At 45.9% G+C, this 71,817-nt stretch overlaps 5 non-coding genes and 2 pseudogenes across 5 annotated transcripts; 5 read left to right on the top strand and 2 right to left on the bottom strand.

Annotated features, from left to right (window-relative positions):
- Positions 1-37,139: 37,139 nt before the first annotated feature.
- TRNAE-UUC (transfer RNA glutamic acid (anticodon UUC)) lies at positions 37,140-37,211 on the top strand. The gene has a single exon. It is a non-coding gene; the product is annotated as a tRNA-Glu (tRNA).
- A 1,109-nt stretch (positions 37,212-38,320) lies between these two features.
- Positions 38,321-38,483, top strand: LOC111760552 (U1 spliceosomal RNA). The gene has a single exon (XR_002794202.2). It is a non-coding gene; the product is annotated as a U1 spliceosomal RNA (small nuclear RNA).
- A 7,854-nt stretch (positions 38,484-46,337) lies between these two features.
- LOC111762320 (U1 spliceosomal RNA) lies at positions 46,338-46,498 on the top strand. The gene has a single exon (XR_002796066.1). It is a non-coding gene; the product is annotated as a U1 spliceosomal RNA (small nuclear RNA).
- Positions 46,499-53,502: 7,004 nt separating this feature from the next.
- TRNAN-GUU (transfer RNA asparagine (anticodon GUU)) lies at positions 53,503-53,576 on the top strand. Its single transcript has one exon. It is a non-coding gene; the product is annotated as a tRNA-Asn (tRNA).
- A 5,187-nt stretch (positions 53,577-58,763) lies between these two features.
- Positions 58,764-58,867, bottom strand: LOC131273175 (U6 spliceosomal RNA). Its single transcript, XR_009180334.1, has one exon. It is a non-coding gene; the product is annotated as a U6 spliceosomal RNA (small nuclear RNA).
- A 3,786-nt stretch (positions 58,868-62,653) lies between these two features.
- On the bottom strand, positions 62,654-65,321 carry LOC101441284 (coiled-coil domain-containing protein 85A pseudogene; annotated as a pseudogene).
- Positions 65,322-66,184: 863 nt separating this feature from the next.
- LOC131273154 (coiled-coil domain-containing protein 85A pseudogene) lies at positions 66,185-70,783 on the top strand (annotated as a pseudogene).
- Positions 70,784-71,817: the final 1,034 nt, after the last annotated feature.

Genomic DNA, 71,817 nt, shown 5'->3' with positions numbered 1-71,817 from the left:
CTTCATAAGACTTTCATGCTAATGTGCTGGAGGTGCAGTTAATGTTGGGGTTTAAGATATATTTAGGGGATTTGAATCTCTGGACTGACAATGTGATAGCCAGGTCCTGAGCCTCAACAGACTCCAGCACCTACAATCTGATTTATTGGACTTACCACACTCAGCTAAGATGGAGTTGAAGAAGGACAATCACCACACCATTGAGCCTAGAGTGATTACAACTGAAAATGGGAGGATTGCATCCAGCATCCAGGTGGAATCTGAGCCTCCTCTTGACATAGAGGTGCAATGGACACAACCAATCCAATGTCCACATAGAAGAGGTGGCATTGGATTGGGAAAAGTGGACATGGTGGACGATGGGTATGGGGAAAGGCAGGAAGAGATGAGAGGTGGAGGCGTCTTTGGGACATGGAGCTGCCCTGGATGGTGCCTAAGAGGTAATCACCGGACATTGTAAATCCTCACAGGGCCCACTGGATGGAATGGAGGAGAGTATGGGCCATGATGTGGACCATTGTCTATGAGGTGCAGAGGTGCCCAAAGATGTACTTACCAAATCCAATGGATGTGTCATGATGATGGGAACGAGTGTTGTTGGGGGGGGAGAGGGGGGGTGGGGGGGTGGGGTTGAATGGGACCTCACATATATATATATTTTTAATGTAATATTATTACAAAGTCAATAATAAATAAATAAATAAATAAATAAAAAAAAGACAGAGAAGCATCCTTAAATTTAATTACCCACTTTATTCCCTAGAATCAGTTGGTTCTTTAAACAGAAACGTTTCCCACATAGAGAAGAGGCAGAAACAGTTCCCATGTGTGAAAGATCTTCGTGTATCCCTTTTATGAAGGGTTTCTCTGGATGTGAAGGAAAAAAAAAAAAAAGAAAACACCAATAGTATCCTTGGACTACCCTGGAATCCTGAAAATAGATGCTCAATTCCTCTGCGACATTTGCATCTGCACCACACGTCAGGATGTCTGGCTGCTTTTATACAGCCTGGAGCCAGGACTAAGGCCAGGTCAAGACAAGCCTAAGGACAATTGTCACAGTGCGGTCACTACCTGACAGCACCTATCCGGAGAATTCTAGAAAGCTCTTAGGGAATTTTCCCTCACCTGGATCAATTTTCCAACTGCGTCCTTTGTTCTCCCACCACTGGAGAGCTTCACTGACTTCCTCTTGGGTAAGGATACTTGGCAAACAGAGCCAGGCAGGAGCAGGGAGGGCAGCTGCACTTCCCAGAAGAATCTCTCCCTGCGTGGGTAGTTCTGCAGCTCAGGTGGGCAAGGTACGTGCCTGCCCACCAAGCAGCCAGGAATCAGTGCTGGGGGAACAACAAACTAATCCTGTCCATAGCATATCAGGGCTGACCTGGCCAGTGGGCTTTGAGGGGAATCTGAATAAAGCTCTGCCTGAAGGTTCTCTACAGACTGAAGAAAATGGGTGTTAATCTGCCACTCATCTGGCCTTATGGCAATAAGGTACAGCCTGGTATGCAATATGACTCAGAGTCATCAAATCACGTTTGGCTCTTAGTGCTAAGTAGAATGCAAGTAGCAATTGATCTCCTCCCCTACTCCTTGTAAAAAACATCCCACACAACCCCAGTGCATGTTATACCACATTTTCTTTATCCATCATCTGTTAATGGACACCTGAATTGTGAATAATGCTGCAGTAGTACTGGCATATCTTCCTGAATCTCTGCTTTCTGCTCTTTTGGGTATATACCTAAGAGTGGAATAGTTGAGTCACATGATAATCCTATGACTCATTTCTTCAAGAACCACAAACCTCTTTCCCCCAGCGGTGGCACCATCTTACATTTCCACAAACAATGCTTGAAGTTTCTGATGTCTCCCGTCCTCACCAATACTTGTTACTTTCTGTTTTTCTGGTAATAGCCGTCTTTGTGGGTGTGACATGGTTTCTCACTGTTGAGCATCTTTTCATGTGTTTGCTAGTTATTTGGCTTCTATGGAAGAGAAAAGTAGCAGCTCTGAATCATTAAGAGACAAAGGTCCTGAACTGAAGAAAAGCTTTGATGCTGTGGTGTTTGATGTTCTTAAGGTTACAACGGAGAATATGCGGGTCAGATGACACTAATGGATGTTCCAGCACTTAAAGTCATCCAACCAGATTCCCAAGAAATCATCAAGACTCCTTCAAGTCTGGCAGCATCAACAAGACTTTGTCATCTGACAGAAAAGTGTTTTCTAATTTATTATGAACTATATAAGATATACAAAAAGGCATAGGGAGCCACTGACTTGTACACTTAAAAGTGGTTATAATGGCAAGTTTTATGTTACATACATGTTGCCTAAAAAGAAGAAAGACAAAGAATACTAAGGTAAAATGCCTGTGCTTAACCAGTGCTGCCGAAGCGCCCACATTTGCCTCTCTTCACTCCTCCCGCCAAGGTATCCACTGTCTAATATCAATTTATGTCATTACTATGCATTTGCTTAAGTTTTTCTCCACAAACAATATGTGCTGTTGCAGGTTTTACATTTTTATATAAATGATATTCTATTGTTTTTGTCTTAAGCTTGCTTTTTATTTTCAACTTTGATGAGCAACATATATGCATATATATTATGATGTATGTACTCTCGTGCATTAATTTCTCTAGCTATTTGATATTTTAGTTTATGATTTATGTACTTGCTCTCTTGCTGCTGGACATTACAGTGAATGAGTAGTTTAAACAAAACTGCTATTAAATTAAAAATTTTTTTTATTGTGATAGCATATATACAACATATGATTTCACATTTTTGCCACTTTCAAATATATGAAAATTCTTATTTATGTTTCCTTCACTATAAGAAATTTTATAAGCATAGAATTACTGGGCTGTAGAGAACAAACATTTTAAAATTTATTAAATATGTCATGTTTTCCAAAATAGTTTTACAGATATTGTTTATTTATTATACCCAAATTCTTGCAATGGATAAATTTAGTAAAAGATTATTTAAGCCATGAAAAAAAATGAAACAAATCAATTTATAATGATAATAATAATATCGATGGCTTCCTCAGAGCATTACTCTGTGATCAGCCTAGTTATTAGCTGCTTTACCATGTAAAAACACACTCAGTCCACATAACAGCCCTGTCAGTCAGTGTTGCTCATTACACCACTTGCTGCAGGTAAGACCATTGAAGGACTGACAGCCTGAGCTCACCCTCCCAAAGGCCCCGCCTCTACAATGGTGAGAGCAGGGCTCAGGCCCAGGCGCTTTTCCTCCTGAGCCCCTGCCTCAGCCATCACGCTCAGGGGTAACTGAGAAGAGCCCACACAGATTCTCATTCTTCCTTCTGGTTTTACCGCAGAGATTGCTAAGAGAAAACGGAGATTAAAAATAAGATCTTCCGTAGGAAAGTGGATCTGGCTGAAGCGGTTGAGTGCCCTCCTCCACATGGGAGGTCCCGGGTTGGGTTCCCAGTGCCTCTGAGAAAACAAACAATAAGCCAGAGCCAGCACTCAACCACTGAGCCACATCAGCTTTCCACACATGAGAGCCCAGTTTCAATCTCCTGTATCTAAAAAAATGCCTACCAAATGCTCAGAAGCAATAATGAAATAAAGAAGAGGGGAAGGAGGAAACAAATAGTCAGTATTCCCCAGACACACTCCAGGGTTCACTTCTCTGAAAGAGAAGTGTTTGTGGACCTTGATTCTTCTTACTGGACTGAGCAAGGGAGCTCCCTGGAGGGGCTCACAGGGAAGGTCGACAGGACCTTTAGTGGTCATGACATAGAGCGGACTGCTGCGCAGGAGGTTACGTGAGAGACTCTTCTTATAAAATCACATACTATTGATAGGTATCTCTTGCTGATTCTGTTTCTGACTAATACAGGGTCTTTGCCAGGAGGCAGAGGCGGGAAGCAATAACAGAGCTCATGAGCTTCCTCAGCATTCCTCGAGGCCTGTGCAGTGCCAGCCTTTACAGCGACAATGCTGAGGCAGGAGTGATCCATGTAAGAAACGATGGTTATGCACAGTTTACCACTACTCCACAATCGCCAGGGAAATAGAAGTTTATTGGCAAGAGAAAATATTTAGTTCCTTCTCTCAGCCACAGGTCAAGAACCCCCTGGACATCAGTACAGGCCTAGGGGTTGCTAGTGCTGGAGATGAAGTAAATGATCGTGGGTGAGTCTGATTTGCAAGACTTTGTGACCTTGAAATAAAAAATATTATGTGCCACTGACTGCACTAATGAGTGAGCTAGATCTGCATTTTCCAACACAGTGGCCACTAGACATGTGGCTACTGAGCACTTGAAGTGTGACTAATATGATGGAGAAATGAATTTTTAAATGCATTGAATTTTTATTGTTTTTAATTTAAGTAATCACATGTAGTTTGAAGATACAGTATAGAAGAACACCAATTAGAGAATAACCCTTATACAAAAATTTGTCTGCTTTATTTTCATATAGCAATAAACAGATTGAATAAGACCCCACATTTAATAACAATTCTGAGTGACTTTCTCCACCTGAATGCCAGTTCCGCCCCAGGTAGCCATCTCCCCTGCAGTTTCTCCTTCCTCATCATATCTTCTCATCTTCACCAAGGGCTTGGGGGTCTCAACCAGTCATGTTGTCTTAGATGCAGCCTCAGCTGTGCTGGCTTCTCTCTCTTCCTCCCAAGTTTGACTGATCTCATTGTAATGCTCTTCTTGTCCAAATGGGAAGTGCTGTACATTGCAGGAGTTTCCCTCTTTTTGAAGGCGCCTGGGATAAGTGAGTGGAAGTCCAGGCTCTGGTGATGGTATAGCTCACAATGGACTATACAATATTTGTGTGAATTAGATATGTTTAAGACAATTGTGTCAGAATTTTGCTTGATCCCCAAGCCAAGAAGTGCTGTTTACTGAGTTGTGCAAAGTTGATTTCTCTGTTGCATAGGCAAGACTGCAGAATAACAATGGAAGCCAGAAAAAACAATGGCCTTGAGGACTGGGGAGGAACAATTTTGAGGTAGATTTTGAACGGTGGTGGAGGGCTCTCGTCCTTCATCAGGAGCTAAATGGCAGCACCCAGAGAATCTCTGGGGCCTCAGGGGCTTCAACGATGTGTGCCACTTCCCTTCCTGAAAGGGAAAGGGCACCCTGGTACAAGTAGAACACAACTGGTCCCCATGCCCCTCGGGGTAAGATCCAAGGGCCAAAATACAGAACCAAAGAATTTAGACACTTCCCGTGCTGCTGACGACAGCAGAAGCAGACAAAGAAACAAGATGCAGAAAAAAGACACAGAAAACAGACAACCAGGGAGGGAAGGGGAATTAAATAAATAAAAATAAATCTTTTTAAAAAAAAAGGATTTCAGCTTGATCTGAGTGTTTTATGTACAAATATATTAATGTATTATTTAATTATATCAACACGATATAGAGAGGGCACTGGTTTTTTTTTACAGATTTATTTACTTATTTCTCTCCCCTTCCCCCGCCCCCACCCCGCCCCCACCCTGTTCTCTGTGTCTATTTGCTGCATGTTCTTCTTTGTCTGCATCCGTTGTTGTCAGCAATACAGGAATCTGTGTTTCTTTTTGTTGTGTCATCTTGTTGTGTAAGCTCTCCGTGTGTGCGGCACCATTCTTGGGCAGGCTGCACTTTCTTTTGCACTGGGTGGCTCTCCCTATGGGGTGCACTCCTTGTGCAGGGAGCTCCCCTATGTGGGGGACAACCCTGCCTGGCAGGGCACTCCTTGCGCGCATCAGCACTGCGCATGGGCCAGCTCCACACGGGTCAAGGAGGCCTGGGGTTTGAACTGCGGACCTCCCATGTGGTAGACGGACGCCCTATCCAGTGGGCCAAGTCCACCGCCAAAAAGGCACTCTTCATTTAATGACTCATAGACTTCCCTTTACCACACCATCTAACCAATTTATAATTACTGAAGACCAAAAGAAACCTACCAGTGGTAGTAATAATCATTTCATCTTTTTGAGGAAAAGGAAATGGGGATAAAACAGTTGTGCCACCATTCTACTTATCCCGAGTTTGGCAAGCTGGCATTTCAAAACAAGGCAGTAGTCATAAGGTGGCAGGTATTTGAAATCATGAGAAGATTTAAAAATTCAAAGTTAACCTTTGGATTTATTTGAAAATGTCCTTGGTTCTTGGGTGCTGTGAGCCCAATATATTGTAAGTGCTGGCATTTGTCCTGTCTGATTCACTTACTAGACTATCATGAATTGCAGACACTTGAAGCAGGTTCTTGTCTCCCAGAGTCAATAAGGAGTAGTGGAAAAGCACTGGAGCAAAGCCAGCCTTTGTCCACAGCTGTCAGGAGACAGGAAGAGGGGAGAGGAGCAAGTTCCCAAGAACCAGGAGAATAATAGCCACAGCACTAGCCACACTACCATAAAATGTAGAACTAGATGAGAGCCAGGAAACTTCAGCCTTCCCCAGGAAGAGTGACATACTTATATTACTGTTGTAGGCCAATCTATTAGGAGATAAAAGTGACCAGAAGGGGAGCAGGTTCTAGGATATTGTGATGGTTAGGCTAATTTGTCAATTCGGCCAGGTGATAGTGCCCAGTTGTTTGGTCAAGCAAGCACTGGCCTAGTTTAAATACAAGGGCACCTCATGAACTGTAATTGCTTGACTGCACAGATGTCTGCTTGCACCTACAATCAACTGAGGAGATGGCTTTCAGCAATGAGTGACGTGTCATCCAAGCAGCTGAAGGCTTTAAAAAGAGAAGTGACTTCAACATTCAGGGAGAGAACTCCCATCTCTACTGCAGATAGGAGGCATCTCTTGCAGAGGGCAATGAGCACCTCCATGAGGGTCCCCACCTGGCAGCCTGCCCCACAGAATTTGGACTTGTGCAAGCTCAAGGTCATGTGAGAAAATTTTATAAAATCTCACACTATTTATAGGTATCTCTTGTCAGTTTGGTTTCCTTAGAGAACACTAACTAATACTAAATTCAAAGATGATTCACTAATTCATTTAATATTAGTAGGAGGTTTTAAAGATGACTCTACATCTTGAAATCACAAATGAAGCTGCCATAGAGAATGCAGTAGTCATATAGTAGCTGATACCTGAAATATTTACATAGAAATTATAACAATTGTGTCTTATGGCATCTAGAATTATAAGAATTAATCCCATTCAAAAGATATTTTTAGCATGTTTAATGTACTTGAATGTATAATTTAAAAATTTTATACATTTAAAAATCTGTTGGGGGGATCAGATGTGGCTCAGGTGGTTGGAAGCCTGCTTCCCACATGGGAGTTCCCATGTTCAGTCCCTGATGCCTCCTACAAACAAAACAAGCAAACAAATGAAAAGCCAACTCAGGGGAGCTGATGTGTCTCAGTGGTTGAGCATCAGCTTCCCACATGAGTTCAGGGTTCACTCCCCTGCCCTGGTACCTAAGAAAAAATCTATTGAAAGTAATGTTAGATTCTTTGAGAAGAACAATCAATTTAGGGAAGGGGAGTGTGGCTCAATTGATAGAGCATCCACCTACCACATAGGAGGTCCAGGGTTCAAACCCAGGGCCTCCTGGCCCATGTGGTGAGCTGGCCCATGTGCAGTACTGCCATGCACAAGAAGTGCAATGCCATGCAAGGGTGTCCCCTGCATAGGGGTGACCCATACACAAGGAGAGCCACCCTCCTGAAAAGAGTTGATGCAGCAAGATGACACAACAAAAAAGAGACAGATTCCTGTGCCACCTGATGAGAATGCAAGTGAACACAGAAGAATGGACACACGAGAACAGACAACGAGGGTGGAGGGAAATGAATAAAAAGAAAATCTTAAAAAAAAAAAACAACACCAAACAGTATAGGAAATTTAAGAAGGATTTTCAAGAGACATAAGCCCAAGACTTGCATAAAGTAGAATATAATGCTATCATTATTTTCTACAGTATGAGAAAATCTTACAGAAAACCTATACTTGCTTTTAAAATAAAATTATTAAACTAGTCTAACTTGTCCAAGAAGTCATCCCAATAAGAAATATGACATGACATAAGCATTTTATGACAGTAATATATCAAATATTAAATTCTTTAAATTGTTTAGAAGGATTAAAGTTCCCTCCCTTTTATCAACTTGATATTTTCCTTTTCTTATGCATAGTTTTCAACACCATTAACTTAAACGATAGCTAAATCTTTTAATTTTTGTCTTACAGATTCAGCAAGAAAAATTTTCCTTAAAGCAACATTGTATTTAAAGCATAAGTAGCTAAATGTCTCTAGGAATTTGTAATGTTTTATTTAAAATTAATACAAATAATTATTACTGATCATAAACTAATTGGGGCAGTAATTCCTTACATTTTAAAAATGTTTTAGAGACTATATTAGTCAGCCAAAGGGGTGCTCATGCAAAATGCCAGAAATTGGTTGGTTTTTATAAAGGGTATTTATTTGGGGTAGGAGCTTACAGATACCAGGCCATAAGCATAAGTTACTTCCCTCACCAAAGTCTATTTTCACGTGTTGGAGCAAGACGGCTGCCGAGGTCTGCAAGGGTTCAGGCTTCCTGGGTTCCTACATTCCTGGGGTTTGCTTTTCTCTGGGTTCAAGGTTCCTTTCCTCATGGGGCTGGCTTCTCTCTCCTCTGTGGGGTTACTTCCCGGGGTTCCTGCTTAAGTCTTCAGCATTAAACTCCAACATCAAAACTCCAACATCAGAAACCCTCAACTCTGTTCTTTGCCATGCCTTTTATCTGTGAGTCCCCACCCCTTGGTGGGTGGGGACTCAATGCCCTATTCATAACTGAATCATGCTCAGGTACAGTTCAGATTACAAACATAATCCAATATCTATTTTTGGAATTCATAACCATATCAAACTGGTACAGGGACCTATTTTGATTATTTCTTATAAAGGAAGACAAAATGTATCAATCGGCTTCCTGAGAAAATGCACACATTTATAAGACAGAAAAACACTATCAAATTACCAGACATTCGCAATGAGCTAATTGTGCTACGTAATGTACTTAAGATGGAAACAGAAACAATTGTGTCTAAAACAATCCTTTGAAGAGAAGAAAACACAGGGAAATAATTAAGCACCATTAAGTCCTTGGAGGAACTTCACTGTTGAAAATGTGAGTAACTCTGTGATATTCTTTATATCTGGGAAGACAATCCCTTTTCCAGGGTATATAAGTCCCTTGCATTAATGTAATTTAATATTATTGCTTTCTATTTTGTTTTATTTTGTTTCATTAATTTTTTTTAATTCCAAAATTTGTAAGCACTCTATATCACAAGCATCAAATCTTCCTTCTCTCCTCCATCTGTCCTTTCAGAATAAGTAATCTACATTCCCATATACACACTTGCTGACATACACAGTTTTTGCTATTATTAACACTTTGTACTAATACGGTATCTTTATTCAAATAAAGAATATTATTATGATTGTACTATCCATTATAATGGAGAGTATACATTAGAATATACATTAGAGTTGAATGTTTCTAATGCAGTCCTATATATTTTATTAATTTTTTATTCTAGTAATATATATACAACCTAGAATTTCCTCTTTGAACCACATTAAAATATATAATTCAGTGAAATTAATAACATTTGTAATGTTGTGCTACAAACACCAATATCCATTATGAAGTTTCCAGGACCCCAGACAGAAGCTATATACCAATTAAGCATTAGCTCCTCATTCCTTACATTTGCCCTGGCCCCTGGTCACTTGTATTCTTTTTTCTCACAATAGAGATGTTGCTTATTTTAATTACTTCATATCAGTGAGGTCATACAATATCTGTCCTTTTGTTTTTTTAAATACTCTACTTCTGTGGGGTCGATATTAATGCTGGCCTGCCATTTCTAATTTTAGCTCATCTGCATCTTCTTTCTCTTTTTCCTTGTCTGAATGACAAAACATTTGTCCATTTTATTGATCTTTTCAAGGAACTGGCTTTTGTTCCATTAATTTTCTCTATATTGTAAATTTTCTATTTCATTTATCTCCACTCTAAATTTGTTGTTGCCTCCATTCTGTTTATCTTGGCTTTAGTTTGTTCTTTTTCTACATCTTTCATTCACAAGATTAGTTATCTGATTTGAGATCTTTCTTTTTTCATGTAAGTACTTAGAGGTATCTATTTCTTTCTCAGCCTGGGCTTTGTTGCTTCCCATAAGTTTTGGTATGTTGTGTTTTCATTTTCATTTACCTTAACCTATTTCTTAATTTCCCTTGTTATTTCTTTTTCCCCCTTTCTCCCTTCCTCACTTCTCTCTCTCCCCGGGCAGCAGGAAAGCTGCCTGAGATGTCTGGGAGGAGATTCAAGTATGTCCTTGTTAAACCAACTCAACGCAGAAGAGTATGACTCTATTTCCAGCCTTAGAGCACCTACACCTCACCAGCACCCCCAAATATGCTATTGGAAGCTTGGGTAGCACCTCCTACAGCCCCTCCCCCTTAGGTGTGCTAGGGGAGGTCTAATTGATTTTCTGACTCCACCTTCTCCCAGGCCAAGTTTCCTATCCCAGGACATTTCGATAAATTGGGCTTTCTTGACAGATTTGCCTCTCCTTTCTTCCCAGACTCTCCCCAACTCAACTTGTTCAAGGAGAGAGAGAGAAAAACAACAACAAGACAAAACACGGAGGGCTAGGGTAATCAAGGACCTCAGATGGACCTCAGGGCAGAGTGGATTCAGGGATGGGAAGTCCATGATATTGCAGACTCAAGGTGTGTGAGTCTCTGGAGTGTGGGCCACCAGGATTTAGGGGACACAGACCTGGGAACCACACATCCGGTTAACACAGGGTTTGGGAACACCGCAGCACTCAAAGCCTTCAGGGATCACTTCAGCCAGGCTGCCAGCCCTAGGGGGGGTCCCAACCACAACTTCTGACACCGTGTCAGAAACCCAGAATTCCACCTCTCACAAGAATCTCTTCTGTCACTGTCTCACCAAATCAACATCCAGACACCTCCTGCCCTGCAAGCCCCCAAAACAGCCTGCTCAGGATTTGGGAACACCACAGCACAACAAAGAATCCGTGGCTAGGCCGCCAGCCCTAGGGGGAGGGTTCTGCCTACAACTTCTGACCTCCATGTCAGAAACCCAAAATTCCACCTCTTGCAAGAATCTCCTCCGTCACTGTCTCACAAAATGAACATCCAGACACCTCCCACCCTGCAAGCCCCTGAAACAGCCCACTCAGGTCTTGGGAACACCCAGCACAACAAAGCCTTCAGGAATCACTGCAGCTGGGCCACCAGCCCCAGGGGGAAGGGTCCCACCCACAACCTCCGACCTCCATGCAAGAGACCCAAAATTCTACCTCTTGCAGGAATCTCCTCTGTCACTGTCCCACCAAATTGATGTCTGGAAACCTCCTGTCCTGCAAACACCTGAAACAGCCTGATCCAGCAGGACTCCAACCCTCCTCAGCTGTTGCTTTGCAGGAGAGATTATGAGGTGCACTCACTCAGACGCCATCTTGGCCCGCCTCTCTAGTTACTTTTATTGATATAATCTTCATTTCTAGACTCTCTTCCAGGCCCCTTTCTCCTGATTTTCTTTTCAGGCTCTAGCACACCCTTTAGTATTTCCTGAAATTCTGGTCTCTTTCTTAGAAATTCTCTCAGTTTCTGTTTATCTGTGAATATTCTAATCTTGCCCTCATTTTTGAAAGATAGTCTTGCTGGATATAAGATTCTTGGCTGGAAATTTTTCTCTTGTAGTATCTTAAATATATCCTACCACTGTCTTATTGCCTCCATGGTACTGGTGAGAAATCAGCACTTAATCTTATTGGGTATCCCTTATATGTTATGCATTGTTTTTCTCTTGTTGTTCTCACAATTATCTTTGTCTTTAGCATTTGACATCCTGATGAGTATGTGTCTCGGAGTTGGTCTATTCAGATTTTTTCAGTTGGGAGTATGTTGTGCTCCTTGGACATGGATATCCATTTCCTTCAATAGGGTTGGGAAATTTTCTACCATTATTTCCTCAAATATTCCTTCTGATCCTTTTCCCTTCTCTTCTTCTTCTGGGACACACATGACATGTATGTTTGCACACATTTTGCTGTCATTTAGTTCCCTGAGAAGTTTTTCAATTTTTTCCATTCTTTTCTTCATCTCTTCTTTTGTATGTTCACTTTTAGAATCCACTTCTTCAAGCTCACCAGTCCTTTCTTCTGCCTCCTCAACTCTGTTATTACATGATTCCAATGTTTTTTTTAAATTTCCACTCACCCCTTGTGGCTTGCTTGCTGTCTGCTCTCTGTGTCCATTCGCTGAGTGCACTTCTATGTACTTGCTCGTCTTCCTTCTTTGTTGTGTCATCTTGCTGAGTTGGCACTCCATGGCGATTGTGAGTCAGGTGGCACTCCACAGTGCTTGTGGGCCAAGTGGCGCTTCATCATATCTGTGGGCTGGGCATTGCTCCACAGCAGTTGTGGTCTGGGTGGCCCTCTGCAGTGTGCGGGTGAGCCTGCCTTTATAAGCAGGCTCCAGGACACAAACCCAGGGCCTTCCACGTGGTAGATCTGATTGAGCCATAGTCACTTCCCCCATGGTTCCAATGTTTTTAAATTTCCTTTACTGTACCTTTCATTCACATAAGATCTGCTATTTTTCTATGTATGCTTTCAAATTCTTTGTGCTCATCCAGTGTGTCCTTAATATCCTTAATCTCTTTAGCCATTTCATTGTACTTATTAAGGAGATTTGTTTGAACTCCTTTGTCATCTGGAGGCTTATCTTATTCCTTAACTGGGCCATGGCTTCCTGTTTCTTGGTGAGGATTGTAATTTTTTGGTGGTGTCTTGACATCTGACTTAGTAGAGTATTTATTCTGGGTGCAGTATTTTTCTCTTTAGTTTAGTGCTTCCTGCCCTTTCTGCCTTTGCAGGTTGTGTGGTAGGGGCCAAGGTTGTAGTTGGTACTATAAGCTGTGGAGGCTCAAACTGCCCTCATTACCTCAGGGACCAATGAAGCATCTCCCAACTTTCTCCTTTGCCAGGGGTAGGGACAGAAACACAGCTGTGTGGAATAATCCAAGTCATGCTGGTCTAGCAGTTGCCCAGAGAGACTGATGAAGCTTCATGCCCCTTTCTACCATGCCTGGGGCAGGGATAGAGCTGCAGGTATGGAAAGCAATCTGTGCAGTGTAGGTCCAAAATGACTGCAATTGCCCTGATAGACTTCAGATTTTCTGTCTGTGCCAGCCAAAGGTACCTGTAGTTACCCGGATAGACTGGTGCAGGGCCCACTAGCCTCCCCACTGCCAGAGGTGGGACTGAAGCCTAGGCTAGAATTGCAGGTCACTCTGGGTGAAAGAAACTGATTGCTACTGTCACTGTGATTTTCAGTCAGCCCGGTTGCCTCTCTGGCTGGGACCCTCATCTTTTGCTGTTAATACCCCCATTTTGAACTAGAATGTCAATAAATGTTATCATATACCTGTCCTGCAAGTATATGTTGGGAGCAGATCAATTGTTTCTTCATTTTCACAGGACCACTCATGGAGAAGAAATGGAATCAGGATGTTTATTAAATGGATTGCCTCAGCAGCCTCATCGACACCTGTAAATGATGGAGAAGAGATTTTGGATTTTTGAACCCAATGGTTTTATATGAGATTTTATTGAATTTGAAATGATGCTGCATCAGGATGAGACCTAAGGAATCTTAGGAAGATGTGAACATGTTTTGAATGAGGGAGGAATGTGAAACTCTGAGGCCCAGGGTGACAACGTTGGTGGCAGAACTTCTAAATTGGCCCCCTGACTATGTCCTACTCAGACCCCCAGAATCTTTCTGTATAATGAGACATCAATTCTGTGATTATGTTATTTCCTATGGCATAGTTGACTTCAAGTAGAAGATTATAGGGGTGGCCCTGACTAATCACATGACTCCTTAAATGCACAGAGATTGGTCTGGCTGGTATGAGGTGAACTGTGAACTATTAAGTCTGTGTTATTTTGAACCACTAATTCAATAGCTCTGTGTAATGTGTTTTGCAAAAATAGAAATCTATACCCTGATGCCTCTCTCTGCTATTCTGATTTCTTATTTTCATATAAATGTCTGCTAAAACTAACATGAGTAAAAGAAATCAGAGAACCACAGATGAAAACCTTGCATCCCCTTTCATGGAACTCTTACAAAGTCCTTACTTCCTGAAGGAAGGACACTCTGAGGGACATTTCACTCAATTGAGTAATGTCTCCTTAATGTTCTGAACCAAAATTCTGAAATAATGAAGATGGTAAAATACTTGATGTCAGTTTAACAGTATCTGGGAGTTCACTATCTAGCTTTATTTCCTATGGCAAGTTGGTATTAGCCTCTGTTTACCTGAGCTCACATTTGGAGGTTTTTACTAAGTATCACTTACCAGCATAGATCCAAGAAGAGTGATAAAACAATGACCATTATTTTCTTCCAGATCAACTTTGACATCTGCAATCTTCCTCTTTTTATAACTCTTTCCTCTTATCTAAAGTCCCAATTGAATGGAAATGAGAAACAGATAATCTTGGGAAGCAGCTGTGGTTCAATTGATTGGGCTCCTGTCTACCATATTGGAAGCTGTGGGTTCACATCCCAGGGCCTCCTTGTGGAGGCAAGCTGGCTTGTGCGCCACAGAGAGCTGACAGCCTGCACACTATGGAGAGCTGACACAGCAAGATGATGCAAAAAAGAGAGTCAAGCAAAAACAGAAGAACACGCAGCAAATGGACACAGAGAGCAGACAGCAAGCAAGCCTCAAGGGGTGGGGGGAATAAATTTAAAAAAAAAGAAACAGAAAAAAATCATCTCTGTTTTCAAAATTTTTATTTTTCTCAATCCCCATCAAGGAGTTCTTTTTCTCAGACTGGGAAACTCACCAATGCACTGCAGCCTGGGATCACAGTCAAGGCAAGCCAAATGAAGCCAATCTCAAGACTCTCCTGTGAATCAGCTCATCACTCACAAATCCAGAACAATGTCCAAACAAGCTTTAGCATCTGGCAAGCCAGAGCTATATCTTTACACACCTACTGATTCAAATTATTTGTGAGAAATAATTCTTTCTGCTAAACCATTTTAGTAATATGAATCTTTGGGGTTCTGGCAGGGTGTTCCCAGTATGATTTAAAGTAGAGAGGTGGAGGATAATGTTGAAAGGCTGATTAAATGAGGAAGTGCAACACAAACACAGCTTTCAAGGGCCTGGATTAGGCAAAACCTAGTTTTCCTAGATGGACTCCAACCACCAACTTCTTGGACAGAGACACACACTGAGCACCATGTGTACTCTCTCTGCCATCAAGCTGAAGTGCTCTCCAATCTTCTGGTGGTCCAACTTAAACACTGAGTTCCTTTAGATATTTGAGAATATCTAAAGGATCAGGAAGTTCTGTTGGCAATAAATTTACACAATTTTTATATACCTAGTATCCAAGGAAAGGCTACATTTCTTTAGGAGACACTTAATATAGATTGGTAGGTTTCCCCCACCTATCTTTAATGTATGATGTTCTAAAATGCTTTACTGGATCATGTAGAAAGGTTATTCTCTGGGTAGTGGAAGGCAGTGCCTACCCTCTTCTCTAGGAGGCCCCTGGCCCCTCTGTCCTGTCTCTTCCCATGTAACTACAGGATGTTGCTCTCAACTCCTTCCCCCTGATGAGAGTGAGTCCCTAATGTCCAAACAGCTCTTTTCTACCTGGAAATCCTGAGACACATATCTGCACCTGCAGGCAGGCCCTCTGGTCTTATCTTTCTTCTCCTCTATTTCCTTACGATTCTTGTTCTGGTTTTCAGAGGACATCCTCAATATTATATTGCAAATCTTGCAAAGTGTTTTTTATATTCTTGCTATTATCATTTTAATTTCCAAAAGCAATATTGTTAAGGTGTATTCTGAATGAAGAAGCATCAAGGGGTGACAGAGCCATAGAATCAGTGAAAATGGTGTGGGATTCATTAAGTCACCTCTCCCTCCCTGTGCTGGCTTGCCATTGGCCAGTTGGCAGAGTGGGAGGAGAAAGGATCAGGGAAGAGGTGGAGCATGTGTTGGAGGGAAAGTCAAGTCAAGTGAGATCACAAAAGGGGACATAGTATGTGGGTGAGCCACCTGCAGAGGCTGCTGTTTAAGCAACTGCTGCTCTTATGCAGATGACTTCTGCTATGAGTAACTATACCTCAAGGTACTGGGAAGTCTATTCTTCTCTGCCATGGTTACTACATTTCTTACCATGCAAGCCCCACAAGTTAGGAGAATTCTCTCTCCCCGACAATGCTTGACTCCTCAGGCCAAGTCTTCCACCAAACACTAGGTTCCAGGACCCTCACAGACCCTGCTGTTGGTAGAGACATTCACTCAGGTCTGTGGCTGTCAGTTCTGCCTCTGCTTCCCAAGGCTTGTGCCCAACCTGGCACCACCAATTGACAAGTTGGGCTAGGGGCCACCTCCTGTCCTTTACCAGTGTTTCACTGTGGACATAGTAGGACCCATACCTCAGAAAATGTGCAGATTGGGATTAATCACCTACACATTTAAAGCAATTTGCAGATGAAGAAAACTCAGTTAATATAAGATCTTGGCGGGGCAAGACTGTGGCTGAGTTAGCTTACCTGATAATATCTCCTGCAAAGAAGCAGCTGGGCAGTGTTGGAGGCTCTTCGGGACCAGGCTGTTTCAGGATTTTTGCAGGTCAGGAGATATCTGGACATCGATTTGGTGGGAAGGTAACAGAGAAAATACGTCTATAAAATATACACGGAGGTCCCGGCTGCATGCAGAAAGCTCTCTCCTTGGATGGGCGCTCCTGCGGCCCGGGGCGCTGCCACAGCAGTTTTTTTTTTTTTTTTAAGGCTCTGCAGTACTGGGGAATTCATAAGCCCTGAGCAGCCTATTGGGGGGTTAACAGGACAGGAGGCGCTTGCAGGCCGATTTGGGGAGACAAACGGGAATTTTATGGCAAAGCGGGGGGAATTTTTGATTGCGGACACAAACAATAGCGCTCCCACCTAGAGCCACGCCCCCCCAAACCTGGCTGCCGATCTACAGTGGACTTAAAGTGATAGCAATAAAGCGACGCCACCAGGGTCTGGCAGGGTGGGAGACGTTTGGAAGCTGATTAGGGGAATATTTTGCGAAGCGTAGGAATTTCGGGTTTGGACTCTGTTATTAGCATTTCTGGCTGGAGCCCCACCCCCGGACCTGACTATTGATCTGCATCATTAAATTGGCTGCAGCCTAGAGGCACCCCCAGGTGACCGTTCCGGGGGATCACAGGGTGGGAGGGGTCCTGAAGTCAATTGGTGATATATCCACAGAATAGACCCCAGTGAGTGAGTGAATTGTGGGGTACAGACACAGGATAGAGCTTGTGGATGTGACCTCACCCATAGGTCTGGCACCCAGCTGTGGGGATCCCTGAAGGCTGTGATGCACTGTGGTGCTCCCAGGCTTCCTGTTAACTGGACTTGAGGTTGCCAGGTCTGAGTCCCCTAAACCCTGGTGGCCCACACCCCAGAGACTCACACCTCTTGAGTCCTCAATATCTTAGACTTTCCATCCCTGAATCCATCATGCTCTGAGGTCCATCTGAGGTCCTTGAATATCCTAGCCCTCAACGTGTGCGTTTTTTCTTTTTTGTTTTGTTTTTATTTTTATTCTATTTTTATTTTTTATTTTATTTTTTTAATGTTCTGATTGCTAACAGTGCATTATCCCCTAGTCTTTTCTCCCAGCGTATCCCCAAAAATCTTTTATTTTTCAGTTATTTAGGGTTTTTTTTTTTTTTTTTGGTATTGTGGCTGTGGTGGTTGGTGTATATCTTTTTTCTCTTTTCCCTATCTGTTCCCCACCCTTTACCCACTCCGTTTTTCTATCTTCCTTTCTTCTCTTTTTTTTTCTCTCTCTCTCATCCCCCATCTTCTTCTTATTCTATTTTATCTTAACTATACAATAGGTGCTGCAGGGAACACCTCACATTTGCTGGGTTTCCTCATCCTCCACTGCCTCATTTCTGTGTGAATAGATTTTGGCTATCTACACTATCCCCTTTCCCCTACATCTTGATATCCTCCATCATCTTCTGTCTCTCCTATATTCCACCTCCCTTTCTTTGATCCACAAAGTGTCTAACTCTTAATTTCTAATACCTTTGTTTTGTTTTCTGTCTGTTATCCACTCTTGAAACTATTACCTTTCTTTTCTCTTTCCCTCTCTCATGAAAACAATAGCTTTTTAGTTCATACCATATTCCTCCCATATTCAGTTGTCTACCTCATTATAGGTACTCTACCTACTGCTATAACTCTACACAATTTACATGAATCTAACCTCCATCCTCCCAGATTTCATATTGTTGCTTTGTTAACATATATCACCAATACTACTTTATGCTTTTCCCTTGCCTACACAATTTCCTTTCCCCGGCACTAATACTTTCCTTTAAAGTGAACTTAACCAGCAATAAGAAATTAGAATAAGAAGAACAAAGTGACAAAGAGAAGATATAACACTTACACAAAAACAACAGCTAATTAATCTCCAAGACTAGACAAAGAAGCTAAGGAACTGATTAAACCCGTCAAGATAAAATTATGACCAGACAGCAACAAAAATCTACAAACCAAACCAGTAATCAGGAAAACATGGCTGAATCCAATCAACAAACTAAAAATCAGGAAGGGGAGCAGAACTTCGCACAAGCAATGAAAGATCTCAGAACATTTATCACCAACAAATTTGATGAAGTAAAGGAAGAGGTTAACAACATAAAGACAAAACTTGGAGAGGAAATTGCAGACATACACAAAAAAATAACAGATATGATGGAAATGAACACCACAGTTCAAGAAATCAAAAATACACTTGAAGCAAATATCAGCAGACTAGAAGAGGCAGAGCAGAGAATTAGTGATGTGGAAGACAGTACATCGGAAATCAAACAGATAGTAGAAGTGGTCGATAAAAAGATAGAAAAAATCCAACTACGACTTAGGGACCTGAATGATAATGCAAAACGCTCAAACATATGTATTATAGGCATTCCAGAGGGAGAAGAGAAGGGAAAGGGGTCAGAAGGAGTGTTGCAGGAAATAATGGCTGAAAACTTCCCAAATCTACTGAAAGAGACAGATGTACATATCCAAGAAGCACAGCACACTCCACTGGTCATAAACCCCAACAGGCCCACCCCAAGACATATACTTGTCAAATTATCCAATGCTCAAGACAAAGAGAAAATTCTAAAAGCAGCAAGAGAAAAGAAAACCATCACATACAAGGGAAGCTCCATACGATTAAGTGCTGATTTCTCATCTGAAACCATGGAGGCAAGAAGGCAGTGGTACGATATAGTCAAGGTACTAAAGGAAAAAGATTTCCAACCAAGAATACTCTATCCAGCTAAACTAGCATTCAAAAATGATGGAGAGTTCAAAATATTCGCAGATAAACATAAACTGAAAGAGTATACCAACAAGATACCTCCCCTTCAAGAAATTCTAAAGGGAGTTCTGCAGGAAGAAAGGAAAAAACAGGACAGGCGGAGTTGGAGGAGAGTGTAAGAGCAACAAAAAAGACAAAAATAGAAGGGAAAAAAATACAAACAAAATATGACAAACACAAATCCAATCAAAATATGGCTAACACAAATAATTCCTTGAAAGTAATAACACTGAATGTCAATGGATTAAACTCACGTATCAAAAAATTCAGACTGGGACATTGGATAAGGAAATATGACCCATCTATATGCTTTCTACAAGAGACACATCTTAGACCCAGAGACTCATGGAGGTTGAAAGTGAATGGCTGGAAAATAATCATACAAGCAAACAATAACCAAAAAAAGGCAGGAGTAGCTATATTAATATCAGACAAAATAGACTTTAAATGCAAAACGATTGTGAGAGACAAAGAAGGATACTACATTTTAGTGAAAGGGACAATCTGTCAAGAAGATTGAACAATCATAAATATTTATGCTCCTGACAAGGGTGCCTCTAAATATGTGAGGCAAACACTGGAAAAACTAAGTGAAACAATAGATGCATCTATAATTATACTGGGGGATTTTAATACACCACTATCAACTCTGGACAGAACATCTCAAAAGAGAATCACTAAAGAAACAAAACATTTGAACAGTATATTAGAGGAGCTGGATCTAATAGACATATATAGATCATTACACCCAAACACAGCAGGATATACATTTTTCTCAAGCGCACATGGATCATTCTCCAAGATAGACCATATGCTAGGCCACAAAGAAAGGCTGAATGAATTCAGAAAGATCGAAATCATACAAAACAATATCTCTGACCACAGTGGAGTGAAGCTGGAAATTTTCAAGGGACAGAGGCCCAGATTTCACACCACGATTTGGAAAGTAAACAGCACACTCTTAGAAAAACAGTGGGTCAAAGAGGAAATCTCAAAAGAAATCAATGACTACCTTGAAACAAATGATAATTATAACACAACATACCAAAATTTATGGGATGCAGCAAAAGCAGTACTGAGAGGGAAATTTATAACCATAAATTCATATATCAAAAAAGAAGAAAGAGCAAAAATTGAAGATCTAACTGCACATTTGAAGGTATTAGAAAAACAACAACAAAGTAACCCAACAGGAAGAAGAAGGAAGGAAATAACAAAGATAAGAGCAGAAGTAAATGAAATAGAAAATAAGAAAGCACTTGAAAAGATAAACAAGACCAAAAGCTGTTTTTTTGAGAAGATCAACAAAATTGACAAACCTTTAGCAAGACTAACAAAGAAAAAAAGAGAGAAGATACAAATACACAAAATAAGAAATGAGAAAGGAGATATCACCACTGACCCCACAGAAATAAAGACTATCATAAAAGGATACTTTGAAAAACTATATTCCAACAAAAATGACAATTTAGAGGAAATGGACAAATTCCTAGAAACACATAAGCAGCCCATATTGATGAAAGAAGAAATTGATGATCTTAACAAACCAATCACAAGCAAAGAGATAGAATCAGTCATTAAAAATCTCCCAACTAAGAAGAGCCCAGGGCCAGACGGCTTCACAGGTGAATTCTACAAAACATTCCAGAAAGAACTAACACCAATCCTGCTGAAACTCTTCCAAAAAATTGAAACAGAAGGAACATTGCCGAACTCCTTCTATGACGCCAACATTACCCTAGTACCAAAGCCAAACAAAGACACCACAAGAAAGGAAAATTACAAACCAATTTCTCTAATGAACCTATATACAAAAATACTTAACAAAATACTTGCTATTCGTATACAACAACACATTAAATGAATTATACACCACAACCAAGTGGGATTTATTCCAGGTATGGAAGGATGGTTCAACATTAGGAAATCAATCAATGTAATACACCATATAAACAGATTGAAGGAAAAAAACCACATGATTATATCTATAGATGCAGAAAAAGCATTTGACAAAATACAGCATCCTTTCTTGATAAAAACACTCCAAAAGATCAGAATACAAGGAAATTTTTTGAACATGATAAAGAGTATATATGAAAAACCTACAGCCAACATTGTTTACAATGGAGAAATCCTAAAATCCTTCCCTCTAAACTCAAGAACAAGACAAGGATGCCCATTGTCTCCACTCCTATTTAACATTGTCTTAGAAGTACTTGCTTGAGCACTGAGGCAAGAACCAGATATAAAAGGCATTCAAATTGGAAAGGAAGAAGTCAAAATTTCATTATTTGCAGATGACATGATCCTATACATAGAAAACCCTGAGAGATCTACAACAAAGCTTCTAGAACTCATAAATGAGTTTAGTAAAGTTGCAGGTTATAAGATCAATGCGCAAAAATCAGTAGCATCTCTGTACACCAATAATGAGCAAGATCAGGAGGAAATCAAGAAACAAATACCATTCACAATAGTAAATAAAAAAATCAAATACTTAGGAATAAATTTAACTAAAGAGGTAAAAAACTTATACACCGAGAACTATACAAGACTGTTCAAGGAAATCAAAGAAGACCTAAATAAATGGAAGAATATTCCTTGTTCATGGATAGGAAGACTGAATATTATTAAGATGTCTATCCTACCAAAACTGATCTACACATTCAATGCAATCCCAATAAAAATCAACACAGCATTCTTTTAGGAACTAGAAAAACTAACTATGAAATTTATTTGGAAAGGAAAGAGGCCCTGAATAGCCAAAGACATATTGAAAAAGATAAAAGAAATTGGAGGAATCACACCTCCTGACTTCAAAACATACTACAAAGCTACACTAGTGAAAACAGCATGGCATTGGCATAAGGAGAGACACACAGACCAATGGAATCGAATTGAAAGTTCTGATATAGAACATCATATATATAGCCATATAATATTCAATAAAGCCACCAAACCCTCTCAACTGGGAGAGAATGGCCTATTCAACAAATGGTGCCTGGAGAACTGGATAGCCATATGTAGAAGAATGAAAGAGGATTACGATCTCACACCTTATACAAAGATCAACTCAAGATGGATCAAAGACCTAAATATAAGAGCCAAGACCATAAAAACCTTGGAAAGCAGTGTAGGGAAACATCTACAGGACCTTGTAATAGGAAATGGCTTCATGAATATCACACCAAAAGCACGAGCAGCAAAAGAAGAAATAGATAAATGGGACTTCCTCAAAATTAAAGTCTTCTGCACCTCAAAGGAGTTTGTCAAGAAAGTAAAAAGGGAACCCACACAATGGGAGAAAATATTTGGCAACCATATATCTGATAAGAGACTTATAACTTGCATATATAAAGAACTCCGATATCTTGAAAATAAAAAGATAAACAACCCATTTAAAAAATGGGAAAAAGATTTAAACAGACACTTCTCCAAAGAAGAAATACAAATGGCTAAAAAGCACATGAAAAAATGCTCCAAATCTCTAGCTATCAGGGAAATGAAAATCAAAACTACAATGAGATACCATCTTACCCCCATAAGATTGGCAGCTATGAAAAAAACAGAAGAGGAAATGGACTTTGGCCCAGTGGTTAGGGCGTCCGTCTACCATATGGGAGGTCCGCAGTTCAAACCCCGGGCCTCCTTGACCCGTGTGGAGCTGGCCATGCGCAGTGCTGATGCGCGCAAGGAGTGCCGTGCCACGCAAGGGTGTCCCCCGCGTGCGGGAGCCCCACGCGCAAGGAGTGCGCCCGTGAGGAAAGCCGCCCAGTGGGAAAAGAAAGTGCAGCCTGCCCAGGAATGGCGCCGCCCACACTTCCCGTGCCGCTGACGACAACAGAAGCGGACAAAGAAACAAGACGCAGCAAATAGACACCAAGAACAGACAACCAGGGGAGGGGGGGAGAATTAAATAAATAAATAAATCTTTAAAAAAAAAAAACAGAAGAATACAAATGCTGGAGAGGATGTGAAGAAAGTGGAACACTCATCCACTGCTGGTGGGAATGCAGAAGGATCCAATCATTCTGGAGGACAGTTTGGCGGTTTCTCAAAAAACTTACCATAGATTTGCCATATGACCCAGCAATACCACTGCTGGGTATATACCCAGCAGAACTGAAAACAAGGACACAAACCAATATATGTACACCAATGTTCATAGCAGCATTGTTCACTATTGCCAAAAGTTGGAATCAACCCAAATGCCCATCAACAGATGAGTGAATCAATAAAATGTGGTATATATATACACAATGGAATACTACTCAGCTGTAAGAACAAAAACACTACAAACACACGTGATAACATGGATGAATCTTTTTTTTTAAAGATTTATTTATTTATTTAATTTCCCCCCCTCCCCTGGTTGTCTGTTCTCTGTGTCTATTTGCTGCGTCTTGTTTCTTTGTCCGCTTCTGTTGTCATCAGCGGCACGGGAAATGTGGGCGGCGCCATTCCTGGGCAGGCTGCACTTTCTTTTCACGCTGGGCAGCTTTCCTCACAGGCGCACTCCTTGCGCGTGGGGGCTCCCCCACGCAGGGGACACCCTTGCGTGGCACGGCACTCCTTGCGCGCATCAGCACTGCGCATGGCCAGCTCCACACAGGTCAAGGAGGCCCTGGGTTTGAACCGCGGACCTCCCATATGGTAGACGGATGCCCTAACCACTGGGCCAAAGTCCGTTTCCCTGGATGAATCTTGAGAACTTTATGTTGAGTGAAGCAACCCAGGCATTGAAGGACAAATACTACATGACCTCAATGATATGAAATAAGCAAGCTGCCTCAGAGAGCTAAAGACTGGAAGATAGGCTTACAGGAAATCAGGTGGTGGAGGAAGGATGTGAGCCAACGTCTGCAGGGGTGGAATCTATGATGAGCTGGCGGTAAGTATGGGCACTAAGAAGAGATAAAATGGGGGCAAGGGGTTGCCTTTGGGTGGGGCTTTGCGGGTTTGAGGGGGGCTGGGGATGGGCAGATGGGTAATATTGCTCACAAAATTGGGGGGAGGAAGGGGCAACATATGAACATAGGAGAATGTCAGGCGTTGGTTGAGAGTAAAATGCTGAGAAAATTGTATCAAAATATAATTAGGAGGGTTACCTGTTTAGGATGCTCGGAGGGGATGGTCTGATGCGGGACGGACTCCTGGGGAATGTCTGAATGCTCATTTTGCCATGGTGGGTTGTACCATTGGGTAGAGACCCAAGAAGTGAGAGTTGGGGTGGACCCACATCCTGGGGAGGACTAATGCCATCAAATAGAACTGTATCTCTCGAGAGAAAGGGTGGCTCACAGGGCATTAGGGCAGTTTAGCAAGTCAGGCCCTGAACACTGTTGCAAGTATCTCTGGACATGGCTCCTCAGGAAATGGAGATTGGCTGTCACTGTGGGCCCCAAGGGGAGGGGAAAATGGATGTTGAATGGATGGAACCAAGGTAAATGTGGGGGCAAGAGAGGAGTTTCACGAGAGTACACGAGGATGAATATAAAACATGTAATATTACACCAAAAACATATAGGGGATGACAGACTAATGTAAACCATAATGTAAAACATAGGATAACTAAAAAATTTAGAAAACTGTATATCCTAAAGTATGGACCACATTGTAAGCACAGATGTCACCTTGTTTGAAAGCTATTGTTTCGGAGTCTGTACATAAGTTTCAGCAAATATGATATGAATAAGTCAAAAGATTATCGCTGTGGAAGGGAAAAGGTTTTATGGTGGATGTGTGGGAGTACTGTATATTGTATATATGAATTACTGTGATCTAGGATTCTTGTGAAGAGAAGCTAATTAGGAAAAAAGAAAAGAAAAAGATAGGATGTAGAAATTTTTCCAAATCAATATGTACTCTAGATCTAACCTTTAAACTCATCGCTATATTCCATTTTACTAATAAGGGAACCTGACATTATATTGGGATTCACTTTACAGGAAGTTTTGGATCACAGAGTGGTTCAACAATGGCGGTGGAGGAATACTGGTATGGGATGTTATTGACAGGCTATATATGGTTGACAGGGAGTTATACAGGGCATATGTCCAGGGTGCATGGTAATGTTTAGATATACTCATAGTGGAAACAATTAAAAACAACAGCTGGGGGGGTACTGGGTTCCTGGCCAGGGGGGCTCTGTCGTGGTCCCTAGGGGAGCAGTGGCAGTCCCCCAGGTGCAATGGTAAGAACCAGGAAGGAATAAGGGTCTAACAGTGGGCTCCTGATACTAATGACTATGCTTGTGAGCCTATACGCCTGCAATAAGAACAAGGCCAAGAGCAGCATTGTGCCTGGGAGTTTCCTCCTGACAGCCTTCATGTTACTCAAATGTGGCCAGTCTCGAAGCCAAATTCAGCATGTAGATGCAGTGCATTCCCCCCAGCGTGGGACATGACACCCGGGGATGAGCCTCCCTGGCACCGAGGGATCACTATCAAATACCAGCTGAAGATGCAACTAGAAAATGACCTTGAATTAAAGGTTCAATGCGGATCAGCAGAATATCCCTGTCTACATATAATAACATGACTTTAAAATGCTGTTTGACCTAATGTAAGGGGGAAATGGAAAGGAGAAATGAGTTTATATGGCTACGAGTCTCTAAAAAAGAGTCTGGAGGTTGTCAGAAGGATTGCCCTTATGCACACCTGAGCAGAGTCTCAGAGACAGATAAAGTAGATACAACCCCAGGTATTGGTTCTTTTGAGGGATAAAGAGACCCACGGGTTCTATGGTCATGGCAGATGGGGTTCACTGCCATGTCAGATGGCCCTTCTTTGGAGCTGCTGTTTCTGCAAGATGGAACCGGACTCAGATGGGATCTCTTTTCACAAGACTTTCATGCTACTTTACTGGAATTGCAGTTGGTATTGTGGTTTAAGATATATTTAGGGGATTTCAATCTCTGGACTGACAATATGATAGCCAGGCCCTGAGCCTCAACAGACTTCAGCTCCTACATTCTGATTTATTGGACTTACCCCACTCAGCTAACATGGAGTTGAAGAAGGTCAACCACCACACCATGGAGCCTAGACTGCCTACAACTGAAAGCAGGAGGATTGCATCCAGTATCCATGTGGAATCTAAGCCCCCACTTGACATAGATGTGCAATGGACACAACCAATCCAATGTCCACAGAGAAAATGTGGCATTGGTGTGGGAAGGGTGGCCATGGTGGCTGCTGGGTATGGGGAGTGGGAGGAAGAGATGAGATGGGGAGGCATTTTCAGGACTTGGAGTTGTCCTGGGTGGTGCTTCACGGACAACTACGGGACATTGTAGATCCCCCCAGGGCCCACTGGATGGAACGTGGGAGAGTGTGGGCTATGATGTGGACCATTGACTATGGGGTACAGCGATGCCCAGAGATGTACTTACCAGATGCAATGTATGTGTCATGATGATGGGAGAGAGTGTTGCTGTGGGGGAAGTGGGGGGTGGGGGCAGTGGGATTGAATGGGACTTCATATTTTTTGAATGTAATATTTTTTTAAAATGAATAAAAAATTTTTAAAAAATTTTAAAAAATCAGATCTTAGGAGATGGGTCCTTAAGACATGATATTTTGTCTTAGCTATATAATAAAACATGTAGAAAGGGCATACAAATGTAGAGCTTATATGAAGAGTTTCAAATGAACATGTAACCCCTCCTAGATCAACACCTACAGTGTATCTGTTAGAAGCTCCCAAATGTCCCTCTCTTCCTCCTCTTCACCAGGAGGCCCCAGGGAACAAACCCAGGTTCTCCTATATGGTAGGTGGAGGCCCCATCACTTGAGCCACATCTGCTTCCGTACTCCCTATACTTTTAAAATACTTTGTGCCCTTCCAAATATCTAGAAATAGTATATGTTTGAAATAAGGACTTAAATTTGCCCACTGTATACACAGCAGTATTGATAAACTATACATTTGTAACAATGGTTACATCTAAAAGTGGCTTCTAAATAGAAAATATCTGGTCTAGAGTTGTTCATTTCTCCCAGTCCCTTCTCTCCACCATAAACCCAGTGGATGAGTGACAGGCACATGTGCCACTAGAAATGGGTTTACAATCTCATTTATGAAAACCTTTTTCAGAAGACAGCCATTCTATGAATTTTAACACAAAGAGTACAAAATGTCTTAGTTTAATAACCCTACTTTTTTCCATACACTGGCAAACTTTCTAATATCTAGACACTAGATGCTATAAAACTGGGACAAATTTGCCCAGTATATACACAATATGTGCAGTACAGCAAAGTTTAACTGAATGCACATAGCACCAGGGCAATGAATGATCAATGGATCATCCATCAACCAATGGATGATCAGATATACTCTAGTACACACTAGTAAATAACTTTTGCACCTTCTTCCCTACAACTTCCTCAGACCAATAAACAAGAGTACAGTTCCAATTCTAAAGACCATATTTCCCACCAATTTTTTAAGGGTTTATTTATTTCTCCCCTTCCACCCCTTTGTTTATGTGCTCACTGTCTTCCCCTCTGTGTCCATCTGCTGTGCATTCTTCCATGTTCACCTGCCCTCTCCTTAGGCAGCACTGGGAACCGATCCTGGAACCTTCTGGAGTGAGAGAGAGGCTCGCAATCTCTTTTGCCTCATCAGCTATCTGGTCTGCTAAGTCTCCCATTTTTTTCCTCTGTGTCTCTTTTTATTGCATCATCCTCCTGCTCCAACTCTCCACACTGGCCACCACTTCTGCATGGGTCAGCATTCCATGTAGGTCAGCACTCTGTGTGGGCCACTTCTCCATGAAGGCCAGCTTGCCTTCACCAGGAGGCCCCACGAATTGAACCCTGGACTTCCCATATGGCAGATGGGGCCCAATCATTTGAGCCACATTCACACCCCTTTCTGACCTACTTTCAAAGGTTGTTTAGTGTTCTACTACCTCTATTTTCATGCAAATCAAACACTTCTAAAATATTTAAAGACTAGTTATTTCAAAAAAGACCTTACTTGTCCTTTACATAAATTGTATTGTTAAATAAAACCGCACACACATAACAATGGTTTTACTCTGACCATCAGTCTACCATAGATTATGAATCTATAATCTGTCTAAGCATTACCATCTTGGCCTCAAACCATCCCCTCCTCACTCCCTTTTCTCCACCACCAATTCAGGGGACAAGTGCAGGCAAGTGTAATGACTAGAGGTGGGTGAACAAAGTCAAACCCAAAAGTCATGTCCAGAAGAAAAGCTTTGCAATGAATTTCAACACAAAGTGTACAAAACATGCTAATTTTACTAACTCAACTTTTCATACACTGGCCACCTCTTTAACATCTAGAGGACTAGATATGGTAAATTAGGATGTGTTTGTCCATTATATACACTAGATACACAGCACAGTAAAACACCAAATGCATGAATGTAGGGACAGTGGTTAACCTTGTCTCTTGTAATCACACTAGCATAGAGCCCTTGGTAGGTCCTTCTCTCTCCTCCCCAAACCAGTGCACAAAACGTGTACTACCCAAAGAGGAGATGTAGTCATTCCAAATAACCCCACAATAGTTCATATGAATTTTAACAAAAAGCCATTTAGAAAATGTGCTCTTTTACTAACTCTGCTTTTAACAAATCAGGCACCTCAGAACATAAAGGAAGAAGAGATAATTTTTAAAAAATTACTCACCATCCAGGCCCATCAAGGCCTTTGCAGTCTTTGCTGGAGGGCCTGGAAACACAGCCACTCTCTGCTTTTCACTGCGCTTCTACCAGATCTCGTGGATGGTATACTTTAAAGGAGCTCACCGTCTGTCTGCTGTCATCTCCCCCATTGATCCATATCATGCCCCAATAGTTGAGCCAGCTCAGATGTACCTTTTACCTAGAGAAGAGGTTAAGGAGAAGCCTAAGGAAGTCTGTTCAAATGTTACCTTAATTTAGCTACATGGTGTGACATCATAACCCACACTAAAGTCCCAGGAGGAATATGCACTGCCAAACATATAGATATAGATATCTTGCCTTTACTATTATGTCCAATTCTTTGGTATAAGTATGTTTAGCCCTGGGTCAGGGACCATGGATTTAGAATAAATGAAAGAAAACTTTTGTGAAGTGGGAAAGCTAAGTTATACTGTTATACTGGGTTGTACAATTGAATTGTCCTTTTTGCCTACCTTTTCACTTCCCAAACCTAGAGAATATTCCAGTAGAGTCCCTATGTTACTTGCCTTCAATTCAATCTGAGGATGCAAAATAATTTAAACTAATAAACCGGAATTACACATTTTCCCCATCCCCTGTTGGATGCTGCATAAGGAGGGCAATAAGTAATGTGATATGTCTGTGTAATAGTAGATTTCCTGGTCTATTTGTGTACTAAGAGTATCATCATTAGTGTGCACGTCTACCTGTAGCACACACAGGAAACCCAACAACCTTAACAATATAGGGTCTCTGGGTTGGGAACATTCAACCATTATTGAAATCCTCTCAGAGCTCAGATTGACTCTTGATCTGGCAGGATCCTTGATAGTCAAATACTCTATTTCCTTTGCAGTTGTAACTCTAGATTACTGATACAGACAGTTTATGATAGCCAAAGTAAAAACACAAAACAACACTGTTTTTCCATTAGCAAAAATAAGTACTAACCTACATAATAGCCTGACTCTGCTCCTATGCCCAGTCATGGATTTCCTAGCTCTGGCTGTGTGCAAGCCTTCCTTTCCATCCTCCCAGAAGAAGACCCTCTAGCAGCTCAGCCAGATCAACAGGGAGCCCTTTTAACCTCTGGGCATCTTCCCCTGTTTTGGGTTTTGCTTCTGAGGGCTCTACCTTTAGGGTACTGGAGCCACTTTGCTCTACCTCATCCAAAATAACCTGGAAGTGTGTGACCCCCAAACCCCATTTACCCCACTCCCCAACAATCAATAACTGGGGCAAACATAGGAAATCACCTTTTGATTGGACTGGAGCAGAAAGACTCGTAGATTTAACTCACACTCCATGTTCTCCTGAAGGATAAACCTTCCCTGAGGGACTTTGCTTGATACCACACCATACCCAGCAAATAATTCAAAATGGCTTGAGACCTAGATGTAAGAGTTAACATTTTAAACTTAAAGAAGCATAGATAGGTTGCAATCTGTGTGACTTTGGATTAGACATGAGTTCTAAGACAACACACACAAAGCATGAGCTATAAAAAAAACTAATAAATTGTACTTCATTAAAATTAAACCTTTTGAGTTTCAAAAGGCACCATTGTGAAAATGGAAAGACAAGTCAGAAATTAGAAGATAATATTTGCAAATCATGTTTCTGATAAAGGACTTGCATTCACACTATAAAAAGAACTCTTAATTTAATAAGAAAAACCCCAATCTTTAAAACCAGAAATAGGCTTGAATAGACACTTACCATAGAATACATATAAATGATTCCTAAGCATTTGAAAAGGTTCTCAGTATCATTAGCTATTAGGGAATTTCATATTAAATCCACAGTGAGATGCCACTTCACACCACTCCTTTGGCTCTGTGCGAAAAGATAAATACAGAGAGCTGCTGAAGATGTGGAGAAACTGGAAGCCTCCTGTACTGCTGGCGGGAATATAAAATGGTGTAGCCAGATTGGCAATTAGTGTGACCATTGCTGAGAAAGTTAAACTTAACCTTTCTACAGGACCTAGTGAGTCCACTTGTAGAGATCAAGTGAATTGTAAAAGTATGTCTAAAAAGATGTGTGCATGAATGTTCAAGACTTTGTTAGTTATAATAGTCAAAAGATGGAGACAATTCAATTTCCCATCAATGGGGAATGGATATACAAAATATGGGGCATCATCAGAGTGGAATTCTATTAAGCAATGCAAAAAAAAAACAAAGGAATCTGATAAATGCCACAATATAGATAAACATCAAAAGCGTTATGCTGATGAAAGAAGCCAGTCAAAAAGAACACATATGGTCTGATTCCATCTGCATTAACTGTCCAGAAAAGACCATTTATAGGATCAGAAAGCAAATTAGTGGTTGCTTGGGGCTGAGAGAGTGCAGAGACTGACTGCAAAGGGGCTAGAGGGAATTTGGAAGATCCAAGAACATGTTCTAGAACTGGATTATGTTTATGGTGGTACAATTGTATAAATGTACTAGAAATCATTGAATTGTAGATTTCAAATGGGTGAGTTTTATTATCTGTAAATTAGGTAGGGATGAAAGACTTTGATAAATTATGAAGAGCTCTCATGCCCGGTGCCCTGGGTGGCTCAACCGCCAACCTGTCAGTTAATAGCTGAGGCCAAAGCCAATGGCCTGAAGAGACACACCTTGAATATTCATGGCATGGTTGAGAACTTTCCCCCACCGCTTCAGTGCTCTGCTGAGCACACATTTGGTGCCAGAGACGTTGGTTCAAGACCCTGAGTATTTTGAGTCAAAGCCAGATGCTCTGTCTTCCCAACTGCTCCCCTCCCACCTGGCTCCTGCAGTCTCTCGGGTTGAAATAACCTGTTCCCCATTCCTCAGGCTGCTTCACCCTTGGAGCTAACCAGGATTCCCTAGCCAACTTGGGTTGAGGAACTTGGCCAGGAAGAGGCAGAGTAAGGCAATTGTCTAGTCCTGTGGTGAAAACTATCAAAATTTCAACTCCCCTAAGGGAGGTGTGCAGTAGGAAGGGCTTAATAAGCTTCCAAGAGCCTGTTTAGGATCCCCTGGAAGGAGTGGTGGTCTGGAAGACTGATGAGAGTCATTTTCCTGCGGTGAGATAAGTCACCAGGGTCCCATTCGTATTTCCAATGGGAACTCAACCTGACAGAGGTGAGGGGTGATTTCCTCACACAGGTTAGTGCATCCTGCTGCCCTGGAAGAGAGAGGAATAAGAATAGAAACAGGGCAGGGGCAGACTCCTAATCAGCAGGAATCCATACAAGTATAGAGTCAAACCTACTCAAGAGGAAAAGTGACTGGAGAGCTTTCGGAAGACCTAACTGGCCCAAGAGCAAATTTAGCTCAGTGGAGGAGTGTCTGCCTTGAATGCATGAGATCCCTAGGTCAATTCCCAGCTCCTCTTAGAGCAGTGATCCACTGGGATATCAAACATCCAGCTGATCCTTCAGGACAGGGAACACATAATTATTAGTTCTGTATTAGCTGCTCTTGGGTCTCTTATTTTCCTAAAAAAAAAAAAAAAGGTTACTTTTTAAAAAAATTTAACTTAGTTTACTCTAAAACACAGTCCAAAAACCTGCACAGGGAAGGCTGCAGGTTACTTCATTGATGAACACCTTCAGCCTTTGAAGCTCCACAGAGACCTAAGAGGGAAAGTTGTTCTTCCTTAGCTTTTTCTTGACTGCTTGCTCGTGTGTTTGTTAACTTGTTTTTGTTTTCTTGTTTCTTTTTCCTCTCTTCCTGATCCCCCTTTTGTAAAATTAATTGCAGCTGCCTTCCTTCTTGTTTGTTGTGTTTCCTCTTCCTAGAGTTCCCCTTTTCTGTGTATACCAAATTTGCTTACCAATGCTATCTTTTTTCCTTCCTTCATCTTTCTATCACCAGTTTTCAGTCATTGTTTTTACATTCCACCTGTGTTTAGTCCTCAATTTTTCTGGTTTTTATTTCTATCTCATCTATTCTGTTTCCATTTATTAACTTTTTTCCTTTGTCCATTCATTTTTCTTTCCCTCTCCCCTTATTCTAGCCTTTTAATTCATTCTATATATATATTTCACTGTTTGGTTTCCCATTTCATTGTAGGTACTCCATTTTATTATTCCTATTACATGACACTGCTTATTGAGTTAAATATTTTCCTAGGTCTCATACAGGTCCTCTTCTAATTCTTACTATTATTAGTAGTATTATCCTTTTACTTTTCTTACCTCATTCACTTTCTCTGCACCTAAACATTTTCTTTCAGGGTAACATAGAATTTATTAGTTTTTTTCTTTATTTCTCACCCTCCCTCCATTATCTGCTCTGTGTCCATGTGCTGTGTGTTCTTCTGTGTCTGCTTGTATTCTCATTAACTGGCTCTGGGAACCAAACCCGGGGACTTCCAAAGTGGGAGAGAGGTGATCATTCTCTTGCACCATCTCAGCTCCCTATTTCATGGGAACATAGAAATCAGCAAGAAAATAGAAGAAGAAAAAGTGTCAATGAGAAAAATTAACATATACAAAAAAACAGCAACTAAACAAAGTCCTAGGGCAGAGAGATAAGCTAATCAATGGAATAAACCCATCAAGATAAAAAGATGACCAGACAGAAACAAAAATTATGAGCCATACCAAGAAAGAGGAAGACATCACCCAGTACAAAGAACAAACTACAAACTGGGAAGAGATGCAGAACATCAAACAACTAATCAAAGCTGTCCAAACAAATATCATGGATCAACTTAATGAAGTGAAGGAAGAGATGAAGGACATTAAGAAGATACTGGGAGAATATACTTAAGAAATTGTAAACATAGATAAAAAGATGACGAATACAATGGTGAAGACAGGCACAATGAAAGGAATAAAAAATACACTGGAAGTGCACAACAGCAGATTTGAATCAGCAGAGGAAGGAATTAGTCATGGGGAAGAGAGTATATCCAAAATCAAACTGATAGTAGAACAGATACATAAAAAGAGAAAAAATCCAGGAAGGTTCTAAGGATTTGAACTACAACACAAAATGCACAAACATACACAATATAGGCATCCCAGAGGGAGAAGAGTCGGGAAAGGGGACAGAGGAGTCTTGGAAGAAATAATGGATGAAAACATCCCAGTCCTATGGAGGGAGATGAATGTACATGTCCAGGAAGCTCAACCACCCCAAACAGTACAAATCCCAACAGGCCTACTCTAACACATGTACTTGAAGGCAGCAAGAGAAAAGGAAACCATCACCTAAAAGGGAAGTTCAATAAGATGAAGTGCTGATTTCTCATCTAAAACCATGGAAGGCAGTGGTATGACATAGGTAAGATGCTAAACAAACAAACAAACAAAAAAACTTCTGGCCAAGAATTATCTATCCAGCAAAGCTGGCATTCAGAAAAAGATGAAGAGTTCAATATATTTACAGATAAACAGAAATGAAGAGATTATGCCAATAAGAAATCTGCTCTTCAAGAAATATTAGAGAGAGTTATGCAGGTTGAAAGGAAAAAAACAGGAGAGAGAGCTGTAGGAGAATGTAAGAAAAACTGAAAAGATAAAAAGAGAAATAAAAGCAACATATGACATACATAAACCCATAGAAAATATGGCTAATATAAGTAATTCCTTGCAAGTAATAAGACTGAAAGATAATGGATAAAACTCACCAGTCAAGAGACACAGACTGGCAGAATGGATAAGGAAATGTGACCCATCTATATGCGGTCTACAAGAAACCCAACTTACACCCAGGGATTCAAGAAACTCAAGGTGAATGGCTGGTAAACAATCTTATCAGCAAATAATAACCAAAAAAGGGTGGAAGTAGCTATACTAATATTGGACAAAACAGATTTTAAATGAAAAACTGTTTTAAGAGACAAAGATAGACACTACGTATTAGTAAAAGGGGTAATATTTCAAGAGGAAATAACAATCATAATCATTTGTGCACCTAACCATGGCACCTCAACATACATAAATCAAACACTGGAAAGCCTAAATGGAGAAATAGATGCCACTACAGTTATAGTGGGGGACTTTAATACACCATTATCACCATTAGACAGAACACCTTGACAGAGAATCAATAAAGAAACAAAGACTTTGAAAAATGCATTTGAGGATCTCGGCCGAATAGACATATACAGATCACTACACCTAAATACAGTGGGATATACAGTCTTCTCAAGTGCACATGGATCATTCTCCAAGATAGACCGTATGCTAGGTCACAGAAGAATTCTCAGGGAACTCAGAAAGATTAAAATCATACAAAGAACTTTCTCTGACCACAAGGGATGAAGCTGGAATTCAGTAAGGACCAAAGAACTATATAGGCACAAAGATATGGAAGTTAAACAACACACTCTTAGACAAAGAGCGGATCAAAGAGGAAACTTCAAAAGAAATCAGTAACTACCTTCAAACAAATGAAATGGACAGCACAACATATCAAAACCTATGGGATGCAGCAAAAGCTGTAAAAATTCATAGCCATAAATGCATATATAAAAAAAGTAGAAAGAAAAAAAAATCAAATGAACTGCATACCTTGAGGAATTAGAAAAATACAACAAACTAACTCTAAAGGCAGTAGAAAGAAATAATAACAAAGATTAGAGCAGAACTAAATAAAATAGAAAATAAGAAAGCACTAGAAAAAACAAATGAAAGCAAAAGCTGGTTCTTAGAGAAAATCAACAAAATAGAAAAACCCCTTAGCTAAAGTAACCAAGAAAAGAGAAGATGCAAGTACACAGACTGAAAAATGAGGAAGGGTATTTCACAACTACGGCATGAAATAAAGAGTCCATAAGAGGGAGGTGGGGCAAGATGGCATCTGAGTGTGTGCACTTCATAATCTCTCCTGCAAAGAAGTGGCTGAGTAGGGTTGGAGTCCTGCTGGAGCAGCTATTTTGGGGACTTGCAGGGCAGGAGGTGTCTGAACATTGATTTGGTGAGACAGTTAGAGAAGAGGTTCTTACAAGAGGTAGAATTTTGGGTTTCTGACATGGAGGTCAGAAGCTGTGGGTGGGACCACTCCCCTAGGGCTGGCGGCCTGGCCATGGTGATCCCTGAAAACATTGCTGTGTTGCAGTGTTCCCAAACCCTGTGTTTACTGGATGCATGGTCCCAAGGTCTGTATCCCCTAAACCCTGGTAGCCCACGCTCCAGAGACTCACAAACCTTTAGTCTGCAATATCACGGACTTCCCATTCCCAAATCCACATAGCCCTGAGTTCCATCTGAGGTACTTGATTACCCTAGCCCTCTGTGTTTTTTGTTTTTTTTGTGTGTGGGTGGTAGTTGGCGGGCGTTCTACCACCATGGAGTCGGCAGAGACACAGGAGAGCCTCCACAAAGAACTGTCCAAGGTAAATATCCATAGTGTCCACGAGGAGAAAGCCCGGTGTAGGTCAGAGTCCACGCTGGACCCACGAGGAAGCACAAATTGCTGACTCGCTGGATGTGGCGTCTGAGGAAAACCCCGGGGACAAAGAGAGCCCCGCGTTTCTGGGACTGAGACGATGACGGCGCTTCCACCAGCGAAGCTGGGAAAACTGCAGGTGCGGCAGGTTGTAGGCAGAGGAGCCGGAGTTTAGTTGACCTGGAGGCCTTGCTCCTGGAAGGAGGTTTCCATCCAGCCTGTCTCCGTCATGGCATCTGCCTGAGTCCTTTAGGAGGCGGGAGAGGCAGGCCCGTGGGTGCTCAGCCTCCTGGGCTCCCTGGCGCCTCTCCCCTTCTCGCCGCCTCCCCTCCACCTGGTCCACAGGCCTGGCCCCCCACTACCGTGTGTCCGCCTTTGGCTCCTGGCAAGCCCAGCACCAGGCCCTCGGCTCCTTGACTTGTGGTCCTCATGGGTCTTGCCGGCACCACCCTGGTCCGGCAGGGCGCTCAGTGCGTGGCGTGCGGGGTGCCTTTTGGAGAAAGCAGGGAGGCCCTGAGTTTGGGAAGGTTTCTGGGAGGGGCCCCTTTCCGGCCCTGGGTGTCCAGGATTTTGGAGGCGGGAGGAGCGCGGCAAGAACATAACCCACACGTCCCTGGTGGTCTAGTGGTTAGGATTTGGCGCTTTCACCGCCGCGGCCCGGGTTCGATTCCCGGTCAGGGAAGGCTTTTGCACTTGGGTGGCTTTGCGGGACCAGTGATCGGGGTTTGATGCATCCCCACAAGCCTGCCAGCTGTACTCAAAGCCCGAATGCCAAGAGACTCGGCAACCACTCCCAAACTGGGGGGACGCGCAAGAAGGGCTTGTGGGCCGCTTCTCAGGCCTGTGCGAGTCTTCCCCTCAGTCCACACCGCTCACGGAGGAAGCGGCTGATCTAGAGTTTCTCAACCTCTTTCCCCTGCCAGGCATGCAGCGATTCTAATCCCTAAGGCGTTAGACTCTAGCGGGCGTCCTCTGCAGCCCCCGCCGCCCCCGCCCCAGGGGCGGGACTGCTTGAGCTGGGAATCGCCCAGGCGGAGGCCGGGGCGGGGCCGGGGCGGGGCCGGGGCGGGGCCGGGGCGGGGCCGGGGACGCCGAATCTCAGCGATCCCGCCTGGCCTGCAAATGGGGCGTAGCTCGGGCTCCTGGGCGCCGTTTGCTGGTCAAGTGTTTATTAGGCCTGTGAAGGAGGTGACGGGGCGCGACCCCCGCTGAGGGGGGCGGGAGGTGAGCGTGGGTGAGGTCCCCGAGGGCCGCCCGCCGTAAGTGAGGAGGTTCGGGGCCCCACGCGCGCAGCTTGGAGCCTGGAGGAAATGGGAAAGCGCCTTCAGCGCCAGGAGCAGAAGGCAGGGGCACAAATGAACCCCAGGACGTGCAGACGGCGCCCTGCGCCCCGGCCCCACCCACAAGCAGACGGCGGGGGTGGGTTCATCCCGTAAACGGCCCCTGCCCCAGCCGCCCCCGCCGCCCACCTCGGTGCTGTGCAGGTTTCTCGTGGCCACGCAGTGTCGCCCAGGGGGCTGGAGACAGCGGATGGACAGGAGGCCAGGCAGTGTCCCTTGAGAGCCCCGCGGAGACGCAGGGAGGTGAGGCTGACTGCGGCCCCAGAGGCAGCTGTGCCGGATGCAGAGGAGCCACGTCCTGGCGGCCGGGCCACGGTCCCTGCTCCGGGCAGGGGACTTCCCAAGCCGTGGGCTGCAGCTGGCGCCCGGGGCTGGAATGACGTGGGGAGAGCGGCTTGGGAGGCAGCGGCGGGAAGAATGCGGTTGCGGCGTGCGGGCGCCCGCTGCCTGCGTGCTTACCTGGCAGGGGGGACACCACGGTCACAACGGTGGCTTTCCCAGAGCGAGGCTGGTCCAGTGCACTGGGGACCTGCTGAGCCCTGCGATTTCCCCGCATCGGGGAAACTCAACTGTGCAGTTTGTGTTGCTGGGGGGCTGCGTGGCGCTTTCCCGCGGGGTTTTGTGTTTCATGGCAGACTTGGCAAGCACAGCCAGGACACGGTCATAACGCTGGCAGCCTCCGGGTTCCACCTCCACCGCGCCTTCAGGCTGGCTTATCCGTGGACTCCTGGTGCCTCACTTGGCTTCCTCCTCCTCCGCTTCCTCTTCTGTTCTGATCTTCTTTCTGCCCCATAAACCTCACTCCCACCACCCCAGGATCACCCCATTTTTATGGCTCTCTTGACACATAAAAGAACCAAGATACAACAAGGTACAACAGTGACATTAATATCCAGTAATTGTCATCTAGTCTTACCATGGTTATCCGTGTTAGCCTCTGGGTCATTATATTCTAATTCCTTTTTTTCACAATTGCATTCCTTTCCATGACCACTTTATTGATGAATGATAAATTGCCCAGTGAATATTCTCAGACATCTATCCTTGGCACTTGTGTTCTTTCAGCCATCCTTTCGTCAACCAGTCAATGCATAACTTTCACACATTCTGCCAACAAGCAGCCTTGAGGGCAAATCTCCACAGCTGCTTCCCCACAAGGTTAGGGAACCTGGACAGTGGACGCAACATCCTGGCTTCATTGAAACTTACTTCCTTTTGCCTGCACTTCCCTGTTTTCTCTGTGTGCTCCCAATGAGCAAAGCTAAAGTGGCTAGTGATGACAATATCAGGATCTCACCGTTGCTTGGGGAATGTGTGTGCTCCCATGGTACGCTTGCTTGTATACAGGATATTGTGCTTCTTGCCAGGGAAGAAGGAATCTGTCCTGGCCCCTCTTCTGGCCATAGCTCTCTCCCCTGGGTGAGGATAATGTGGAGGGACATGCCCACACGGAATCCATGCCCCTCTTCTCCGAAGACCCACCCACGCTACACAGAATGCCAGATTGCCTTACCCAAGTTTCCTTTAGCCCACGTGTACCATTTCCACAACCTGAGCATTTGAAGTGAGCGCCAAAGGTAACCTGGCTCTACTCACACCTAGGACTGGGGCTGGGATGGGGACGTGTGGCCAGATGGACTTGTGAAGAGACAGTCAGTGGATGGAGCTGGAGGTCCAGACAGTGCAGAGCACCAGCTGGTTGGAGCAGGACTCTGGGCAAGTGGTACAGGAGGTTCAGACCACTCTCCCTTTTTCTCATGTGGCCTGTTATTAGTCCAGAGATTCTAAATCCATCCTTTACCTCCGGGGTGTCATCCTGTAATTGTTTTCTAAGTAAGAGAATACAATATCTTTTAGAGATGTTTTCTCTCTTTTAAAACTTGATAGAGAGCGTGAAAACATTTAGACTGGAGGTGCATGGCCAGCCTGCCAGGAACCTTCGCAGGTGCCAGTGCACAAAGTTAAAATGGAGTTCCCAAAACTGTCTATGCCCTGAGGTTGATTGCTAACGTGGTTTATGAGGAATTCTGTTCAGTGGGCTTGAGGACAAAGAGGACTTAGTTCAAGTTCTTTCCCAGGCAATTTTGAGAAGTCCTTCAGGAGGTCCTTGCCCCAAGAAGTTGCTGCAGGAAATCCTATGCCCTCAGGGAAAGTGTGATCCGATCTACTCCTCCTATCCCTTCAAATCCCAGATTTCTTTGTAAAGAGCCGCCTTGACTTTACAAACTGAATCTGGTGGAGCAATTTTTTTAAAAAAAACAGGTCACAAGAATTCATGGCCACAAACTTGAGCTCTCATGGGTTTTCCCCTTCCAGGGAGGACATGAGATTGGTGTGGTGTTTCCTGACTGTCCTGACTGCCAAGGGACAGTAGAGGCAAATTCCAAAACAGCCTGGAGGAAGGAAAAAAAAATCGTCTTCAGTCAACATGTAGAATTCAGTTCCGAAAATATAAGAAGGAACTCCCATGTCTTTGGAACCCTTCCCATGAATCCTTGTACCAAAGTAAAAAAGGTAATTGAAATTAGAATATATTCTGGACCGATCCAAGATGAAAACACTGCACATATCGGTGCAGTCAAAAGAGTCCCTCGAGGGTGGTAAACCCCTTTGAATGAGAATCCTGGGAACTCCTGAACAAGCTCAGTCTCCCAATCCAAAGGCAGAAAAGGAATGACATGGAGAAAAGCAGGTAGGAGCAGTAATTGAAGACAAATGCAGGATTTCAGAAGGTAGAAATGAACTGAGAAGAGAGCATGAGCCAAATATTATGGGTTTTCTAGTGCCTTTTGCGCTTTTGAGTTGTAAGAGTGTTGGCAGAAGAGTGGGTTTGTGGGGCACCCAGTGCTGGCAGTAAGAAGTGGAAAAGATGTGGCAGGCATTGGGTAATTGTTGAAAAGAAGGCTAAGCTGGCAATGTGCACTGGCTGGGAATTGAGCCCGGGTCCCTCGCGTGGGAGGCGAGAATTCTACCACTGAAACACCAGAGCCACCGTGTACTGAGCCTTCTCTCCCAGCACCTGCTTTCACGAAGAATGGCTATCAACAATACTCAAGTTTTCCAAGGCAGTTTTCCACAGGGTTATTTTCAGAGGACGGAGTCAAAAGACCAAGTGACAACACCCAAAGCCAAAGCTTGCAAAGGACACTTGGCTCAGGCAACAGGATAAAGTGACGATGGGCAAATTAAACTATCAGAACACCTCTTTTGTCAGTGCAAGTCTGAAAAAGGCCCTTTCCAACTGCATGACAGACTCCTTCCAAAATATGAGAAATTCATCCCGGGCCCTGGTTGATGACCCAAAACCTTCAACTGTCAACCCCATGGTGCTACTCAGAGGGTGTGAGAAGGGACCTCCTTTGCGAGGTTTGGTAAATCCAATTCTCATTCGGGGAAGAAATAAGCAACAGAAGTAGAATGCCAAGAAAAAGGCTCGGATTACAAGAGACATAATGAAGAAACAAATTTGTTCAGTGGCGTTAGATCTCTCGAGGTGTTTTTTGTGCCAAAAGAATGACTTGGTCTTGTCATCATGATGGCAATAGTATGCATCTGCTTTGCCAGGCGTTCAAAGCACGTGGATAGATGTGTAATAGATCCTTAGTGTAAAAAGATTCATGAAGATGAAGCCTGCCCTCAGTTGCTGCAATCAGCTGCGTGATAGGTTGCCTTGAACGGAAGGCAATGCACAAATTTACAAAATAAAGGGACAGAGAGAAAGACACAGGAGAGGAGGTAAAGATGGGACCAGGGGACTCACAGCTTCTGAAATTGAGAGCCCCACCCTAGTTTCTGCATCATAATTATTAGGAACGCCAGAGCAGCTGTTCCTCAATAGCACGGCAATGTTTACAGTAACAGGGAACAAGTGCAACAAATAGGGAACAGGTAAGCCAGTTTCCCACATTTCCCCCTTTTTGTTTTTGTAAAGCAAGGAAGGCAGATTCCGTGGTTTCTTGGTGCTTCATACCCCCAGAGGCTTGTTGTGTTTTTCTGAGGATGAAGTTCAAAAGAAACAAAGACCAACAAGCAACATTTCTCCCAGAAAGCCTCCTTCCCAACTTTCTCCCCAAGTCATAGGGTTTAGTGACTAGTCCATTGGCAATTCCAGCCATCATTACATTTTGTAATTTTTCTTCCAAGTTTAGAACAGTATTGTATACATAATCCATAACTACAGCAGATTATACAGGCTTTCCACTAGTGATGACTTATTTCTCATGGACTTAAGATTTCTTACCAGCAAGGCTATATAGGCCAGCACTCAATCAAAAATGTCCTCATTTCCCCCAATTTGTGTAGTTTGAGGCGTAGACAATGACAACTTATTGTTACTTCCCCATTTGGGGCTGTGGCACGCTGGAAGTTTATCACATAATTTCAGTGCCTTCCTTGGTCCTGCTCTTAGCATCTTCACTGGACCTGGGGCCATACCTCAGTGTTGAATTAAACTTAGTCCATCATTGTGAGGACTCTTTTTCCAGGCAGAAAGCAATAGCTGACCTGTTATAGGAGTCCTGTTGCAGTGTCTGTAGTAGTGAAAGTGTATCTTGCCCCTTCCAAGAGCAGGAGGCTGCTGATGTCACAGTCATTGAAGTGAGCATTAAAGCCACACGCTGTTGGTGAATAGCAAGCAGTGGAAAGTGCTGTGCTTGGCACCACAAGGGCTGGTATTCACGATGTTCACTTTTCTGGTGGAGCCACTCTGCGTCATTCTCAGCTGTCACTTGTATGGCTCTGGAGCTTCCTGAGGCATGTGCCTCAACAGTCCTGAGAGGGATGTTAGAGCAGGGGGCAGGGACATTACTGACATTTACCTGTCACCGCCGGCAGGCGTCCCAGATGTTCTTCTACAGATCTCTCCCCCATAGAGGGTAATTCACAACAGTCCCTTGTTTCTGTTCTGCTTTTAGTATCTGCAGTCCACCTGTGGATAGGGATGGCAGTCTTCAGAGTGACCAGACACTATTGGCTTAGATCTTTCACTTGCAGCAGGGCTTCCTATGCTGCACACAATTGCTTTTTTATATAATACTTTTGGCCTCTTCCCACAATTGTGACTAAAACCCTATGGGTACTCAGTTAGAATATTGCCTTTGCCACAAACCCCACCCAAAGCCAATATTGGTGCTGGGCACAGCCAATTCACAGGCTAAGTTAATATCCACCTCCCCCTCTTTTTTTATTTTTAAAAGCAGCCTGCTGGAGGTCCTCCTACTCCCATGAAGAACCTTTCCGAATTAACACATCTTACTGAGATACAAGTTTTTTAGTGTTCCAACAATATTACTATTTCTATTAACATGAGAAAACATTGTATTTTATCAAATACAGAAGATGTAGAGTTTTATCTTACCCAACCAAACAACATTTAAATATTTGATAGAGTAGCAGGGACCTTAGAGTTTGTCCCACTTGTTTGCTTATTCCAGGCCCTTAAAATACCACTGTCTCTGATGTTTCTTAGTAGGGTCACTGCCACAGGTTTCTTCTATGCAGCCAGATTCATTGCCATCAGGCCACGGCAGAAGGCTTTGAAGAACTGCAAAAGTCCATGCGCTACGGGCTCCTCTGAGTTAAGAACGCTAAGGCTCAGCGGCTCCGTGCCTTCCCTCTCAGCTTCACACACCATGATGGAACTCAGGACACCAGGATCAGATCCAAGCCCAGCCTCTCCAGAAAACTGCGCCACCATCTCGAGTGTTTCAATCCAATAAAACAACACCCCTTAGCTCTTCTTCCCCATGCCTAGTCCACTGGCCCAAAGCACCTCCATCCTCTCACGAAAGCAGGATCTTGCTTTCCTCTCTGGATAAACTCTTACCCCTATTAGACTTGCTCTGTTTGACTTAAGTCCAAGACTTGAATTGCACCTTCACGTGTTAGTTAGTGCCCTAGCAGAGACTAGGTCTCAGGGAATGCGGCTGTGGAATGCGCCACACCTCAGGTAACTGCTGTTGAATTTGTTGGAAGAGCAGCCTGAGCCCTAGAGGAAGCGCAGAGTTCTCACCGCCCCACCTGCTGGAGGGCCCGGGAACAGCCCCTGCCCCTGTCACTCTTGCTCTCTTTCCCCCAGGGTCTGAGAGACTACGGAGCGGGCAGCTTTCCTTTACCCTTTATATCTCCTGCAACTTCTTTTATTTGCCTTTTTTAAAATGTCCTGCTTCACTGGAAATGGAGTGGGAATTTGCACAAGGACGTAAGGGCGGTTTCCCTACAGTGTGGGGAGGTCTCTAGAAAGGCCACACAGGCAAAGCCAAAAGGGAAGAGAGAGTTTGCGGTTGGCGGAAAGCCTTGCGTGTGTTTCTCTCCTTGAATCTCCTGTGGAGGTGAAGGGAAGCCACGTTTGGGGAGGGCTGTGCCTCTTCCTCCCACAGTTTCTTCTCTTGTGCCCTGGTCGCCGCGCTTCCCTCGCACCCGAAGTGCAAGGACGGCCGCTCCGAGCAAGGCGCCCGCGGCCGCGCAGTGGGGACGGGGTCACGGCGCCCCGCGTCGCGCGCTCGGGCTCGAACCAGGGACGTGGTGGCGCCTCCGCCCAGTTCCCTTCCCCGCACAGAGCGCCCCGCGGAAGGCCAGGCGGACTCGACGCCGCGCTAGAGCCGCCCCTCAGGGACACGCACTTGCCCTCCCTCCCCTTGAGGTGGCTCCCGCCCGCCTCCCCGGCACTAGAGAGGAGTTTCCTCAGTTTCCCCTCCCGTCGGGACCGTCAGGACGAGGGGCAGTTCTCCCTCCTCCCCACGGGCGGGAGGACGGCGGCGCCGCGGGGAGCAGCAGCTCGCAGGGAGCCGCCGTGGCGCCGCGCGGGGCGGGAAGCTGCCGGGGCGGGTGAAGGCCTGCGGGCTCCTGCCCCGCCCCGAGGAGCCGCGAGAGGGCGCGCGACACGCCCGGCCCGCAGCCCTGAGGCGCCGCTTCCTGCTTCTGCGGGACAGCCCCCCGCAGCCCGCGGCGGGCCTGAGGCGAGGCGGGCGCCTGAGCTGAGCGAGCGGGGCCGCGGGGCAGTCCCCGTCCCCGCCTTTCTCAGGACCGTCCTCCGCTCGGGCGCCGAGACCCGCCCTGGAGGGACGCACTGGCGGCGGCGACGCTTCTCAGCAGAGACCCCCGCAGCGCCCCTCGGCCCGCAGAGGCGCAGGCCCTCAGGCTGGCGCGGCTCCTGCAGGAGCAGGAGGGGCCGTCCTTCCCCAGCAGCCCTGGGCGCCGGACGCTCGTCCCCGTCCCTCGCGCCGCCCTCCTCACGCTGGGAGCTTCCTTTGCTCCCACGAGGTCCCCGCGCGGCCAGGGCGGGAGGCGGAAGCGACGCCCCGAGGCCGGGAGAGGCGGGCGGGGCTCGTCAGGGGCGCCGGGGTCCTGCCTGCGCGTCCCCACGCCCTCGGCGGCTTGGACAAAGGTCCTCGGGAGACAGACAGGCCTCGAGGCAGACATGGAACCGCGGGAGGAAGGGGGGGCGAGCAGCTGGGGCCACCAGGCGCCCAAGGCCGCGACACTGGGCGGCCCCCCCAAAGCTGCGGGGGGAGGAGGAGGGGGTTTGGGGCGCTGCTCAGGCCCCGCCAGTCTTCCCTTCCGTCCACACCCCCAGGGCCCGCGGGGCTTTGGAGGGTCCCTGCGCCTCTTGCCGCGTCACACGGGCCCGCAGCGAGTCTCCTCCCTGTGGGGTCGCAGGAGAGCGCACGGGCCGCCCAGGGAGCAGGTCTGGCTGCGCTGGAGTCCCTGAGGGGAGGCAGAGGCCGAGCCTGGGGGTCGTGACTCGCTTGGGAAAGGGGCGGCCGCTCCTGCTCCTCGGCTCCGGCTGCTGCTCGAGTGTGTTCGAGTGCTTTTGGGGGACGTGACCGGCGCGACACCCGCAACGTGCGAGGGAGGTGAGCGGCGGGTGGGGTCCCCGAGGCTCCGCGCGGAGGCGTCTATACACGCAAGTGAGGAGGTCGGGGCACACGCGCAGCTCGCGAGCTGGGCAGACACGGAAAAGCGCCGTCAGGGCACGGGCAGGAGGCGGCGTCCAAACGACACCAGGACACCCAGACGCCGCTCTGCGCCCCGCCCCCCCCACAAGCCAGCAGACACCCGGTGGGGGTTCACCCCCGTGGACACCGCACCCCGCCGCCGCCCACCAGGCGCTGCGCACCTCTTCTCTTCTCGTTTCCATGCACCGTCACCAAGAGGTGTGCGGATAAATATTGGGTGCGCTGACAGCCGCTGGGAGGGCGAGATCCAGGGAGGTGACGTTGCCTGAGGTGCCAGAGGCAGCCTGTGCGGGGCAGAGGATCCAGCGAGTGGCCGCAGGGCTGCAGACCTGCTCGTGCTTCCAGGGGCAGAGTTGTCCCGGCCCTGGGCTGTGCTTGGAGCCCGGGGCTGGAATGACTTGGTTGAGAGCGGCTGGGAGCCTGGCGGCGAGCGGGGGGGCGGGAAGCAGGGTGGCCTTGCGTGGTGTGGAGCGAAATGCACGAGGCTGCCGCGTCCCGGCGCCCGCTGCTTGCGGACTTACCTGGAAGGGAAGACACCATGATCTCTAAGGGCTTTTCCCAGGGCGAGGCTCATCCATTGCTCTGAGGATCTGCTGAGCCCTGCGATTGCCCCAGGGGGAAACACTGGGTGCAAAATTTGTGGTGGTGGAGGATTGCTGTTGCGCTTTCCCTGACCTTCCATGTCTCCAGACAGACTTGAAAACCTGCCGCTGCTCTGCCTTTCCCTCCACGTGGGTGGGCAAGTGCTCTGAGCAGGCTTCACTTCTCTGCTCTCCTGATCCCAAGGAACCTCGTCCTTTCAGCCCCAGTCACCTTCCAGTGCTCCAAAGCTCATCTGTTGCTGATCAAAGCCTGACAACACCTGCTGCTTAGGTTGCACTCCTTCTTGGCCTCTCTTCCCTCCCTATTTCTTCCCCTCAGCACAGCGCCTTGGGGCCTCGGCCTTCGCGGGCCTGTTCAACTCCTGTGGCTCAGCGGGGCCACCCTTCACCCAGCACCCCTCTAGCCACAGCCTCTCCCACCTGCATCAGGTTCCCTGCCACCCGCCCTGTGAGGACCCTCAGCACAGAGTGAGGCTTGGATCAAGCCTCCCACCTGAAGGCTGGAGAGGGTACCTCCTCCAGGAAGAAGGAAGCCAGGGGCCTGTGGTTGCAGGGAGGCTGGTGGGCCCGGAGGTCCCTCCTCCCAGATTATCCACGTGCTTCTGACGCCTCCCCTGGCTTTCTCATCCTTCCTTTCCCCCTTCTGTCCTGGCCTTCTCTGAGTCCCGATTTCCTCTCTTTCTATCTGTGCCACAGCACTTCTCTCCCCCCACCCAGCTCACACATTTCCTGGGGTTCTCCTCTGCCTTACAGAAGGTACAAAAATGAAATGAAAATGTGCTAAGTGAAGGAAACCAACCACTCACAAAGTACTACCTATTGTGTGACTGCATTCATTCAAAATGCAAATATAAAGGAATGTATAAAAGTGGAACTTGATTCGTGGTTCTCTCGGGCTGAGGAAGGATAGAAGGATGGAGAGGTGACTGCTAAGGGGGGTGGAATTTTGTCTTTTTGAGTAATGGAATCTCCCAGATTTTTCTGTGGTGATGAAGTCTCAACATTGTAGTTAGACTAAAAGCCACTGGTTGTGGGCTTTGGCTAGATGGTATGGCATAGGAATCCATCTCAATAAAACTGCTTTTTAGAGGAAGACTATGAAAAGGGTCAAATAGGGACTGATAGAAAGAAACTAGGGTAGAGATGCCATGCACGAAAGAAAAATATGCCTCCGTATATGTAAGAGGGTAGGAAGGATGGCAGCAGGTCGGCAGGATGACAGTAGCTGTTGTGGGAGACTTGGGGGAGGGTGTTGGAGCAAGTAGTTTGGCTGTCTTTGGTGGGGGAGCGGCAGAAGTCAGCAGGCGGGGAGTGGTGGATGCCTTGGTGGGAGAAGCTATGGGAGGTGGAAGGGGATGGCAAGCACCTCCCACTGGGAAAGGCCATGTCCTTCCCTGGGTGGGCTAGAACCACCAAACTTTCAGTTATCAGCTTTAGGTGCTAACCCATCGTACCACAGAAACCGATGGCAGCCTCTCTTCCTTCCAGTTTTTGATGATTCACGACTCATTCCCTTTGACCGCTGAGTACTAGCCCATGGCACGATGGACCGCAACTGCTTTCCGACTCTCCAGGTAACAGACATTTGGCTTCTTTCCAGTCTTGCCTTTTGTGACTAAAGCTGCTTTCAACAATGGCTCCACGAGCGCTTTTGTCGACAGAGGTTTTCAATTGTCTGGGAGAAGTGAGGAACTGCTAGGTGAGCAATTCTTATGATCAAAGGGAGGTACATGCCTAAGTTGATAAAATGGTCCAAGCTTTCTCAAGATTCTTTGACCCGTTTGCATTCCCCTCAACCGTGAATGAGAGTCGTGGTTGTTCCACATCTTCACCAGGCTTGGGTGGTCTCAGTCTTCATCATGTGAACCACTCAGCTAAGAGTTGTGGTAACTACATGGTGTCTTTTGTTTTCTTTTGGGGGGGGAGCATTGTTTTGTTCTGGTTTGTTTGTTTTTTGCTTTTACCTTTTCTGTCAGCCAGCAAAAGGGGTGCTGATGCAAAATACCAGAAATTGGTTGGTTTTTATAAAGAGTATTTATTTGGGGTAGGAGCTTACAGATACCAGGCCATAAAGCATAAAGTTACTTCCCTCACAAAAGTCTATTTTCACCTGTTGGAGCAAGATGGCTGCCGACCTCTGCGGTTCAGGTTTCCTGGGGTCGCTGGGCTCAGTTCCTCTGCTTTTTCACTAGGTCAGATGTAGACCATGAGGCTCTCTAGGCTTTGCCTCTCTCCACAAGGTTAGCTGTAGTTTATCAGGGAACGGCTCTGTCTCTTTCCCAAGTGCTCCAGGTAAGACCTCAGCATCAAATTCCAACATCAAAACCCCAAGACTAAGAACCCTCAGCTCTGTCCTTTGCCATGCCTTTTATCTGTCTGTTGAGTCTCCACTTTGGTTCCTGGTACCTTCTAAGAAGAAGATGAATGCACAAATAAATATGTAAAATAAATGTTTAAAAAAGGAACTATAAGCTATGCTCATCAAGGCAGTGTACTAGTGGCATCAGGCCACAGACATAGAGAAATGGACTGAGTTGTGGAGTTTGAAACTGATCCCCAAGTATATGGGCAGTGGGTTTTCCATAAAAGCAGTTTGATAGGGAAAGAAAATATTTTCAAGAAGTGGTTCTAGAATAACTGTGCACAGCTATTGGAGGAATTAAAAACATTTGTTTTACCTCACACTACACACAAAAGTTAATTTGAGGATAAAGCCACAAAAGCAAGCTGAAAGCAATGAAACCAAAGGAAAGGAGAGAACAGCAGATGCTGCCATGTGCCAGAGGAGTCCAGGACCTCAGGAAGCTGGTCCTCAGGAAGACATCTTGATGATGCCAAGATTTGGACATTTTCACGGTGTCAAAACTAGTGAGGCTCATGTCCCCTCAACATGTCAGGAAACTATAGAATTTTCTTTTGCAAAATGAATGTACTCTAAAGAAAAGGGTCAAGAAAAATTGACATTTGAGAATACCCTCATAAGGGAGAACTGCTGGTTAATGGATTTGGCTCAGGGATAGAGCATCCTCCCCCCACATGGGAGGTCCAGAGTTCAAACCCAGGGCCTTCTGACCCATGTGGTGAGCTGGCCCATGCACAGTGCTGAAGCACACAAAGAGTGCCCTGCCATGCAAGGGTGTCCCCTGGGTAGGGGAGCCCCAAGTGACAGGACTGTGCCCATAAGGAGAGCCGCCCAGTGTGAAAAAAGTGCAGCCTGCCCAGGAGTGGCGCTGCACAGATGGAGAGCTGACGCAGCAAGATCATGCAACAATAAGAGACATAAGTTCTTGGTGCGGCTGACATGAATACAAGTGGACACAAAAGAACACACAGCGAATGGACACAAAAAGCAGACAACTGGGGTAGGGTGGGGAAGGCGGAAGAAATACAGAAAATAAATCTTAAAAAAAAAAGGAAGAAGAACTGCTTGACATCCAGTCACCATCTGTTGACAAGTCCTGCTGTTCCACTTAGAGTACCTCTCTCTTAAAGATGAACATATTTAACAGATGGCTAAATATGAACCTTACCAAACCTTAAAAGTAGACCCCAAAGTAAGAAACACAACACAAACAGGACAAATAGAGAACAAAAGAAATTTGAAGGGAAAAATGCTACAATAAATATCTTCAGAAACACTAAGAGAATAATGATAACTCTAGGAAAATGAGCACAGCACAGGTTTGATATATTTTTTAATGTACCAAAAGAATTAAAAGATAAAATAAAGAAAGTGAGAAAAAGGCTAGACAGTTGGAAATGAGAAAAGCAAAGTCTTTAGGGACAGAGGAAATGCTGCAGAAAAAGTGGGATGAAGCTAATTCTTGAAGAAATTATACAAGTAAATGTCACAGAATTGAAAAACATAACAATTTAGAGGAAAAGTGCACACTGAAGAAAAGAAGGACCCATGACAGGCCTATATTAAAATTTTTTCAGAACACTGGGGATAAAAGGCAGGTCCTAATGCTGTGTGAGAGAGAGAAAGAGATAAGAAACCATATACAAAATTATAGTATATCAAGAAAGAAACTATGCAGCTTTAACAAAGAGATTCGAAAAGTGGAGTGGCACAACCAAGTTAGAAATTTATTCCTCACTCATGTTCAGAGGTAGGTCCAGGGCAGGGAGGGCAGCTCTGGAATCCTCAACATGCTGCTTTCCATTCTGAGTTCAAGATGGCAGCCTAGGTCCCTCCATCAGGTCTGCCTCTCACCCAGAGGGAAGAGGGAAGGAAGAATGGTTATTGGGCATTGTTTACTTTGGGTAAAAATCTGGACGTAGAAAACATAATTTCAACTCACACTCTACTTGGCAAACTTAGTCACATGCCCATAAACCACTGTAATGCTAGAGCGATAAGTTAGGAGTTATTTTCCTAGTGGAAATAGGAAGAATGGATATTGGAGGACAGATAGAAGCCTCTCTCACAAATACAAATCAGGATGGAATTGTATTTCTTCACAGCATGTCTGGATATTTGTAGCCAATGGAATAATGTCTTTATAATTTGGAGATGAAATGATTTTTACTCTAGAATTGCCATTGTAGTAGAATATCAAAAGTGCTATTAGAAGGAAGACATCGAAGACCAGAAACTAGAATTTTCTGGAAGTTATTAAATGGTATACTCTAAGAAATAATCCAAGAAAAAAATGAGATGGGATCTAAGAAGCAGAGGTAGAGAATAAATAGTCCAGAATGGACTAAAATCAGATGGCTCTCCAAAGAAGTCTCTGGAAAAAATGTTATGATTAAATTAATACACTATATTTGATAATTTGGGAGAAACTACTGATAAAGATGTACTAGAGACCATGGAACAAATGCAAACATTCTAAGAATAAATAGAAGAAAAATATTTGAGTAAAAAAGTCAAGGCAATTATCAATTCTGAAAAAAAGTGCATATAAGAGGAAATCTTATAATAAACAATCTGGCACTATATAAATTGATTATGCACTAACAGCAAACCAAAATGTAGCTGTATGGAATGGAGAGTATGTGGGTAAGAAGTTTGAGTGGATGTGGGTAGTATTAGAGAAATAATTTCTCATTCACTCTTATAGAAACTCTGAATTATAAAAATCAAAAAGTAGCAGAAAACTCAACTTTATCCATAAGAAGAGAAACGGAATAAAATATTAAAATGAGACTATTTTCACCTATTAGACTGGAGAACAACCCTAAGTTTGATGATACGCTCTTGGCAGGTGGTGATAAACTAGACACCTGCATACATTGATGGAAAGGATATAAATTGTTCTGACCTTTACGGAGGACAACTTGGGCAGAACTATAAATATTATCAGAGTTTATACTGTTAGACGCAGAAATCTGCTTACAGTAATTTATCCTAGAGACACATTTACATGTGTGCAAAATAACTTCTGCAAATGCTTATTCACTGTAGCATTTTTTAAAGGAAATACTGGAAATAATACAAATGTCCATCAGCCTTAAAGAAAAGAATAAGGATTTTCTCTCTGTTCACTAAGATGACATGCTTAATTCAATGGTTTCTTTGCTGACAAAAGCAAGTGCGGAACAATGTGTATACGAGGTGACCTTCCTTGCTGTTCCCCAGCATGTCTGGTTCTCCATCTCCTGGGCCCAGGATATTTCGTACTTTTCGGTTCCCTTTGAACTGTCAGGTCTGTGTGACATGATTTAGTCAATGAAATGGGAGCAGAAGTGATATGTGTCACATCTGGGAGGAAGCATCTAGGGACCAAAGAATGATTTAAAATGTACCCTGCCCATGCCATTCCAAGCATGCCCTCCAGATGGTAGAGACTCTGTTTGCCTGGCACCCTGGGTGAGGAAGATGTGAAACAAAGTCTCTGGCCAACCCAGGATGGACATGCAGTGCCAGTAGAAACAAGCCACTAAGTTGTTTCTATTTGTTATTGTGAGATATCATTAAGGATACAGGCTACTATACCACCTTTTGAAGGTTAAAAAAGGTAGGAAAAAGTAAATACATAGTTGTATTTTTTTGTATATAAATATACACAGGAAACTAATAACAATGGTTACCAGAGAAAGGTGGAGTTGGGTAGCAACTAATTGGATGGGCGGCAGAAGTCGGAGGGATAACTCTCTTTATTGTATATCTTTTTGTATGCTTTATTTGAGATGTATTACTTTTCAAAAAGTTTAATGAAATAATAGTAGCATAAGGACTTTATTTAGAATTATGGAAGTGAATATCAGAGGAAAGAGCTAACGTAGTGAAAGTGGCTGTATCCAGGGAGTGGAATTTGGCGAGAGGGATTGCTGTTTTCCATTTAGTACTATACCGTTTTGAAACTACTTGCCTGCGTTACATTGATTTACAAATATTGAGGAAAACCCCACAACGTGGATTAGGACCGATGTTCCTGCGGCTGCAACGTGGAGTGCTAAGCACCATAGGATCACAGCGCCACAAAGCTCGTGACAACGACTCTTCTTGCTTCCCTACTTTTGTCGTGAATAGATTAAAACTATTCGGCTGCTTTGCTGTTGGGCAGCTACAGGTCTCCATCCTTTTCTGTCATCTCCTCTCTGTCCCTCCCTCCCCACTGCTCCCCTCCTCGGGAGGCGGCCTCGCCTCTGCACAGCCTGCCGCCAGGGCTGCTGCCCGGCCCCGCCTCCCCTCGCTCCCCCACTCGCTCGCCCTTGGCCGTGGGGGCCCCGCCGCCTCCTCCGCCCCCGCCCACCGCCCACCGCCCCTGCGGGCTCCGCTGGCGGGATCGAGCGGCGCAGGCGGTTGGCTGGAAGAGCAAAGCCCGGGAAGCGCCGCGCAGGCGCCCTCGGGATGCGCAGCTCCCTACGCCCCCGCGGGCTCGGGGCGGGGCTGGGGGGCGCGGGCACCGGCCCCCCCGGGGGACTCTGGCTTCTCAGGAGAGGAGGGGCCGGCGGCCGTCGCAGCGTCGGAGCCACCCAGGGCCCGGGTGTCCCACGTGTGGCCCCAACCCGTCCAATTCCCGAAGCCTTGGCGCCTGTGCGTTTGTTCTGCAGAGACACGCGGCACCGCCTGGTGGTTAGTGAATGCTCGGGAGCCAGTGCGAGGAGGAAGCCGGCGTGTAGGCGTCTCTGTGGCGCAATCGGTGAGCGCGTTCGGCTGTTAACCGAAAGGTTGGTGGTTCGAGCCCACCCAGGGACGGCGGCTGCCAGCTTGTTTTAAAATGTGAGGCGCTTGCTCTCCATTCCCCATGGCATAATCCCCTGCACGCCTACAGGCCCATTCCCTCTCCTCTGTGTCTAACCCTCAGCAGGAGGGCGTGTAAGCAAGGCATCTCCCCTTGCTCTCACGGGAGCCATTGACGACAAACTTGGTGTTTTCTTGGGGACATCTCATTCTTACTAACTGTGCAGTGTTTTTTGCTGTTGGTTTTTGTTTGTTTATTTTGTTTGTTTTACCAAGGAACCACCGCTTCCCTAATCTGATTGTATTATTAATTCCTTTGTTTTTTTCTCATTTCTTTTTTCAGCAGAAATTATCAAGTCATTTCTTATAGGTTGAATTGGGGATGTTTCTTTTTGTTTTCTTCACAGTACACATGCACTTAAGAGTGGGGGAACTATATATATATATATTTTTTTTTTTTCCCAGACCTTCTACATGGGAAGGAGGCGCTCAACCACTCCAGCTACATCCATTCCCCTATTTTTTTTTTTTAATTAGAGAAGTTGTGAGCTTACCAAACGGTCACGCACAATTTCCTTACATCACCCCTCCATCAACACCTTCATTGTTCTGGAACATTTGTTATCAATGATGAAAAACCTTAATCAAAACATTACTACTCCTTTCCAGTGGCAGCTCCTTAGCCCCGAGCATACGGGCAGCTCCAGGATCCAGTTTAGGGCTTGTCTTGCTCAGGGGCCTGCTCGAGGGGCCTGCTCAAGGCACATCTGTTAATTTTTCAGTTACCAAAGGAATCAAAGGAAAGCTAATGACGTCTATCTACAACAACATGTCCCTCCCTCCACCCTCCTTGAAGGGACAAGAAGTGATTCCGCAGCATCACCAGAGCGCTGCCTCCTGGAGATGAGCTTCCCCTAAGGGCCACCGATCAGTTCCAGACTAGGCTCTTGAGGCCTTTGATGCACAGCACCTCACAAATCTATTCAAGCAGGAGAAAAGCTCGGGGCATGAATGTATTAGTCGGGGTTCTCTAGAGAAACAGAATCAACAGGAGATATCTGTAAATAGTGTGAGATTTTATAAGGGTCTCTCACAGGGACGGTGGGGATGCACGAGTCCAGGTTCTCCAGGCAGGCGGCAAACCAGGGGCTCCTATGGAAGTCCTTGGGCAATTAACTGTGGGCTATTGGGCTATTAACTAAATATTTGGTGGTATAATCCCCCAAGAATGACTGGCTTCCTTTTGAGTCTTTTCAGGTAGATTCTCTGTAGTGATGGATTTTTTCTTGTTGTCATTGAGCAATGAACTCATCCTGTTTGTCCTTATCACTTAAATCAGATGACATAAGCCCTAATGAGCAAATTCTCAGTTGACATGACAGGAAGGTTCTCCCCTGGAGATTTGAAAATTAGAGGTGAACTTTGTCCTCAAAGTAAATTTCTTATATTGCCAGATTTGTCTCTTTGTAACCATGCTTCCTTGGAAAGCAGGCATTCTATGCTCAAACCCTGGCAACAACGCTTGCTTATCTCAGTGAATTTTCGAGTTCACCAATACAGTTGATGTCTCATCTTTCTTACATTTTTCCACAAGACCCATCAGAGAAGAGTTTATTAAAGTCTTTCAGCAAAAAAGATGATTTTATCCAGTATCTGAACAGACATTTGTCACTACCCCTTTCTGAATAGAGTGCTATCAGCTGTGTCCAAACTTAGGACTTGTACTATGAAAAATTCTTCTGCATTACATACCAGAAGCAATCTTCCAAGGAACGAGGAGTGTGCTTTAGCCACATGAGACTTCAGCAGCCCATAGGCCCATGCTTAAAGGCCATTCTCTTCTCTTGGAAGTCAGGACCAGGATTTTCCCATCCTGGATTCAGGATCCCACATCTCAGTCAGGATTCCCAATTCCAAAACAAAGCACTTAATGAAAGTTTTCATCCCTTGGACTCTGGAGCTCCTATACAGGCCTGAGGCATGAGAGAGTGCTCCCTGCAAGTCAGGAGCCCTGGAGAGCCCCCAGCCCCACTATCTTTCTCTTTCATTGCATTTGCCTTGACAGGTCATTCCTCTCCAGCCACTTAGATTCCAGGTCTCTTTGCTACCTTGCCCCCAGAAATAGGCCTCTGGCTCCTGCCACTTTCCTTTGTTCTCTTTGGGCAAATCTCAAGTCTAATATTTGAGCCGGGCCTTCATGTTTCTACCAGTTCCATAGCCAAGGCCGAAATTCTCAGGGCAATGGTAAACATTCACCCCAACATTAAACTGGTAAACATTAAAATGGTGAACATTCACCCCAAGTCAGTCCTCCGTACACGCTTGCATTGGACAGAAGACCAGGCCGTGAGACCAAATACTAACTGCTTGCATCACAGGATCACCTCCTAGTTCAGCACTCATGTCCAGGCCACACGTGTTGTGCTCTAGGTTTTCCTTTTCTTTTTCTTTTCTTTTCTCTTCCTTCCTCCTTCCTTTCCTCCTTTCTTTTGTATGTCTTATGATCACTTGTTTTACTATAAAGATGATGATATCCTCTGCAAGCCTCAGTTGTGCTTCTTCCCTTTCAGATACCTGCCCTTGTATTTCCTTGCCTTTTACTTTTTGCTGACCTAAAGGTCATCAAGAGAGGAATTTTACCCAGAATTAAGGAAAGCATTAAAGACAGAGAAGCATCCTTAAATTTAATTACCCACTTTATTCCCTTAGAATCAGTTGGTTCTTTAAACGGAAACGTTTCCCAGACAGAAAGCAGCAGAAATATTCCCCATGTGTGAAAGATCTTCATGTATCCCTTTTCTGAAGGGTTTCTCTGGAAGTGAAAGAAAAATCAAATGAAACACCAATAGTATCCTTGGACTACAATGGAATCCTGAAATAGATGCTCAGTTCCTCTCCAACAATTGAATCTGCACCACACGTCAGGATGTCTGGCTGCTTTTACACAGCCTGGAGCCAGGACCAAGACCAGGTCCAGACAGGCCTAAGCACAGTTATCACAGTGCAGTCACTACGTGACAGCTCCTATCCAGACAATTCTAGAACACTCCTAGGGAATTTTCCCTCACCTTGAATCAATTTTCCAACTGCTTCCTTTGCTCTCCACCACAGGAGAGCTTCACTAACTTTCTCTTGGGTAAGGATACTTGGCACACAGAGCCAGGCAGGAGCAGGGAGGGCAGCTGCACTTCCCAGAAGAATCCCTTCCTGCATGGGTAGCTCTGCGGCTCAGGTGAGCAAGGGACCTGACTGTCCACCAAAGCAGCCAGGATCAGTGCTGGGGGAACAACAAACAAATCATGTCCATAGCATATCACGGCTGACCTGGCCAGTGGGCTTTGAGGGAAATCTGAACAAAGCTGTGCCTGAAGGTTCTCTACAGACAGAACAGAATGGGTGTTAGTCTGCCATCCATTTGGTGATACGGCAATAAGGTATAGCCTGGTATCCACTATGACTCAGAGTAATCGAATCATGTTTGGCACTTAGTACTTAGTAGAGTCCAAGTAGTAATTGATCTCCTCCCCTACTTCTTGTAAAAAGCATCGCACACAACCCCAGTGCATGTTATACCACATTTTCTTTATCATCTGTTAATGGACACCTGAATTGTGAATAAAGCTGCAGTAGTACTGGCATATCTTCCTGAATCTCTGCTTTCTGCTCTTTTGGGTGTATACCTCAGAGTGGAATTGTTGAGTCACACCATAATTCTATGACTCATTTCTTCAGGAACCACAAACCTGTTTCCCACAACGGCGGCACCATCTTGCATGTCCACAAACAATGCATGAATTTTCCAATATCTCCCATCCTCACCAAAACTTGTTACTTTCTGTTTTCCTGGTAATAGCCGTCTTTGTGGGTGTGACATGGTTTCTCACTGTTGAGCATCTTTTCATGAGCTTGCTGGCTATTTGTATATCTTCCATGGGAAAATGTCTATTCAAGTTCTTTGCTCATGTTTGTTTATTTGTTTTTAAAGATTTATTTTATTTATTTATTTCTCCTCACCCTCTTGTTGTTTGCAGTTGCTGTGTCTGTTATTCTTCTTTCTTTCTTTAGGAGACACTGGGAATTGGATCACATACCTCCCATGTGGTAGGTGGGAGCTCAATTACTTGAGCCACATCCCCTTCCCTGCCCGTGTTTTAATTGAGTTGCCTTTTTGTTGTTGAGTTGCAGGAGTTCTTTATATAATCTGGCCATTAAGCCCCCTATCAGTTATATGGTTTGCAAATATTTTCTTCATTCTCTAAGTTGTCTATTCACTTCCTTGATAATGGCCTTTGATGCACAAAAGTTTTCCCTTTTCATGAAATCCAGATTATCTATTTTGTACCTCATGCTTTTCATGCCATATCTAAAAATTCATTGCCAAAGATAAGTACTGCGTATTTTTCTTTATGTGTTCTTCTAAATGTTTTGTGAATTTCACTCTTATGTGTAGGTATGTCATTTATACATTTTGAGTTACTTTGTGTATATGGTGAGAGGTCAGGGTCGAAATTCATTCTTTTGCGAGTGGATTTCCAGTTTTCAGCACCATCTGCCAAGAGACTGTTCTTTTCCTCATATATTGGAAGGGGACTCTTGTAAAAAATCAACTGCCATAAATGTATGGGTTTATTTCTGAACTCTCAATTCTAGTCCAGTGTCTTATGTCAGTACCACACTGTTTTTATTGCTGCCTCTTTGTGGTAAATTTTGAAATCCCAAAGTGTGAGTCCTCTAGCTTTATTCTTCTCTTTCAAGATTGTTTTGTTTCTTTTGAGACTGGTGTGATTCCATATGAATTTGAAGATTGACTTTTCAATTTCTGCAAAAAAAAGGCTGCTGGAATTTTGATAGGGATTGCATTGAATGTATAGGTCGCTTTGGGTTGTATGAACATCTTTAATGATATTAATGCTTCCAAACCATGAACAGAGGTTGTCTTGCCATTTGTTTAGATTTTCTTTAACTCCTTTCAGCAATGTTTATGGAGGTTCCTGTCTGCCACCTTCCCACAATCCTCCAGTCGACTGACTCTTTAATGGAGGATCAGGGTTTATCCATGTTGCAGGATGGTCCAAGGAACCAGTTTTCCAGATGCCTGACCACTAATATGGGGAGAAGAAGTCAATCAAATCATGTGTGACAGTTTGAAGCTGGGTGGGTCCCAGAAGATCATGGTCTTATTTTCTTTTTACTTTTTTTTTTTTTAATTTGGAACACTACACGAACTCACATGTCATCCTTGCACAGGGGCTATGCTAATCTCTGTATCGCTCCAATTCTGGTATATGTGCTGCCAAAGCAAGCACAGATCATGGTCTTAAAGCTAATCCATTCCTGTGTGTGTAAAACCGTGTGCAGATGGGACCTCCTGAGTAGATTCAGTTAGGGATCTTCCCTTTTTTAAAAAAAAAATCAATGTTATTGATACATATTAATAAAGCATGCAATTCATGCCAATTGTACAATCGATGATATTTGGCATAATCACATAGCTGTGTGCGCATCACTTCAATGATTAGTAGAGCTTTTTGATAATTCAATAATAATAAGAATAAAACAAAAAACAGACAAACACAAGAAAATCCCTCCCCTCTCCTTCTCTCTATGCCTCCCCCACTGTACATCGCTGCTGTCTCTGGCTATTGTATCCACATGTGTAACCAATGGCTTTTGGTATAATCACAGAGTTGTACGTTCATCATGGGCTCTTCCTTTTGATTAGATCACTTCAGTAGGGCATGACCCAGGGTGGGTCTTAACTCTTTGACTGGAATCCTTTAGAAACAGAGCAATAAAGAGCCACACTGACAGAGAGAAGCCTCCAGAAGTTGACATGAAAGAACAGAGAAAAGGCACTGACAGCCGCGGAAAGCAGAACCAGCAGCAAGGCCCAGAGGAGAGGGGAGGGAGGAGCCCACAGCACCTGACGCCCTGCTGTGTCCTGATCGCCCACAGCTGAGCTCAGGGAGAAGTGAGCCTGTGGGGAAGCCGCAGGTCGCAGAGCTGCCACTGCACCTTCCCACGGGGCAGGAGCCCAGGATTGTCAGCAGCCGGCCTTCAGCGAGCGTCCCCCAAGCCCTGATCCGGATGTTTACACAGACTGAGAATTGTAAGCTTTTACACCAATAAATTCTCATTTTAAAGCCAAGTCATTTCTGGTATATTGCAGTGGCAGCCTTTAGCAAAGTAAAATACCGATAACACTCCTAATTTGTTCTAAGGAATATTGAGGATCCTTGTTGCTGTAATCACAAGCAGAAACAAATCACTTCGTTGGCGGCGGTAGGCGCTGAAGGAGGGATGCCGCCTGCTCTGGGGTGAGCACGTCCCTAGGTGGCACCGTAGGAGGCGGCCAAGCTGGGGCAGGCGTCCTCCTTCACCCTCCCAGGCGGTGGCCACGGCTGGACAGGAATAATGTGTCTGTGGCCTCGGACGTGAAGTAATTGGTCCCCTGTTGCTGTGAACTTGGGGCCAGGACTGCTGTTGTGGGAAGGATGGAGCTAATGAACGGGCAGGCAAGCGACATTAACAGTGCAGCCACTGCTTCTGAGAAAAGTAGCAGCTCCGAATCATTAAGGACAAAGGTCCTGAACTGAAGAAAAGCTTTGATGCTGTGGTGTTTGGTGTTCTTGAGGTTACACCGGAGAATATGCAGGTCAGATGACACTAATGGATGTTCCAGTACTTAAAGTCATCCGACCAGATTCCCAAGAAATCATCAAGACTCCTTCAGGTCTGGCAGCATCAACAAGACGCTGTCATCTGACAGAAAAATGTTTTCTAATTTATTATGAACTGTATAAGATATAGAAAAAGGCATAGGGAGCCACTGACTTGTACACTGAAAAGTGGTTATAATGGCAAATTTTATGTTACATACATGTTGCCTAAAAAGAAGAAAGACAAAGAATACTAAGGTAAAATGCCTGTGCTTAACCAGTGCTGCCGAAGCGCCCACATTTGCCTCTCTTCACTCCTCCCGCCAAGGTATCCACTGTCTAATATTAATTTATATCATTACTATGCATTTGCTTAAATTTTTCTCTAAGTATATGAATCCATAAACATGATGTGCTATTGCAGGTTTTGCATTTTTATATAAACGGTATTCTATTGTTTTTGTCTTAAACTTGTTTTTTATGTTCAACTTTTGATGACTAATATATATGTATATATATTATGATGTATGCACTCTTGCGCATTAATTTCTATAGCTATTTGGTGTTTTAGTTTATGATTTATTTTCTTGCTCTCCTTCTGCCAAACATTACAGTGAATGAATAGTTTAAACAAAGCCGTTATTAAATTTTCTAAAAAATTTTATTGTGATAACATATATACCGCAGAAAATTTCCCATTTTTGTCACTTTCCAGTATTTGTTGATTTTTAAACTAGATTAAATTTCTTTATTTAGAAGAACCTTTTGTAAAGAGAAGAACTGTTTTGTTAGTGAACCAGCAATCCTGCAGGGTTTTCTTTTATTCAATATACAAAGTTTTCTTAAAGCTGTACACAACCATATTTACTTCTTAAGCTCATTAGAAAGTAATCAAGAAATGGAAAAATCATTAGCTCTACCTTCCTGCTAACCTAATACCCCCAAAGACAAGTTTCATAGCCAACGACCTATCTCCTGATGGTAACATACAACCAAACTATCCCTTCAAATCATTTTCACCGCTTGTGGAGAACTGAGGAGCCACGGCTATCTAAAGCAATCAGTTGGCATCTCTGTGGCTGCTGGAAAGAGGGCGTTGAAGGTTCCGACCACCTCGTAAAGGCACCAGCCCAGATGCCTCAACACAACAGGCAAATCGGCTTCTCTTGGCCTCCAACCACCAACACAAACAACAGAGAGGACAGCATCTTCCTATCTTTCCCACCCTTTCTAGTTCCGCTTGTGCTTAAAATAACATTGAATTCATTCAATGAATTCTCAGTACTAGGAGAGAAGGATTAGGATGAAATAGAATCCAACAGGTAAATTCCCAAGTACAATATTGAAACTTTACCCCTCATGTCACTGCTAAAATGGGCAGCCTCCTCTACCACAGCTCAGAGCTGACTGCACATCGACTCTGAAGCAGCTTTCAAATGAAGTGAAAAACTGCAGATATTCTGAATGAAAAAAGCCCCACAGTTTATAAAACCAATCATTTTAGCTTTATCTCAAGCATAGGTAATGTAAAAGGATTGTGAACTTTTTTTTCTAAGAGACCATTTTTCCCCCCTCTCTCCCTGGAGTTCAAAGTAGTTTCAGAACCAAGGTGCAGGAAATGGAGCCTCTTCCGGAGGGAGATGCAATGCGCCCAGGTTTAGAGCCGCCCCAGCAAAGGCAGTGGATATTGTGCTTTGGAAACCAAAAGGGCGTCCAAACCCATCTGTATGTTTTCAATGAGTTACATTTAAGCAACAGGGCAAGATGTCTCTTGTGATGTAAAAGAGCATACCATTCAGAATATGTTTAAGGGAGTTTGGTGGGAGGGTTAGGTACATCTGGAGTGAGCTAGGAAGGGAATCCAACTGATGCATTCCAGATGCAAAGAAAAATCATTTTCACAGTCACAGATTCATGCTGTGGCCCCCAACATAATGGAAAAAATCCTCACGGTAAAGTAAGGCATATTTAGGGGCATTCGGGCATGAAGCCTGTTTAGGGCACCACATTTCCTTGTTTAATGTTGTTTTTGTTTTTCATGACAAATATGCATTTCTTCCTGTCATAAGCTAATAATTGGATTCAAAAAACTTCTGGTCACCGTTCAGCAAGCGAGCTCTTGCAGGAAACTGCATACAACTGGAAAATGCTCCCGTTCTAGATGGAAGAGTCTTCGAATGGTTCTATTTTTATCTAGAATAGCCCTCTGTCACACCATGATTACTCAGGGGCCTGTGGAATCACTGTTCCTCTCCCTCCCCCAACCTTTACCCCAGCCTTCTTCAGGCTGACCTAACTGATAACTGTATAGAGTAAAAACAATTGGAGAACAAGAACACAACATGAGTTGGGGGCAAACATTAGGTCCTCCCCACAACCCAGCTCCTAGCCAAGTGCCAGCACTTTCTAACAGGGCTGGAAAGTTTTTTGTCATTTGTCATTTCTACTCTACTGAGCGGCCCCAGGCAAAGCACTCCCCAGCACCTACCGACCCACCGTCCATGTCACTAGACATTCCGGTGACGGGGTGACGCGTCCCCCCCGGGGCTGCCTTCCCGAGGGTGCCCTCCCTGCTGCCTCCTCCCCCGCCTGCTCCGCCTGCTCCGCCGCCTCCTCCCTGGTGTTTGTGATCAGGCTTCCCCCGAAATGCTGTTTGAGGTGCTCCGGGCTGGGGCCCCTGGCTCTGGGGAGATGCTCCAGGCTCCCGCCAAGGGCGCGTGTCTGAAGATGCTCCGGGCTCTCCCCGCTGTGCCTGGCTTGCTCAGGGCTGTCCCCGGGCCTGTGCTTCTGGAAATGCTCGGGGCTCCCGCTCAGCACGTGCTTGGGCAGCGTTTCAGGGCTGCCCCCTGGGTGTGGGTGCCCTTGCTGTTCGGGGCTGCCCTTGCACAGGGGTTTATGGTGCTCGGGGCTGGGTCCTTTGAGAGCTTTGGGGTCGTCCGGCGGCCCAGAGACCCTGGGTTTCTGCAGGTGCTCCGGGCTGGCGCTCCTGCGCTTGGGGTGCTCAGGGCTGCCGTCGGCCCGCGGCTTCTGCAGGTGCTCGGGGCTGCCACTGCTCGCGTGGTGTTTGTGCTGGTCGGGGTTATCAGGGCTGCCCGTGCTGGAGGTGCTGCCGTCGTCACCCGCATCCCGCACGCAGGCGCCGTGGAGGCGGCAAGCTGGCACGGGCTGGCCTGGCTGTCGATGGAGCAGCGGCTGCCCGCACAGCCCGCGCCCTTCTCCCCATCCAGCAGCACGCAGAGCTCCTTGAGCTCCATGTTCTCTTTCACCATCTCCTCCTGCTTCACCTCCAGCTCCTTCAGCTTCTGCAGGTATAAGGCCACTTCCTTGTGCATCACCGCAGCCGTGTAGCGGCCCAGTCTCTGCCACTCCCGTGACGCCCTCTTGCCTTTCTGCCGGTCATCATCCAGGAAACAGCAGAGGTCCCTCAGTTCCTGGTTGTCCCCCTGGAGTCTCTGGTTGATCTGAGCCCGCGGATCTCGCCGACGTGCAGCTGCAGGCGGCGGCTCACCTCGCGGATGAAGTTGCTGTGGGCCAGGATGGCGCTCACCTTCTCGGCCTGGGCGCGCCGCGGGCTGCGGACCAGCTTCTCCTTGCTCCACTGCAGCAGCTCCTCATCCGACACTTTGGACAGGTCCTCCACGGCGGCGGCGGCGGCGGCGGCGGCAGGGCCTGCGGAACCCGCTGCCGCTGCGCCTCCGACGTGATGTCCGCGGGGCGGCAGGTGCGAGTGGGTGGGAAAGGCAAGGCGACCCCGAAGGCGCGGGCGCAGGGGGGCGCCTCCGCCCACACCCGTGTGCGCTGGGGCGAGCCAGTCGCACCGCCGGGGGCCGCAGGGCTGGGGCGGCGGGGGTCGCGCCGGGCGCCCACCCTACCTCGCCGTGCCCGCGCGCGCTCCGCGCACAGCCGGGGCTGGGTAGCCACCGGCGGGCGCCTGCGGGGGGTCAGTCCCAACTCCGCGCAAGTCCATGGTGAGGGCGCTGGGAAGCGGGCGCCGCTGGGGAGCGCCGAGGGGGCCGCGCCCCCGTTCCCTGCCCTCTCCTCCGCCCGGCTTCGAGACTGTCGCCACACAGTCGGCTGCACTTGCCTCCCCCCTTGCCAGCGGCAGCCCCCGCCTTCTCTCCCCCCCAGGCCCTGCAAGGGCGCGCCGGGCTGCTGGGCTGCTCGGCGTCTCCCCGCCGCCCTGGCGACGCCCCTCCCGCTGCCGTGGCCGCACCTGCCCACGCGCTTCCAGGCCGCTCCGGGAAGCCTTCCACTTCCAGAACGGAGCCGGGGCGGGCGTGCAAGCCGGCCCCGCAGGAGGAGGAGCCTGCAGCCGCGGCCGCCAGAGGCCCTCCCGGGCGGCACGCGGCAGCCACTCCACCGCTCCCCGGGCCTGCGCGGGGCGCTCCCCGCTATCCCGCCGGGTCGGGCCGGGGGCGCGGCTCCCTGGGCGCCTGGGCGCCGGGCGGGGCGCCGGCGGGGCGGAAAGGGAGACGCGCGAGGGGCTGGGGCCGGCTGTGCGAGGCCCGCGCACGCCACCGTGTGCCGAAGCTTCCTCCGCCCCCTGCACTCCTGGCTTGTCTCCAGGCAGAAGGGGCTGCCGACCAAAATGCGAGGCGCTTGGTATTTGGAGAAAAAAATCACGGAGGAGGGGTACCTAAGAGGTAGCCGACTATAGCCCCTTGGAGAATGGGTGAAGAGACCGGTGGCCACAAAGGGAGCGGGGAGGGGGCAGGCGAGTAGACGGAGGGGCGTTTAAGGAAATTCCTTACATTTGCCCTAGCCCCTGGTCACTTGTATTCTTTTTTCTCACAATAGAAATGTTGCTTATTTTAATTATTTCATTTCGGTGAGCTCATACAACACCTGTCTTTCGTTTTTTAAAATACTCTATTTCTGTGGGGTGCATAGTAATACCTGCCTGTCATTTCTAATTTTAGTTCATCTACGTCTTCTTTCTTTTTCCTTGTCAGAATGACAAAACATTTGTCCATTTTATTGATCTTTTCAAAGAACTGGCTTTTGTTCCATTAATTTCCTATATATTGTAAATTTCCTATTTCATTTATCTCTACTCTAAATTTGTTGTTGCCTCCATTCTGTTTACCTTGGTTTTAGCCATGCCTTGACCACTAAGGTCCTGCCGACCTTGCCCTGTGAGCCCCTCTAGGGAGCTCCCTTGTCCAGTCCAGTAAGAAGAATCAAGGTCCACAAACACTTCTCTTTGGGGCTTGTGATTGCATCGTCCCTCGAGCCCTGGAGTATGTCTGGGTGTTGCTGCCTCCCTTCACCCCTCCTCCTAGCCTTTGTTATCTCCCTTTTCCGGCCGTTGCTATCCTTCACCGCCTACCTCATAGCTGCCTGCACAGCTCCGCCTATCCACTACCGCCCCCTAGTTAATCCGCCCCCGTTCCTACCCCTCCCTTGACGCGACCTTATATAATCAAGTGTGTTTCCGCAATAAAGTGGACTAGCTCACTCTCACAGGCTGTCTCCGTGGTTTTTACCGCGCGTCCCCCACACCTGGAGAACCTAGGCCTACGCGCTGGCCTAGGGGCTCACCGCCGAGCCGTGGAAGCCCGCCCGGTCCTCGTGGCTTGCTAACTCAAAGTAGCAAGCTCAAAATAGCAAGCCCACATCTGGGGAAGCCTAAATAGTTTTGTTTCCTCTTTCCCCTCCTCTGCTTTATTTCATTATTACTTCTGAGCATTTGGTAGGGGTTTTTTTTTTTAGATTCAGGAGCTTGAAACTGGGATCTCATACGTGGAAAGCTGATGTGGCTCAGTGGTTGAGTGCTGGCTCTGGCTTATTGCTTGCTTTTTCAGGAGACACTGGGAACCCAACCCGGGACCTCCCGTGTGGGAGGAGGGCACTCAACTGCTTGAGCACATCTCCCCTGTAGGTCTTTTTAAAATCTCTATATTCTCTTAGAAATCTTCTAGGTTAAATAAGAAGGAGGAATGAAAATCTTTGTGGGTGAGCGTGATGGCTAAGGCAGGGGCTCAGGAGGAAAAGTGCCTGGGCCTGAGCCCTGCTCTCACCATTGTAGAGGTGGGGCCTTTGGGAAGGTGAGCTCAGGCTGTCAGTCCTTCAATGTTCTTACCTGCAGCAAGTGGTGTAATGAGCAACACTGACTGACAGGGCTGTTATGTGGACTGAGTGTGTTTTTACATGGTAAAGCAGCTAATAACTAGGCAGATCACAGACTAATGCTCTGAGGAAGCCATCGATATTATTATTATCATTATAAATTGATTTGTTTCATTTTTTTCATGGCTTAAATAATCTTTTACTAAATTTATCCATTGCAAGAATTTGAGCATAATAAACAAACATTATAAAACGATTTTGGAAAACATGACATAGTTAATAAATTTTAAAATGTTTGTACTCTATACATACAGCCCAGTAATTCTATGCTTTGAACATTTCTTATACTGAAGGAAACATAAATAAGAATTTTCAAATACTGGAAAGTGGCCCTTTAGCCTCTTTCCCCTCTTTTCCCCCTAGGATTTCCTTAAACGCCCCTCCGTCTACTCGCCTGCCCCCTCCCCGCTCCCTTTGTGGCCACCGGTCTCTTCACCCATTCTCCAAGGGGCTATAGTCGGCTACCTCTTAGGTACCCCTCCTCCGTGATTTTTTTCTCCAAATACCAAGCGCCTCGCATTTTGGTCGGCAGCCCCTTCTGCCTGGAGACAAGCCAGGAGTGCAGGGGGCGGAGGAAGCTTCGGCACACGGTGGCGTGCGCGGGCCTCGCACAGCCGGCCCCAGCCCCTCGCGCGTCTCCCTTTCCGCCCCGCCGGCGCCCCGCCCGGCGCCCAGGCGCCCAGGGAGCCGCGCCCCCGGCCCGACCCGGCGGGATAGCGGGGAGCGCCCCGCGCAGGCCCGGGGAGCGGTGGAGTGGCTGCCGCGTGCCGCCCGGGAGGGCCTCTGGCGGCCGCGGCTGCAGGCTCCTCCTCCTGCGGGGCCGGCTTGCACGCCCGCCCCGGCTCCGTTCTGGAAGTGGAAGGCTTCCCGGAGCGGCCTGGAAGCGCGTGGGCAGGTGCGGCCACGGCAGCGGGAGGGGCGTCGCCAGGGCGGCGGGGAGACGCCGAGCAGCCCAGCAGCCCGGCGCGCCCTTGCAGGGCCTGGGGGGGAGAGAAGGCGGGGGCTGCCGCTGGCAAGGGGGGAGGCAAGTGCAGCCGACTGTGTGGCGACAGTCTCGAAGCCGGGCGGAGGAGAGGGCAGGGAACGGGGGCGCGGCCCCCTCGGCGCTCCCCAGCGGCGCCCGCTTCCCAGCGCCCTCACCATGGACTTGCGCGGAGTTGGGACTGACCCCCGCAGGCGCCCGCCGGTGGCTACCCAGCCCCGGCTGTGCGCGGAGCGCGCGCGGGCACGGCGAGGTAGGGTGGGCGCCCGGCGCGACCCCCGCCGCCCCAGCCCTGCGGCCCCCGGCGGTGCGACTGGCTCGCCCCAGCGCACACGGGTGTGGGCGGAGGCGCCCCCCTGCGCCCGCGCCTTCGGGGTCGCCTTGCCTTTCCCACCCACTCGCACCTGCCGCCCCGCGGACATCACGTCGGAGGCGCAGCGGCAGCGGGTTCCGCAGGCCCTGCCGCCGCCGCCGCCGCCGCCGCCGTGGAGGACCTGTCCAAAGTGTCGGATGAGGAGCTGCTGCAGTGGAGCAAGGAGAAGCTGGTCCGCAGCCCGCGGCGCGCCCAGGCCGAGAAGGTGAGCGCCATCCTGGCCCACAGCAACTTCATCCGCGAGGTGAGCCGCCGCCTGCAGCTGCACGTCGGCGAGATCCGCGGGCTCAGATCAACCAGAGACTCCAGGGGGACAACCAGGAACTGAGGGACCTCTGCTGTTTCCTGGATGATGACCGGCAGAAAGGCAAGAGGGCGTCACGGGAGTGGCAGAGACTGGGCCGCTACACGGCTGCGGTGATGCACAAGGAAGTGGCCTTATACCTGCAGAAGCTGAAGGAGCTGGAGGTGAAGCAGGAGGAGATGGTGAAAGAGAACATGGAGCTCAAGGAGCTCTGCGTGCTGCTGGATGGGGAGAAGGGCGCGGGCTGTGCGGGCAGCCGCTGCTCCATCGACAGCCAGGCCAGCCCGTGCCAGCTTGCCGCCTCCACGGCGCCTGCGTGCGGGATGCGGGTGACGACGGCAGCACCTCCAGCACGGGCAGCCCTGATAACCCCGACCAGCACAAACACCACGCGAGCAGTGGCAGCCCCGAGCACCTGCAGAAGCCGCGGGCCGACGGCAGCCCTGAGCACCCCAAGCGCAGGAGCGCCAGCCCGGAGCACCTGCAGAAACCCAGGGTCTCTGGGCCGCCGGACGACCCCAAAGCTCTCAAAGGACCCAGCCCCGAGCACCATAAACCCCTGTGCAAGGGCAGCCCCGAACAGCAAGGGCACCCACACCCAGGGGGCAGCCCTGAAACGCTGCCCAAGCACGTGCTGAGCGGGAGCCCCGAGCATTTCCAGAAGCACAGGCCCGGGGACAGCCCTGAGCAAGCCAGGCACAGCGGGGAGAGCCCGGAGCATCTTCAGACACGCGCCCTTGGCGGGAGCCTGGAGCATCTCCCCAGAGCCAGGGGCCCCAGCCCGGAGCACCTCAAACAGCATTTCGGGGGAAGCCTGATCACAAACACCAGGGAGGAGGCGGCGGAGCAGGCGGAGCAGGCGGGGGAGGAGGCAGCAGGGAGGGCACCCTCGGGAAGGCAGCCCCGGGGGGGACGCGTCACCCCGTCACCGGAATGTCTAGTGACATGGACGGTGGGTCGGTAGGTGCTGGGGAGTGCTTTGCCTGGGGCCGCTCAGTAGAGTAGAAATGACAAATGACAAAAAACTTTCCAGCCCTGTTAGAAAGTGCTGGCACTTGGCTAGGAGCTGGGTTGTGGGGAGGACCTAATGTTTGCCCCCAACTCATGTTGTGTTCTTGTTCTCCAATTGTTTTTACTCTATACAGTTATCAGTTAGGTCAGCCTGAAGAAGGCTGGGGTAAAGGTTGGGGGAGGGAGAGGAACAGTGATTCCACAGGCCCCTGAGTAATCATGGTGTGACAGAGGGCTATTCTAGATAAAAATAGAACCATTCGAAGACTCTTCCATCTAGAACGGGAGCATTTTCCAGTTGTATGCAGTTTCCTGCAAGAGCTCGCTTGCTGAACGGTGACCAGAAGTTTTTTGAATCCAATTATTAGCTTATGACAGGAAGAAATGCATATTTGTCATGAAAAACAAAAACAACATTAAACAAGGAAATGTGGTGCCCTAAACAGGCTTCATGCCCGAATGCCCCTAAATATGCCTTACTTTACCGTGAGGATTTTTTCCATTATGTTGGGGGCCACAGCATGAATCTGTGACTGTGAAAATGATTTTTCTTTGCATCTGGAATGCATCAGTTGGATTCCCTTCCTAGCTCACTCCAGATGTACCTAACCCTCCCACCAAACTCCCTTAAACATATTCTGAATGGTATGCTCTTTTACATCACAAGAGACATCTTGCCCTGTTGCTTAAATGTAACTCATTGAAAACATACAGATGGGTTTGGACGCCCTTTTGGTTTCCAAAGCACAATATCCTCTGCCTTTGCTGGGGCGGCTCTAAACCTGGGCGCATTGCATCTCCCTCCGGAAGAGGCTCCATTTCCTGCACCTTGGTTCTGAAACTACTTTGAACTCCAGGGAGAGAGGGGGGAAAAATGGTCTCTTAGAAAAAAAAGTTCACAATCCTTTTACATTACCTATGCTTGAGATAAAGCTAAAATGATTGGTTTTATAAACTGTGGGGCTTTTTTCATTCAGAATATCTGCAGTTTTTCACTTCATTTGAAAGCTGCTTCAGAGTCGATGTGCAGTCAGCTCTGAGCTGTGGTAGAGGAGGCTGCCCATTTTAGCAGTGACATGAGGGGTAAAGTTTCAATATTGTACTTGGGAATTTACCTGTTGGATTCTATTTCATCCTAATCCTTCTCTCCTAGTACTGAGAATTCATTGAATGAATTCAATGTTATTTTAAGCACAAGCGGAACTAGAAAGGGTGGGAAAGATAGGAAGATGCTGTCCTCTCTGTTGTTTGTGTTGGTGGTTGGAGGCCAAGAGAAGCCGATTTGCCTGTTGTGTTGAGGCATCTGGGCTGGTGCCTTTACGAGGTGGTCGGAACCTTCAACGCCCTCTTTCCAGCAGCCACAGAGATGCCAACTGATTGCTTTAGATAGCCGTGGCTCCTCAGTTCTCCACAAGCGGTGAAAATGATTTGAAGGGATAGTTTGGTTGTATGTTACCATCAGGAGATAGGTCGTTGGCTATGAAACTTGTCTTTGGGGGTATTAGGTTAGCAGGAAGGTAGAGCTAATGATTTTTCCATTTCTTGATTACTTTCTAATGAGCTTAAGAAGTAAATATGGTTGTGTACAGCTTTAAGAAAACTTTGTATATTGAATAAAAGAAAACCCTGCAGGATTGCTGGTTCACTAACAAAACAGTTCTTCTCTTTACAAAAGGTTCTTCTAAATAAAGAAATTTAATCTAGTTTAAAAATCAACAAATACTGGAAAGTGACAAAAATGGGAAATTTTCTGCGGTATATATGTTATCACAATAAAATTTTTTAGAAAATTTAATAACGGCTTTGTTTAAACTATTCATTCACTGTAATGTTTGGCAGAAGGAGAGCAAGAAAATAAATCATAAACTAAAACACCAAATAGCTATAGAAATTAATGCGCAAGAGTGCATACATCATAATATATATACATATATATTAGTCATCAAAAGTTGAACATAAAAAACAAGTTTAAGACAAAAACAATAGAATACCGTTTATATAAAAATGCAAAACCTGCAATAGCACATCATGTTTATGGATTCATATACTTAGAGAAAAATTTAAGCAAATGCATAGTAATGATATAAATTAATATTAGACAGTGGATACCTTGGCGGGAGGAGTGAAGAGAGGCAAATGTGGGCGCTTCGGCAGCACTGGTTAAGCACAGGCATTTTACCTTAGTATTCTTTGTCTTTCTTCTTTTTAGGCAACATGTATGTAACATAAAATTTGCCATTATAACCACTTTTCAGTGTACAAGTCAGTGGCTCCCTATGCCTTTTTCTATATCTTATACAGTTCATAATAAATTAGAAAACATTTTTCTGTCAGATGACAGCGTCTTGTTGATGCTGCCAGACCTGAAGGAGTCTTGATGATTTCTTGGGAATCTGGTCGGATGACTTTAAGTACTGGAACATCCATTAGTGTCATCTGACCTGCATATTCTCCGGTGTAACCTCAAGAACACCAAACACCACAGCATCAAAGCTTTTCTTCAGTTCAGGACCTTTGTCCTTAATGATTCGGAGCTGCTACTTTTCTCAGAAGCAGTGGCTGCACTGTTAATGTCGCTTGCCTGCCCGTTCATTAGCTCCATCCTTCCCACAACAGCAGTCCTGGCCCCAAGTTCACAGCAACAGGGGACCGATTACTTCACGTCCGAGGCCACAGACACATTATTCCTGTCCAGCCGTGGCCACCGCCTGGGAGGGTGAAGGAGGACGCCTGCCCCAGCTTGGCCGCCTCCTACGGTGCCACCTAGGGACGTGCTCACCCCAGAGCAGGCGGCATCC

This window comes from Dasypus novemcinctus, chromosome 13, assembly GCF_030445035.2.
Source record: "Dasypus novemcinctus isolate mDasNov1 chromosome 13, mDasNov1.1.hap2, whole genome shotgun sequence".
NCBI lineage: Eukaryota > Metazoa > Chordata > Mammalia > Cingulata > Dasypodidae > Dasypus > Dasypus novemcinctus.
This window is presented reverse-complemented; position numbering and strand designations above follow the sequence as displayed.